Here is a 71,058-nt window from a genome sequence, read left to right as displayed (position 1 = left end):
CTTGGAGGCTCAGAGTCCAGTATAAGAAGTCCAACTACTTGCCCAGAAAGGATCCCAGCCTGCCCTTCGCCACTCCAGACACTAGACACACAAGCCATGCCATCCTGATGTTCCAGCTCCAGCCGATCTCCCAGCTAAATGCAGCCTGAATGACCCCAGCCAGCATCACCCGGGACAGAAGATCTGCCTCTGCCCAGCCAGCCCAGCACCCACGTAGTCATTAGAAATAATAAACTGATGTTGCTTTAAGCCACTAATTGATGGGGTGGCTATACCGATAACCGAGGGGGGACAGATAATAATAAACAGTAAGCATAATGAGTAAACATTATTTATTATTAATGATTTTATTTATTTTCAGTTTTCAGTGCTTTGGCTTTATGTCCATGAATACCCTCCATCCTTTTCTTAGGGTTTACACAGCCTCATACGCAGAACCTTCCTCACCCGGGACTCTCTCTTTCGGGCACAATTCGATGGTTGAAGAGTCCCCAGCCATGTGGCTCCAAGACGTGTCCCAAAGCTCTCTGCGTATCTGGTGCATAGTAGGTGCTTTCTCGATGCATTAGGCTGGCTTTGTCAGAAACCCTCCCCCGTCAGCTAGGGTCCACACTGTAGCTATCCTTCCCTGGCTCTGCTCCCTCAGAGGAAGGAGACATGATGCGAACCCCAGTCTCCAGGCTGTGGATCACACCGTTTACTCATATTCCTCCCTCCTGTGCCAGCCTCACTGCCATTGCCCATAGCCCAAGAGCACTGTCCAGGGTAAGGTCTCCAGTGAGATCTTAGGGACCTTGGCAGTGAAGGTCCCCAGGCACAGTGCCACCCTAGTCTAGGCTGCCACTCCTTTCCACCCACCTCCCCTCACTCGTCTTGTGGTAAGAGCCCTGCAACTTTTCTTGGGGGACCCACTCTCCTTCTCAGGGTCCACTTGACTTCATTCCTTCTCTGGGGCAGGCACATTACTCCACTGAGCCAAGTAGTATATTCTAACAGTGGCCACAGTGATTGGCTCAGCCATGGGCACATAACCTAAGCTCATCCAATCAGTAATCCTGGAACTTCTGTGTTTCTGGGAGGAAAGATTCCCTTTTCCACAGGGCTTTCTCTTCGTAAGGGGAACGTAAGCTTGGAGCTCCTGGGCTATTAAAGGAAGAAGGCTTGCTGGAGAATAAAATCAGCATTGTAGAATACAGAGGGAAAAGACAGAGGCAGGGAAGGAAAAGGAAAGAGGAGGAGATAATTGACTGAGAAGGGGAAGAGAGAGAGCACTAGAGCTCCTGGATCCAGCAGTTCCTGAAGCACGCTGATCTTTTTGGCAGATGTAACAGTTGCCAGAGGAACTCATCCTTTTAGGAGGTAGATGTTTCCCTTCATTCTGAAGAGCAGAGGCCATATTTAAGGAAACCCACATACTTTGCTGGAAGGTTTATGACCTACTAACAAATATCATTTACAATTAAACAATTAAAAGTCATTTTTATCTGGATATGAGTGACTTGATGGTATTGGTTGGGGATGTTGGCCAAGCCTCTTTTGGTTGTGGATGACAGAAAATGGATTTTAATTGCCTTAAATAAGAGCACTTACTGACTCATCTATCCTACCAGAGCGAGAATGGGTATGGTTCTATCTTCAGGAAGAACTGCATCCAGAGACTAGAACACTGTGGGACGGTCTTACACTTTCTCTTTTCTCCTTGCATGTCAGATTCATTCTTTCAATGGTTTGACTTTCTCTGGGTGTCACGGGACATGGCTTCCAGCAGGCCCCAGCTTACTCTCTCAGAGCCTAGAGCCAGAAAGAATGAGTCTTTCCCTTCTAACTGCAGGTGGATGAATCCTGGTGAAGGATTCAGAATGGCCCAGCCTGGATAACTCATCTGGCCATGGGGCCAAGCTCAGAATCTGTAATCGCCCACAGGATTGGGGAGCCCGGGAGCAAGTCCACACTGTGTCTTCGAGGAGAGGAGGTAGGATGGGACTCTCGGTGGTGCTCGGGAGCACAGCCAGCCCGATGCCTACTCAAACAAGTGTCCAGGGCATGGGCTCCCAAATAGGTTTATTTCCCACTAAGCAGGGAAGGGGTCTGACAGCAGTTTTAGGAGGGGGGTAGCCCGGAGAGAAGGCCAGCTTGCCTTTGAATCATGCGGAGTAGAGTGTCATGGTGGCTTTGATGGTGTTTAATTAAATATCTGTCACATTTAGTTAATTAAACATTTAAATGTTAAATACGAAGTTCAGTGGACACTACATCTCCATAGCCCTTAGCCATTCAACAAACCTCTGAATGGAGCCTCTGCAGCCTGGGCCTCCCCTCTTGTGTGGGGAAGCTTCCAGGAAACCCCCGGGGAGCATCATTAGTGAGACTGCACTGGGCTTTGCTGTTTCAGAATGTTGTGTGTCGCCCAGGTGGGGGTCTCTCCTGTTGAGTGCCAGGGAGGTGGAAGTGGCAGGAGCCCATACCTGGGTGGCAAGATGCACCCCCAGTCTGCACACTTACCTGCACACGCTGCCACCTCCTCTCTCTGAAAATTGTCCCGATGCCCCAAATCCACCATTAGAGACTGGCGCCTTAGTTTCAGGCCCCTTCCCTTGACCTGCCATTACCCCTGGGCACTGGGAACCCCTGGACAGCTTCAAAAGGGGGAAAAGAGCTCCTTGCAAATGGCCCAGCATGAAGATTCCCTTGGTTTAGTGGCCCCCTGGCACTCCCCAACCCTGCCAGCTAGCGGGGTGGGGGGGCGGGGTGGGAGAGCTTCCTGTAGACAGCTTCTTCTGGCCCAGCCCACGGGGACTGTAAGGCTGGTCATTCCCCCATTGTCCTTGGGGTTGGAGGTATGCAGCTCTTCCCTGTCCAGGTGGAGGGGCAGGCACAGGGGTGGGTGTGCCCAGGGTCGGGGGTGGGGGTGGCTCTAAGGACATGTCAGGCTACAGCCACAGTGATCCTTCCACAGGACAAATCTGATGGTTTGGGTGAGCTGGGTGGTTCCCCGCAGTTCTTAAGATCAAGTCCAGACTCTTCCCTCAGGCTGCCTGCACGAGCATTATCTTAACCCTCCAGCCCTGATCCCAATATCCCAACATCCCAGCCCCACCAGCCTCCACTTGGGTTCTGAAGGCGTCAGCCTCTGTGTTCTCTCTTGAGAACTTGGCATATTCCATTCTCTCTGCCTGAAATGCTGTATTGTTCTCCAGATTTCATCTCAGGTGTCAGCTCCTCCAGGAAGGCCACTTGCCTTGAATGTGGACTCAGGATGGGCAAGGTGAGTAGGCAGATCCAGGCCAGGGTTACTGGACAGCCCCTCAGCTGCCCGTGTAGCTTCCCAGGCAGGGCCTGGATGCACGGACCTCCCTCCAGGCACTAAGAAGCCTGCGCTCAAAGGCCTGGAACCCGGCTGGAAGGAGGTGGCCAGGAGGAAGGCTCCCAAGTGCCACCTACTGGCCACTGGAGAGAGAAGGCCTGGGGTGCTGCTAGGAAACCCTGAACTTGCAGGGTCTCTGAAAGCTCCCTCACTCCAGCTGGGGCTCCCCAGAAAGGCTTGGGAAGGGGGAATGCGGCCCACTCACTGGCTGCTGGGACATTCTTTGGAGAAGAATGAGAAAGAAAAGCCACAAAGAACTTACAAGATCCATAGCCCATTCCAATGTCTACAATGAACAAAATAACAATTTTTAACACCAAGACACACACAATGCAATGCAATTATGCTTTTCACAAGATAACTGAGGAATGTATCTAAAAAATATTTGCTCGTGGAATACTCCAGGTGTTGAGTGGGTGTCCGGCTTCTCCCCCTCCTCTCTCAGTGCGACCTCATTTGGAGATGGCAGTCGTTCTGGGACCCTGAGGCCTGGGCAAGCAGCCCACAGGTGCCTTGTATGGATGGCAAACGGAGGCCCAGAGTGGGGACGAGGCTGGCCCCAATCTGCCTGGCAAACCAGCCCCCCTCCCCCCGCCTCAGCACACCCCCCCCACCCCACCCCAGCAGTTCTTTTTCTCCCGGCCCCACAAATCTCTGCACCATCTTCCAAGCTGCCGGCCCTGGCATAAGCCAGGGCTCTGGGGCTTCGGGGTCCAGCCAGCCCTCCCAGCTCCCGGGGACGCAGTGCCATCTAGACTCTTCTGCCTTATTTCCCTGCCCTTTATAAATATGCATGGGGCCCGAGAGATGGGGGGCCTCTTTTTGAGGGGAAATTAACCACAACGACAAACTTAGTTATTCATGCAAACCATCAGCCTGTTATCCCTGATTATGCAGGATGCAAACTGTGAGTATCTGAGTGACGGAGCAGCTCTCATCAAAGGCGCCATCGGGCAGCGGCCCAGCCCACCTTGCGGCCGCCTTTGTACTCTCTTCTCAGCCCCAGCGCAGGCCAATGGGCCGCCTCCCTCTGACAGCGCCTGTTCCTGACGCAGGGACCCCTCCGCACTGTATTTTAAAGGATTAATTAACCTTGTGAGATTGGCGGGGAAAGCTCCACCTGGCTATCTACTGCATGAAAGCATCCGCTCACCAGAGTATTTTAAGCTCACAGTGCAGACCATATGGTATTTCAAAGAACAGAAGTTGAAAGTACAGTACATATTTATTCCTTCCACAGAGAGCATTAAAGGGGTTTAAGTATTTTATTAAAGCCTATATGTGCGGGCATGTGTGTGCGCGACTGTGTGTGTGTGCGTGCGCGTGCGTCTCTGTGTGTGTATGTGTGTGTGAAGCGAGCGGAAATATACTCGCTGTACAGAAAAAATAAATTACACAGATTTATTTTCATCTCTCTGCCAACCCACCCCATAGCAACAGTGAAAACTTGGTCTATGTAAACTTGAGAAAACAAGAAATATTTTATCAGATCGTCTCAACTCATGGCTATTGCCAATTTCTCCTCTCTGTTTGGAAGCAAGAACTGTCTCCTTGGTGTCCAGGCTGCAGGGAGAGGGGCAGGAGTGGGGTGGCAGGTCTGAGACAATCAGGGGGCCAGGTCAGCTGGTCAGCCCCAGGTTCTGCCTTCAGGAGACAGGAAGTTCAAGCCTGGGGCCACCTCACTGGTGGGGAGGTACTTAGTCTCTCTGAACCTCACATTCCCCATCTGGGGCAACCCTGACCTCCCAAGGCGGGTGTGATAATCAAATAAGAAATATCTACACAGCGCAAGCACACCAACAACGCTCCCTTGAAGAGCCCTCAATCTGGAATTTTGAGAAAAACTTATTGTAGAAGCCTTTTTAAATTTTATTTTATTTATTTATTTGACAGAGAGATCACAAGCAGGCAGAGAGGCAGGCAGAGAGAGAGGAGGAAGCAGGCTTCCCGCTGAGCAGAGAGCCTGACTCGGGGCTCAATCCCGGGACCCTGAGATCATGACCTGAGCTGAAGGCAGAAGCTTAACCCACTGAGCCACCCAGGTGCCCCTGTAGAAGCTGTTTGACTATTTCCCACCTAGCATCCCATCTCCCTTCTCTTGGGAACAGCCCCCCAGCTTTTTCCTTGAGGAAGCCCTCTTTCTATCTCTCAGTCTAGGTGTTTGGGTTGGAGCTAATTTCACCCATGACTATAGGGGTGATCAGTGATCAAGGCTGGGCAACCAGACCCCTTCATCTCCCTAGCTTCAGTGTGGGTTCATGGATGGTCACATGGCCCCAGACAGACCAATGGGGCTCAGCCCTGAGATATCTGGGGAATTACTAGGTAAGTGGCTCTCTTTTCCAGACAGACTTGCTAGGCTGAGAGCCTGAAGCTCACTGTTGACCTACTCTTGGTAAAAACTTACTGACAGGAGAGTCTGAGGCAGATGTGGACGCTATCTTAAGGATAACTCATCTTTCCTGGGAATAGGTAGAAACTGAAATCCTAAAAATAAATAAAAAGTTTAAAGGGAAAAATAGGTAGAGTAGTCAAGCTGGTCAGGTTCAGCTGCCCAAACATCTGAGCGTTGTCTCTTGACAAAGTCACAGGTTTGATCCAATCTAGAGAGGAAATTGCTCTCCCCTCTGCTGCTCCATGCTTGAACACCTCCGCCTCTACTTGTAATGTTAAATCTTCCCTGATGGGGGCAGCAGAGAGTCAACGGAACCTGTGACCTGAGAAAGGGGAGGACCTCAACTGCAGTGAGGAGGGGCTTACAGCTTGGGACTCTCTACTCTCGGATACATCCTTTTTGTCACAAGAAGAGACTGTCAAGAAAACAGGTCGTGGACTCAGAAATTCATAAAAACCACACTGGGCCTCCCCTCCCCCACCATTCTACTGATGAAAACTCTGCAGACTGGGAAGATAATAACCACTTTACACCCAGCTTCTCCCTCACACCATATTGACCATCTTCAGATCTTTCCCTTCATAGCTCCCCGGAAGATATTTTCCAGCTATAAGATGCAAGTGGGAAAATGCAATTTTTCTCTAATATTCTATAACTTTAAATTGAACCTCCATTTTACCGGATGGCAGAAAAGTCAGTCAAGTCAGCGCCGGGGTTTCTCAAACACTTGGCGTTCCGTTCAGCCATTTCAAATTTACACTCAATCAATTTAGATTTTCTTCTCCATCCTCCTCCTCACCTAGTCTCAGTGACTAAAAACGATGGCACTGGGGACACTGGCAGGAAGAGAGTTTTTCTTGGTTAGCTGGTATCATTCCTCAGAGGTTCTGCTCTGCTCAGGGCAAAAAACCTCCCATCTGACCAAGTCTTCCTTGGGTGACAACCACAAATTCTACACTAACTGAAGGCACTGGAGAGGGACAAAATGGCAGATACTGAAAGACAGTCAATACCAAAGGAAGTGAAGAGCAATGGACAAGTTTTCCATTAGGGGTTTAGCCTGATGGAAGGTTCCGGTCTGCCCCATGCAGGGCACCTGAAACTTGCACAGAAAATTTTGGATAGAAAAGCACTATTGGTTTGAAGAACCAGGGGTCAGGGCAACTACAACAACTAAAAAGTTATTTAAAAAGTAACAAAAAAAGAAAAAGCCATAGAAGGGGTGGGTCTCAAAATTTGTGTATAAAATGCCTGAATCTGTGGCCAATGTCAGATGCACAGATGAGCAAGGCAGTCACAAGCAGCCCAGCAAACGCTGAAAGAACTTAACTGACATTTCAGCTTCTATCACCTGCGGGGAATGAGTTTATGGTTTCTGTTCCACAAAGTTAATTGCCTGCTTAAATAAAAATGAACATTCTTCAGAGGACTGTAATGAAGCCACAGTCTCTATTAACATATCATCGCAACATCCAGGATAAAATCCAAAATTATATGACATATGAAGATACAGGAAAACATGACCCACAGTCTGGAGAAAGGATAATCAATGGCTACAGATCATAAAGTGACCTTAGATATTGAAATCGGCAATAATTTTAAGGCAGTTATTATAAGCATGCATATGAACTTAAGGAAAATATGGTAAGAAGGATAAATATTCTCAGGAAAGAAATAGAAACTATAAGAAATCAAAAAACTGATGCCACACCTTCCTATGTGTGGAGGAAAACCTACTGGTTATAGTCAAGACATCTACACTTGCTGGCATCAGCAGAGAAGGCCATTCATTCACTGATCCACAGTTATCCAACCATACTAGCCCCTCTTCATCCTCCTCTTCAAAAATAAGAGGCCCTATGAAATCTACAGGCCCTCTTTTTGAGAAACATCTCCTGTACCCACCTCATTTGGGTACAGGAATATGTGACTGAAGCTTACAAAATCTGGGGCCAAAGAACACACACACACACACAAATATCCCTCATGAACAAAGACCCCAAACCCATAATACTTCAGCAAATCAAATCAAGAAATACACAAAAGTAGGCTTTCTTTCAAGAAAGAAAGTAGAATTCTTTCAAGAATTCTAGGTTTGTTTAAAAATCAAAAATTGGGATGCCTACATGGCTCAGTCAGTTAAGTGTCTGCCTTTGTCTCAGGTCATGATCCTGGGGTTCTGGGGTGGAGCCCTGGGTCGGGCTCTCTGCTCCACAGGGAGTTTGTTTCTCCCTCTCCCTCTGCCTGCTGCTCTGCCTGCTTGAGTTCTCTCTTTCTCTCTGACAAATAAGTAAATAATTTTTTAAAAAGTCCAAAATAAATAGATTCTCTATACAATAACAAAGAAGTAGCAGAAAGAGAAATGAAAAAAATAATCCTATTTACAACTGTACCAAAAATAATGAAAGACCTCTTCTCTGAAAAAAATGAAATACTGATGAAAGAAATTGAAGATAACATAAACAAATGAAAAGACATCCCATGCTCATGGATTGAAAGAAAAAATAGAGTCAGCATGTCCATACTACCTAAAACAATCTACAGATTTAACCAATAGCATTTTTCGTAGAACTAGAACAAACAATCCTAAAATGTGAACCATAAAAGATGCCAAATAGCTAAAGCAATCTTGAAAAAGAAAAACAACTGGAGGCATCACATTTCCAGACTTTGAGTTATGTACATTATTACAAAGCTGTAGTCATCAAAACAGTATGGTATGGGGTGCCTGGGTTGCTCAGTGGGTTAAGCCTCTGCCTTCAGCTCAGGTCATGATCCCAGGGTCCTGGGATTGAGCCCCATGTTGGGCTCCATATTCACCAGGGAGCCTGCTTCCTCCTCTCTCTCCGCCACCTGCCTCCCTTGCCTACTTGTGATCTCTGTCTGTCAAATAAATAAATAAAATCTTTAAAAAAAAACAGTGTGGTACAAGCACAAAAAAAGATACACAGACGAATGAAACAGAATAGAGAACCCAGAAATAAACCCATGATCATATGGTCAACTAACCTTTGACAAAGGAGGCAAGACTATGCAATGGGAAGAAGACCATCCTCAACAAATGGTGTTGGGAAACTGGACAGCTACATACAAAAGAATGAAACTGGACCAATTTCTTACATCATACACAAAAATAGATTCAAAATGGGTTGAAGACCTAAGCATGAGACCTGAAACCATAAAAATCTTAGAAAAGAGCACCAGTAGTAACTTCTGTGACATCAGCTGTAGCAATATTTTTCCAGATATTATGTCTTCTGAGGTAAGGGAAACAAAGGCAAAAATAAGCTGTTGGGACTACATCAAAATAAAAATCTCTGCACAGCAAAGGAAACAACCAACAAAACGAAAAAGACAACCTATGGAATAGGAGAAGATATTTCCAAGTGACATATCCAATAAAGGATTAGTATCCAAAATATATAAAGAACTTATACAACTCAACACCAAAAAAAAAAAAAAATCCAATTAAAAAATAGGCAGAAGAGGGCGTCTGGGTGGCTCAGTGGGTTAAGCCACTGCCTTCGGCTCAGGTCATGATCTCAGGGTCCTGGGATCGAGTCCCGCATCGGGCTCTCTGCTCAGCAGGGAGTCTGCTTCCTCCTCTCTCTCTCTGCTTGCCTCTCTGCCTACTTGTGATCTGTCTCTGTCAAATAAATAAATAAAATCTTTAAAAAAAAATAGGCAGAAGACATGAACAGACATTTCTCCAAAAAAGACATCCAGATAGCCAACAGACACACAAAAAATGTTCAACACTATTCATCATCAGGGAAATGCATGCCAAAACTACAATGAGCTATCACCTTACATCTGTCAAAATGGCTAAAATAAAAAATTCAAGGAACAAGTTTGGTGAAGAAGTAGAGAAAAATGAACCTCTATGTCCTGTTGGTGGGAATGAAAACTCATGCAGTTACTGTGGAAGACAGTATGGAAGTTCCTTAAAAAGTTAAAAATAGAACTACCATATCATCCAGTAATCACACTACTGGGAATTTACCCAAAGAATACAAAAATACTAATTTGAAGGGAGATATGCACTCCTGTTTACTGTAGCATTATTTGCAACAGCCAAGATATGGAAGCAGCCCAAGTATCTATCAATAGATGAATAAAAAAAGATGTGTGTGTATACACATAATGGCATATTATTAAAAATTAATTAGTAATAATATAATATCAATTAATTGGTAATGGCTTAATATCATTAATAATTAATAATAGAATGGTCAAGATGTGGTATATACACACACAATGGAATATTACTCTGTCATAAAAAAGAACGAAATCTTGCTATTTACAACAACATGCATGGATTTAGAGACTGTAAAGCTAAGCAAAATAAGCCAGTCAGAGAAAAACAAATACCATATGGTTTCATTCATATTTAAGAAACAAAATACACAAAGAGGTAAAAAAGACAAACCTAAAAGCAGACTCTCTCTCTTTTATTTTAAGATTTTATTTATTTATTTGTCAGAGAGAGAGAGCACAAGCAGGGGGAGCAGCAGGCAGAGGGAGAAGCAGGCTGCCTGCTGAGCAGGGAGCCCAACTCAGGACTCAATCCCAGGATGCTGGGATCTTGACCAGAGCAGAAGGCAGACGCTTAACCTACTGAGCCACCCAGGTGTCCCTAAAAAGCAGACTCTTAACTACAGAGAAAAGATGGTTACTGGAGGCAAAGTGGGTCAGGGAAGGGTAAAATAGGTGACAGGGATTAAGAGTACACTTACCTGGACGAGCACTGAGCAACGCATGGAATTGCTGAACTACTATATTGTACACCTGAAACTCCTATACCACTGTATGTTAACTGCATTGGAATTAAAATTTTAAAAACTGATGGATACATCATCATAACCAAATAAAGGAGGAATACCATATCCTCATGTCAGTGGATACAGAAAACATATTTCCAAAATTCAACACCTATTCATAATTTTAAAAGATAACTGACAATCTCAACAAGTAAGAAATAAAAGGGAATTTCCTCAATCTGATAAAAGCATATTTGAAAAGACTTTAACACCGTCCTTAATGGGAAAAGAGTGAATGCTTTCCTCTTGAGATCAGGAAAAATGAGATGTTCTGATATTCATCATTATACTAGAAGTCCTGGTCAATGAAATAAAACAAGGAAAGAAATAAAGAAATAAAAGGTATGAGGCACCTGGGTAGCTCAGTCGTTAAGCATCTACTTTTGGCTTAGGTCATGATCCCAGGATCCTGGGATGGAGCCCCACATGACATCAGGCTCTCTGCTCCCTGCTCAGCAGGAAGCCTGCTTCTCCCTCTTTTACTCCCCCTGCTTTTGTTCTCTCTGTCGCTGTGTCTCTCTCTGTCAAATAAATAAATAAATAAATAAACTCTTAAAAAAAAAAAAAAAGAAATAAAAGGTATGCAAATTGAAAAGGAAGACCTAAATTAACTTTATTAAATTTAGGAAGATCTAAATTATCTTTATTCATGGCAGATGACTATGTAAAAAGTCACTAAAAAAAATACCAAAAAAATTTAGATTAGAAACTGTATTTTATAACCAATGCCACTTAAAATGGCATTAAAAAAGTTAAACATTTAGGGATGAATCTATAAAAATATGTTTAAGGTTGGTATGCTTAAATATTAAAATCGTATTGAAAGAAATTAAAAGACCTAAGTAAATTAAGATACACAATGTTCATGGATTGGAAGATTCAGTCCTGCTAAGATATCAGTTCTTCCCAGATTGATCTCCGTGCAATCCCAATTAATACCCCAGCAGGCTTTTCTGTAGCAAATGACAAGCTGATTTCAAATTTTATATCGAAATGTAAGAGATTTAAAATAGCTAAAGCACTTTAAAAAAGACAAGCAAGTTTGAAGGAGTTTCACTGCCTGATTCTAAGACTTATGAAAAAGACTTATTCTACAGTAATCAAGAAGTGTGGTATTGGTATATGGATAAAGAAATAAAATTAACGGCATAGAATAGAGTCCAGAAATAAACCCACAAATACATGGTGAACTGATTTTTGATAAATATACCTAGGGAAAGGACACTCTCCACAACAAAAGATGTTGGGAAACATAGGAGATCCATATGGAAAAAAGCCTAAGCTTTGATTCCTACTTCATACCACATAAAACTTAACTCAAAGTAGTTTGTAGACTGGAACATAAAAATAGAACTATAGAACCACTACAAGAATACATAGGAGAAAATATCTGTGACCTTGGGGTAGGCTAAGATTTTAAAATAGAATACCAAAAAAAAAAAAAGCATGAACATTAAAGAAAAAAATGATAAACTTAGGCTTCACCAAAATTAAAACCTACTTTTCAAAATTTCTTGCTAAGGAAATGAAAGGGCAAGCCACAGACAGGGAGAAAATATTATCAGTACTATTTGTACTGATGATATGAAGGACTTTATCACAAATACAAAAAACTTTCACAACTCAATACTAAGAAGGCAAATCACCCAGTTAAAAACTAGAGAAAGACCTGAAGAGCCAGTTCACAAAAGAAGATATAGAAATGGCTGCAAAGCACTCGGAAAGATGCTTTGCTCATCCAGGAAACAGGAATGAAATCCATAAGGAGATACTACTGCAAACTCACAAGAATGGCTAGAATAAAAAGACCACCAAAAAAAGTTGGTGAAAAAAAAAGTTGCCGAAAGTTGATGAGGATATGGGGTAAAAGATTAACTAGAGACTCACCATACAACCCAGCAATCTTATTCAAGGAATTTCTAAGAAAAATGAAAACATGGGTCCACACAAAGCCTTCTACATGAATGTACATAGCTGCTTAGTCACAATAGCCCCAAACTGGAAACAACCCAAATGTCCATCAACAGGGGACCAGATAAGCAAATTGTAGCAGAACCATACAATGGCATAAGACAAGAAAAGGCAGAGAACGACTGCTACGTGCAACAGTGTGGACAGATCTCAGACTTCACCCTGAGTGAAAGAAACCAGACACAAAGTGGTAGTGTAGGTGGTTCAGGAAAGACAAAGCTAATTTATGACAAGACAAAAAGAATCAGTGATTGCTTGGGGCTGACAGTGGAGGGTGTGGACCCTGACTGCAAAGCAGCCTGAGAAAAACTGTTGGGGCAACATAGAGGTTCTGTACCCTGATCACAGTAGTGGTTACACTGATACGACCCTTTAGAAAACTTACTTGAAATGGGTATAACTCATCGTAAATTATGCCTTTATTTTATTTTATTTTTTTAATTTTTTGAAAAGATTTTATGTATTTATTTGACAGACAGAGATCACAAGTAGGCAGAGAGGCAGGCAGATAGAGATGAGAAAGCAGGCTCTCTGCTGAGTAGAAAGCCCGATGCAGGGCTTGATCCCAGGACCCTGGGATCATGACCTGAGCCAAAGGCAGAGGCTTTAACCCACTGAGCCACCCAGGCGCCCCTGCCTTGATTTTATTTTTAAATATACCTGTGTTACTTTAATCTTTAAAATAAATAGACTTGGGGCACCTGGGTGGATCAGTGGGTTAAAGCCTCCGCCTTTGTGTGTGATGTAAGGAAATGGTCCAATTTCATTTTTCTGCATGTGGCTGTCCAATTTTCCCATTTGTTGAAGAGGCTGTCTTTTTTACATTGGACATTCCTTCCTGCTCTGTCGAAGATTAGTTGACCATAGAGTTGAGGGTCTATTTCTGGGCTCTCTATTCTGTTTCATTGATCTATGTGTCAAAATGGATGAAGGACCACAATATGAGAAAGGAATCCATCAAAATCCTTGAGGAGAACACAGGCAGCAATCTCTTTGACCTCAGCAGCAGCAACTTCTTCCTAGGAATATCGCCAAAGGCAACAGAAGCAAGGGCAAAAATGAACTATTGGGATTTCATCAAGATCAAAAGCTTTTGCACAGCAAAGGAAACAGTTGAAAAAAAAAAGACAACTGACAGAATGGGACAAGATATTTGCAAACGAATATCAGATAAAGCACTAGTATCTAAAATCTATAAAGAGCATAGCAAACTCAACACCCAAAGAACAAATAATCCAATCAAGAAATGGGCAGAGGACATGAACAGACATTTCTGCAAAGAAGACATCCAGATGGCACATGAAAAAATGCTCCACATCTCTCGGCATCAGGGAAATACAAATCAAAACCACAATGAGATAGCACCTCACAGCAGTCAGAATGGCTAAAATTAACAAATCAGGGAATGACAGATGCTGGTGAGGATACGGAGAATGGGGAACCCTCCTACACTGCTGGTAGGAATGCAAGATGGTGCAACCACTATGGAAAACAGTGTGGAGGTTCCTCAAAAAACTGAAAATAGAGCTACCCTATGACCCAGCGATTGCACTACTGGGTATATATCCTAAAGACACAAAAGTGGTGCTCTGAAGGGGCACGTGTACCTGAATGTTTATAGCAGCAATGTCCACAATAGCCAAACGATGGAAAGAACCTAGATATCCATCAACAGATCAATGGATAAAGATGAATGGAGTACTATGCAGCCATCAAAAGAAATGAAATCTTGTCATTTGTGACAACGTGGATGGAACTAGAGGGTGTTATGCTTAGCAAAATAAGTCAGTCGGAGAAAGACAACTATCATATGATCTTCCTGATATGAGGAAGTGGAGATGCAACATGGGGGGTTTGGGGGGTAGGAAAAGAAAAAATGAAGGAAGATGGGATCGTGAGGGAGACAAACCATAAAAGACTTGATCTCAAAAAACAGACTTAGGGTTGCTGGGGGGAGTGGGAACAGGAGAGGGTGGTGGGGATATGGACATTGGGGAGGGTATGTGCTATGATAAGTGCTGTGAAATGTGTAAACATGGCGAGTCACAGACCTGTACCCCTGGGGATAAAAACACATTATATGTTTATTAAAAATTAAGATTAATTTTCCTGACAGTCCAGGAGTGGGGAGAGCCTTCGGCTCGGGTCATGATCCCAGGGTCCTGGGATTGAGCCCCGAGTCGGGCTTTTTGCTCAGCGGGGAGCCTGCTTCCTCCTCTCTCTCTGCCTGCCTCTCTGCCTACTTGTGATCTCTGTCTGTCAAATAAATAAATAAAATCTTTTAAAAAAATAAATAGGGACGCCTGGGTGGCTCAGTTGGTTGGATGACTGCCTTTGGCTCAGGTCATGATCTGGGAGTCCTGGGATCGAGTCCCGCATCAGGCTCCCAGCTCCACGGGGAGTCTGCTTCTCCCTCTGACCTTCTCCTCGCTCATGCTCTCTCTCACTGTCTCTCTCTCAAATAAATAAATAAAATCTTAAAAATAAATAAATAAATAAATAAATAAAATAGACCTGAAAATTGCGAGAGAAAAATTAAACAACAATGCAACAGTCCATTATTGTGTAAATTAGATGCATTCTCCATACATGTGTATCAGAGATCTCTTTGCAGAAGTGCTAAAGGCTAACTAGAAGTGTGGCTGGCCAGTAAGGAAGGGGGATCCTTGTATGAAGCATTTTTTTTCTGGGCAGCTACGAAGGGAGCGGAACCGGGCCACTTAAGCTTGAGGGGGATGGGGGGGGTTGATTTGCAACATTTAAAGGCTTCAGGGCTCAGATACTGTGCAGAGAGATACTGGCAATTTGCAATCCCGTCAGAAATCGGATTGTAATTTATCTGGTGTCAAGAAGGTTCACAAGTGCTTGCCCAAGGCTGCCTTAAATGAGCATCCAAATACTGAAGACAGGCTTCCAGGCCCCAACTCCGCACTAACGTGCTGACTTCCCTTCTCTGGGTTTCCATTCCCCATTTGTGACATAAGGGGGGTTGGCCTAGATGGAAGTCTCCTACGGTGGCGACACATAGGAGATGTCTGCCCCTTCCCTTGTAGCTCCAGGGCTGTACTCACTCATACATTGCCACCCCCCCCCAGCTGGAACACTGCCCCCCCAGGAGTTTGTGTTCAAGCTAGGAAAGTGGTGGGCTTGTCCCTGTCCTGCACACAGCTCCCCCCACTCCTGGACTGTAGGAAAGCCCCATGCCCTGAGAAAACCTCATTTCACACCAAAAAAGTTCTCCCAAACCATACACTTTGGGTGGTTTATCACAGAAGTATTTTTAAAAGCACCAACTTGTAAATAACTTAATGACCATTACTTGGGGATGGAATATATAGCCTTTGAAGACTATAATAACAGCACAAAATCTCATGGCATAATGTTACTTTATAAAAGCAGGATAACCACAGCCAGATTATGGAAAGAGCCGTGTCCATTGACCGATGACTAGCTAAAGAAGATGTGAGATATATATATATGGTGGAATAGTACTCAGCCACAAAAAAGAATGGCATCTCGCCATTTGCAATGACATGGACGGAACTAGAGGGTATTATGCTGAGTGAAATAAGTCAGTGAGAGGAAGACAAGTACCATATGATTTCACTCATTTGTGGAATTTAAGAAATATAACAGATGAACATGGCAGCGGGAGGGGTAAGAGAGACGAACAAAGAAACAGACTCTTAACTGTAGAGAACAAACTGATGATTAGCAGAGGGGAGGTAGTGGGGGCTGGGTGAAAGGGGTCGCGGAGATTAGGGAGGACACTTGTGATGAGCACTGACTGTTGTATGTAAGTGTCGGGTCACTAATGTCTACACCTGAAACTAACACTGCACTGTATGTTAACTAACTGGAATTTAAATAAAAATTTGGGGGGAGAAAAGAGGAACATTTCTTTAACAGGAAAAAAAAAAAAAGCAGGATTTAACATTGTGGGCCTTTTGACTACAACTTAGGGAATATGCATAGAAAGACAGAAGGAAATGCTCCAGGCGTCCTGATACTTGGCTGTACCCAGTACATTTGAAGCTTAGGAAGGAATGAAATGGCTTGCTGCCTCTGAAAGCAGTAGCTCAAGGGTCTCATCTTACCAGAGGCCCACCTCCTTCTAGACTAGGTTTTCCTATCAAGGGCTCTCCTCCCCAGAGAGACAAAGAGGGCAGTTGGCAGCTCCAGGTTTCTATTTTGACTGACCTAGCAATCTTAGCAAAAATGGAGAGTCTCTATCTGGCAAAAGTTTTGATTCTCACTGGTGAAGCCTTGGTCACGCATCCTGAATTAGGATTAATGCTCTGCTGTCCCTCTACTTTGCAATTCCTAGTAATTTTTGAACGAGGGTCCTTGCATTTCCATTTTGCACGGTGCCCTGCAAATTACTGGTCCTGGTAAATTAGCTGGTCCTGGGTTCAACCCGGTACAAACCCACAGTCCAAGAATAGGAGGGTTGATCCCCAGTGGAAAACAGAAAACTTTTATTAGGCAGAAGGGACGGAGAGGCAGCAGATGTGCACCATAGAAGCGAATGGCGGTGGGGCGAGGGTCATTGAATTTACTGTGAGGTCTACTATTATTACCAACACTATGATTGTTACAGGATTTTTTTTTTTTCTCTGTCAGTGCCCACCAGTCTTGGTCACGCTGCTTTGAAGAATGAAGAGGTAGACCCAACCCGACAGAGCAGTGGGCAGCAAAGCTACGTTCACTGAATGACAGCAAAGCAACAGCATAAAGCTTCCAAGGAGGGAGGGGACCCAAAGGGGTTGCCACCTGAGTTTCTAAGTCTAGGGGTTTTCTAAGTCTAGGGCTTGTTGACAGACTGTTTTAATCTGATTAACCCTTCCAGTGCCTGTCCTCTGATCAGATTTTGAAATCTATCTTTCATATGGGAAAGGGTGGAGGGCTCCTTCCAGTGTGGTGTAAAATCCTTCCAACGGTGGTTTCCTCTTAGGGTGGGGCCCCCCTGCCCCTGCCTGCCTGCCTTTCAACTACCCATCATTATTATTTTGCAGTGTGGTACTATTTCTCATTTAAATACAAAATAACCCTAAATAAAGGAAATGTAGTCCTCTCTCTTGGAACCGGAGTGAGAGCTGTCAGAACTGTGGTCTGGGGTCTGGGGTCTCCATCCCAGCTCACCTCCACAGAGTGCAGCTCCACTGTTTCCAGAGCTGGTTCAAAGCACCCCCTAGTGTCTGCAGCTAGGAGGGGTCCAGACTTGAATTATCCGGATCTGATGGACGAATTCCTTTGCTACTCATGAGGTGCATTCCCCAGAGGTTGGGGGAGGAGAGGTCTCAGATATCATCTCTCTTTTGATTCCTAATGCCAAGTCTCTGAGTTAGGCCTTATTTTTGTTTCCATCTCACTGGGAGGAAAATCAGGGTTCATTGTGGCTGGGTTTCCCATCCAAGTTCACAACTCCAGAAGGTAGGAAGGGGATTAGAACCTACATGTATAAACTCGGAAGTCCAGGATCCTCCCTGTGAATCCTTTCTGCCTTGACACCGGGACAAAACCTTGAAGCCTCCAATCACGGCTTCCTTAATATGAAAGTGAAAATACACCCAGTCCTTCACGAGGGATCTTAGGGCACCTTCCAATTTTCCCCCCTGCCTAACCCAAGTGCCCGGCCCGGTGGGGGAGGCAGAGGGTTCATCACAAAGGCTCAGAAACCTACCAAGCCCTCCCTGACACAGATGTCACACCTGGTCTCCACTCACACCCAGGAAGGGGACAGAAGTCCTTCTGGCTTGCTCGGAGCTCTCTTCACCAGGTTTCTACCCTTCTTTCCAGAGGCCCAATGCTGGACAATTCTCGTCCACCATTATCTTCATTTTCCAAATACTAATCCAGTTTCTCGTGGGAGATACCTCCAACTTTGCTGCCCTGAGCAATACCAGAATGCGTGTCCTGTAGGCCTCTGAGGCAGTTTCCCTAGGTGCACACCCAGAGTGCTACTGTTGGCTCCACAGGTACAGGGCAGGGACTAAGGGGAGGCAAGGGCCTCCCGACATTTGTTCCCTAGGTCTTCGCTTGCTTGGCCTCATCAGAGCCTTGCAAAGGTATGGATGCATTGCATTTCTCTGCACCTGTCATGTGCTCTGCCATCCCTTAATACCACCTGACCCGCTCATGATCCCAGGGTCCTGGGATCAAGCCCCATGTGAGGCTCCCTGCTCCGATGGAAGCCTGCTTCTCCCTCTCCTCCTCCCCCTGCTGTGTTCCCTCTCTCTCTCTCTCTCTAATAAATAAATAAATAAATAAATAAATAATATCACCTGACCTGCTCAACTGTGTCAGTTCAAGGGTACTGTGGCTCTCGCTCCTTTACTCCACCTTCCTCTGATCCCCAGTGGGGATGAGGCTTGTTTGTCCGTCTCAGCCATTCTGAGTCTCCCTCTGGGAAAGGCCTATACATACCCTTTGCCTTTGTTTTGCCTTTTTTAGATTTCTTTTCTATTTTGGACTGGTTTTCAGAAGTTCGTTGATTATTCTAGCTAGAGTCCTCTGTTGGGTTAAGGCATGGAGAACATATCCTCCTAGCTTATCACCCATATGTTGATTTTGTTTGTAGGTTAAGCAACATTTTCTATTTTGCTGCAGTCAAATCCGTCATATTTCTCCTCATGGATTGAGCTTTAGAGGTAACGATAAGTCCTTTCCTATTACAGAGATATTTCCTACATTCTAACTTATTAGCTTTATATATATATATTTTTTTAAGATTTTATTTATTTGACAGAGAGAGGTCACAAGTAGGCAGAGAGGCAGGCAGAGAGAGAGGAGGAAACAGACTCCCTGCTGAGCAGAGAGCCCGATGCGGGACTCGATCCCAGGACCCTGAGATCATGACCTGAGCCGAAGGCAGCGGCTCAACCCACTGAGACACCCAGGCGCCCCTTAGCTTTATATTTTTACCTGTAATAACTAGATAGTTAATCTCTTTGGAGTTTATGTATATGGTATGAGGTAGGAATCCAATTTGTTTCTCCATTATGGAAAGTCAATATTTCCAGTGCCGTTTACAAAATAATCTAGCCTTTCTCTAATAATTTGTGATTGTCTCTATTACATGCCAAGTTATCATGTTTAAACGAATTTATTCTGGACCTTCCAAACTATTCCACTTACTATCTGTTTCTGTACCAGTATCACATTATTTCAATACTATGGTTTTATAATCTATTTTCATGTCTATAAAGTAAGACCTTCCTTTCATTTCTCTTTTTCAAAATTATCTTAGCAGATCATGGGCCTTTATTTTTCCATATATATCATGGAGTCAGTTTCCCCAGTTTCAACACCATCAGCCTAGAATTTTTACTGGAACTCATTGAATACCCTGATCATTTATGTTCTTTTAAAGTTAAGGTATTATACCACTATGTATCTGCACATTTAGGTCTTCAAAAAACATCCATATATTTGAGTTTTAGATTAAACTCCTTAAAGGTCTTGTGGATTTTTTTGTTAGGTTCCTAACAAATTTCTAAATACTTCAGTATTGTGCAAGGTATCTTATTTTTATTACATTTTCAAGAAATGTATTCTTATTGCAGAGAAATCAATTATTGACTTTACATTCTGATCTTATATAAGCTACTCTTATTCAATGTTCTTATTAGGTTCATTGATTCGTCTGTTGATTCTCTTGTGTTCTATGTTGATGATCATTTGACCAAAAAACAAAAACAAAAACAATGTTCTGTAACATTGGTGGACCTTGAGAGCATTATGCTAAGTGAGATAAGTCAGACAGAGAAAGACAAATACTATATGATATCCCTTATACGTGGAATCTAAAAAATCAAAACAAACAACAAAACCTTGGAAAACAGTGTGGAATGGGGGTTACCAAAAGCTGCAGGCGTGGGAATGAGAGTTTAAGAGTACGTACAAGATGGGACCAGGGAGGGAGACAAATTATAAGAGACTCATAATATCAGGAAACAAACAGGGTTGCTGGGGGGTGAGGGGAATGGGTGTGGTGGCTGGATATTGGACACTGGGAAGGGTATGTGTTCTGGTGAGTGCTGTGAATTGTGTAACACTGATGATTCACAGACCTGCACCCCTGAAGCAAATAACACATTACATGTTAATAAAATAAAATAAAATAAAAATAAATAAATAAGTAAACACACAATACCTTAAAAAAAAAAAGTACATACTTGTCAATAGTAGATAAATAAGTCCTGGGGATCTGATACACACTGTAGGAATTAGGCAACAAAACTGTATTATAAACACTGAACTTGCTAAAAGACCAAAATAAGAAGCAGGAGAAGCAGCAGAAACCACTGCTTTTTTGCTTCCCATCTTTTATCTGAGTGTTCTCACTTTACTGCACTGCCCAGTACCATCAAGGACCATGTTCTGGCCCTGCCAGAAAAACATCCTTGTCTTCTTTCTGACTTTTTTTTTTTTTTTGATTGATTGATTGATTGACTTTAAGTAATCTCTACACCCAAGGAGGGACTTGAACTCACCACCTGGAGATCTAGATTGCATATCCCACTTACTAGGCACTTCTCCTTCTGATTTTTAAAAGGCTAAGAAGATTTGGGTTTTCGTCTAGTATTTGGTCTAGTTTTCTTCTAGTATTTGAAGGCAGCCATTAGAAATTTGCTCTTGAGAAGGAAGGCTGAATCGAGGAGAGTGAGACAGGAGGCAGAAGGATGGATTCTCTAGAAATCCTTAAAGCTGAAGCCGTGCAGACGAGTGTGGCAGAGAGAGGTGGATAGAACTGATGGGATTCTGGGACATATTACATTCCTGAGTGAGGATCCAAGACTGAAGCTCTATTTGGGGGTTGGCTGCCCCCAAACAGGGCTGGAAGAGATGGTGATGCTCTTCACTGAGGGGAGCTTAGGGGAGAAGCAGATTTGGGGAAGGAAGTTGGGTTCCACTTCTGAAGCGTTCGCCCAGTTGGGGCTGTGGAACACCCAGTGAGGGGTCTACCAGAGGTGTGAACAGAAGTATATAGAACCGAGGGCAATGGTCTGGGAGAGGACAAAGATTTAGGGTTCTAGGCTTAACAACTCCAAGTGGTATTAGTGAATTTCACAAAGCGCCGGGCACATAGGGATCAGCCGCTAGTAGAACTGCCAGGATTACGCTCACAGCGGTGGGAGTTCAAACCAGGGATGGACAGACATCTAGGGCCAGCCCAGAAGCCAAGGAGGCTGAGGCCGGAGCCCTGGGCCACACCAGACCCGGATGGTCTGAGGACTCCGAGGAGAGACAGCAGGAAGGGCGCACTGGGGAAGCCTAGGGGAGAAGGACCGAGAAGGGAGTGACTGCAGAGTTTATCTGGGAGTGAACGCGCCCTCTCGCGAATGGCCAAGCTCCGGCTTGCCTCTGGAGAGCCGGGGCTAGCACACTGTGACGCACGCACCTCCCCTCCCACCGCCCTGGGGTCCAGTAGTCCCCAACCCCGCGGCGCTCGACAGCGGCCACGCCCCCGCCCCGCCCCGCCCCCGGCCCGCGGAGCGCCGGCGCGGAAACGGTCCCGCCCCCATCCCCGCCCACAACTGCTCCGGCCCCGCCCCTGCCGCCGGGCGCACCCCGCGGAGCCCCGGAGCCCGAACTGACCCAAGGTTCGCCCCCTCGGTTCGCGCGCGCCCGACTGGCCTGGACAGGGAGCGGCCCGCTCAGTCTTCACGGCCGGCGTCGGGACGGCGCGAGGCCGCGCTCGGGGACCTCAGCGCCTGGCGGCCGCCGCCATCACCAAGGTTCCAACCGCGCTCCCGCGGCCGCGGCGGGGCGGGGCGAGGCAGGGGCGGGGCCCGGGGGACGGCGGGCGGGGCGGTGTCACGTGGGTAAACACGCTGCACGTGGAGCAGAGCCTGAGCGCTGGGGGCGGTGCGGGCTGCCGGCTGGCTACGCGGGGCCAGCAGTCTGCAGCGCGCGGCCGGTGCCGGTCCTGGAGGCCGCGGCCTGTAAGGACCGCGCACGCTAGACTGAGGTGCAGGTCCTCCCATGTCTGCTCCTGGGCGACACTGGCACTGAGGTCGGGCTTAGCCGCGCCAGGCCCTGCCCCCTAAAGGATGTAGCAAACCTGTGATAGCCAGATGCCGTGGGCACGGTCCCATCTCACAGATGAAGAAGCGGCACCGGAGCGCCTAAGAAACTTTTCCAAAGCCACGAGGCCAGAAAGTGGTGCGCCCTAGGCCCTGCGCCTCCTGGCTCCTTCGTGCGTCTTGTGAGGTCTTGTTCCTCACGTCCTGTTCCCACCCGAGGAGTTGGAGTTGGCAGGGACACTCGGGGAAGGCCTAAGGTTCCCCGTTTGTGCGGCAGGGTAGCAGCGGTGCCCGCCTCCACCGGAGGCTCAGAAGCCGTGTTCGCCAAATGGGGGCGGTAGCTTCCGCCCAAGCGTGGGGTGGGGGGGTGGACCTTAGGGGGGTTTCTGGCCCAGCGTCGCCGCAAGACCCTTCTTCTGGGACCCACCTGTTTCTTCAGGGAGCTGGGGTCGTCAGCGACCCTTGCATCGGGCAGCGTCCAAGGCACTCGTGGGCTCCTTCCCGGAGCCGCCTCCTACCCTGGCCGCCCTTTCTTTTCTCTCCTCCTCTTCCTCCTCCTCTTCCTCCTCCCCTTCCTCTCCATCCTTCCCCTCCTGCGCCGCCCCGCGCGACCCCGAGGCGCCGCATCAGCACTGGGCCGCCGCCTGGAGTCAGGACTGGCGGAGGCCTGGGAGGGGTGGACAGAGTGTTCAGGATTCAGAGGAGAGCGTGTCCTGGCCCAGAGGCGGATCTTCCTCGCTCTTTGGGCAGTACCCAGCGCTCTGGCAAGTGCACGCGCGACTCGGGCTCCCTAGGTCCGGAGGTCCCTGAGGGAGTACTGGGGCCTCCCTCAGGGTTGGGACCCTGGGTTGGCTTTGGGGGTTCATCTAAGCTGGTTAATAGGATTAACCAACCCCGGGCTTCTAATGCAGTATAGACACCTGAAACGGCCCCCTACCCCCTTCCATTTGACCTTGGGCGAGAGGCTGAACCTGAACCGTCCTGTCTCAATTTCTTATTCTCTAAAACGGGGTGGTGGGAGACTTAAGTGACTAAATGAAACCTTGGCGACAGTTCTATGCACGCCGTGGTGCGCACCCATACTCTGGTTGGGAACTGTGTTTTCCTGCTGCTGGAATCCAAGCCCAACCCCTGTTCTTTCCTCAAGATCTGTTTCGTGGAAGGCTCCTGGCAAGCACCTTTTAACAGTGACTTGCCCTGATGCATTCGCTGACAGGTCAAGACAGTGACACAGGCCTGTGTGGTGCCCCAGCAGCTGAACCCTCCTTGTTGCCTCCTTCCTACTCACCTACCTACTGACCAGCCTCAGCTTGTCTCCCTCTGATAATGCCGCTTCCTCTGCCCCACCCCCATGGGAAGACCAGAGGTCTGGCATGTTTGGCCACACCCGTTCTGAGCCTCCCTGAACTGCAGTGTGAAGCTGGATGGGGCACCTTTATTCTACTGAAGAGGGAAAGTCTAACCACAGTGGTTTTCTGGGTAGCAAACAGGCTTTGTGCATGAGAGGCCCAGGCCTGGGGCTTTGGCTAGTGAGGACCCTCCGGATCTCTGTCTTTTTCCTCCTGGCTAAACTAGGGGATCACAGGTGCTGGTTTAAGGAAGGAAATGGAAACACAGGGAGACCTAGGAAAAGCCAGAGGGAAAATTGGGGGAGGGAGGAGAAGGTAGACTTCAGTGGGGTGTTGCTGCCACCCCTGAGGCAGGGTGTTGGGGCAGGCATCCTTACATGAGAGTGTCTGGAACCTTCCCTGCATGCTGGGCCGGCACAGGCAGTGGCCACACACCTGCAGCAAAAAGGATCCTGAAGTGGGATTTTTGCAACAGCTTCAGATCTTTGCTGTTTCAGAGGGTTTCTGGTGTTTGTTTCTGTATTTGCTGCTTTCTCAGAACAGTATCCCTTTGCTTCCTCCATGGAGTCAGGTAGTTGGGATGGGACTGACTCCAACCCTGCCCCAGGGCCTGGCGGCAGCCCACATTTGGCCAGTCAGAGCACTGTCTCCCTCTGGCCACAGTGATGAGAGAAAATATGGTCATGTGACCCATGCTGGACCAATGAATGTCATCCTCAGGACTCTGGTTAGAGGTTCTGGGAAGGAGGTGCTTGCTGGTAGGAATATTACCTTGGAGATAATGGCAGGTGCCATCTGGAGGAGGAGGTCAACACAGAACAAAGCAGAGCTAAGCAAGGGAGAGAGACAGATTCCTGATGATAGCATATGAACACCCAGATCCAGCCATTCCTGAAGCTATGTGTGCCCCTGGGCTATCTAGTTAAAAGTAGCCGTGAATTCCTTGTTTCTCCTGTTTGAATTGTGTTTCACTTGCAGCTAAACATCTTTATGTCATCTGGCCATCTCATTTCTTGATGAGAAGGCTGAGACTTGGGGGCTCCAGGCCACATGGCTTATCAGAGGTTGATCTGAGCTACAGTTATCTGGAGAGTGTCTCTGGCAGGAGGCTCCTGCCTCCTACAATCTCTCTCAGTCTCCTGCTCTGGCCTTCCTGACCAGTGAATCTGTAACCTCCCAGCCCACAGATAGTCTTGACTGAATATTCTCTGACCAGTGCTCCCTGAGTGTGTCTTGTCCATAACCGTACCTCAGGGCCAGCCATAGAGGCTTTGGGCAAACACTGGGGGAGAGAATTAATGAGACATCAAAACCCCTGTGCCTATTTGGGGTTTGGAGGAGTTCAGAAAATCAGGAACTCCCAGAGTTTCCTCTCTTCACTCTGCCCCTGCCCTTGGCATGCATGACATCCCCTTGTCCCTCTTTCACTGATGACTTTACCCGAGTCCTTGCTCCAGTCCCTCAGTTCTTCCTTGGACCATCTTGTGGACAGCTGTATGGCCCGTCTTGGGCAGTGGAGTGAGGGATGGGCTTTCACTCTAATTCCCTTGCCCCATACCCCTTTGCACCACTCCAAAGGCTCAGGCACCCCAGAAATGCATCCAGGAACACCCCCAGAGGGGCCATGGCTGCTCCCCCTACTCCTCATCACGCCAGAAGGGGCGAGCGAGAATACACAGGAGGAGAGGGCTTGTTGCCGGGCCACAGGCTGTGCGCCTCCCGAAATGTGCGGCGGCACATCTGCCCAGAGAAAAAGGGAGGCCTGGAATCACAAGCTTTGTTATTTTTACTTTTCGGTGTGAGGGGCCATCTGTGCAGGTTTGAGCTTGTCTGGAGGAATGAGGATTTGCAGATGAAATTCAAATGTAGGATTACTTTGCAGGCTGTCACGCTGAGACTTTCTGCCCAAGCTGGGGTGGCCGCGACAAGACTTCCAGCAGCAGAGTGTGCCAGGGTCCAGCACCTGTTCAAGGTGAGTGAGTATGTGGGGCCCTCCACCAGGGCATCGTCAACCCCCACAGTGACAATGAGTCTTCTCAGCGCTGGTGCCACCAAGGCTGCCCGGAGGGGCCTGGAGCACTGGCTGAACACACTGGTCCCCGTCGCCTTCCAGGAGGCCATCCGGAGGTTAGGAAACCAGGTGGAGGAGGAGATGGGCAATGCCAGCGTGAAGAGTTGCCTGTTCCTCCCAAACAACCTCCATGAACTTGCAGCAGCACACCCGCCCTTGACTATGCCCACGGCCCCCGTCGTCAGCTGCAGGACACCATAATTCCCCTGCATGGAAACCAGAACTTTGCCATCCAAGCGGCAGGTGGAGCTGGCCACTTGGGCCCCCGCTCTAGGACCTTCGCACAAACCAGGGCTATGGTGGGGAAGGGTGTCAAGGTGAAAAGGGGGGCAGGAGGGTCATCCCAACCCCATTCTAGAAGCTCTTTCTGAGCCATTGCAGCGAGAGTCCTTGCACGGGGCTCTCATTTTAGCTCCTGGCTGCTCACAGGTTGTGCACTAGCCCACATCTCCTGCGAGGGAAGTTAATCTCCACACAGCAGCCTAAGTGCCAGGTAAGCACATTCGTCTGGTTAATTTGTGATAGGAAACATTGTTTCTGCACTAGATGCTTTCCTTGGACCTGTCCGGGGGCAGATGTTGGCAGCCCGGGATGGGGAGGCAGCCGGAAGGAGAGGACCGCGAGGTTCAGCACTTCTCTGCTTGGAAACTTTGATGCCATTCGAGACCACTCCTCCCAGGCTTGGGGGGCCGGGGGAGGTGGTGACAGACAGGCGCAAATGCTCTGGGGCTCTTTCAGTCATTGCTGTGCTCCAGCACACACACCCTTGCCCAATTTATGCCAAATAGTGAAATGCAATACCAGTAGACGGGGATTGTGGGAAGAAAGCAATCCATAACCTCTATTTTTTCTTCTTCAAAAAGAACCCTTGGGTAAGGAATGTGATTCGAGGTGCACCAAGAGGGGTTCTTGGCCCTGAAATGCTGCTCCAAACACACACACTCCTACCCACCCAGCCACCCACGTCAGCAAGGGTACCTGTCCACTGGATTATGGCAAAGCAGGAGGCTGGCAGGGCCTGGGGACAGGACAAATGGCCACTGCCAGTGCCGTTGCCATTGCCCGGGTACCAAAAGGACAGGAGGAGGGGCCCAGAGGAGAGCTTCCTGGGTCCTGCTGGGCTCCAGGCTCACTCTGGGCCTGACTTGCTGGGGCAAACAGACCTTTTTTTTTTTTTTTTTAGACACAGAAACAAAAGGATGAAATCATTAGCATCAATTGGGCACATTCAGTGAAGATTACTGACACGCCATTGTTAGGAAGATAAAAGAAATATAATTAATAAAACCCGCCCAGCCCGCCTTTTGTGCTCCCATGAATTCTTTATTGGCACCTGCATCTATCTCGTCCACAGACGAGCCCTCTCCTTCCACTGCCCTGGACGTCGCTAAAATGAACAGTGCAGAAAATCACTCCCGGGATCTGAAAACTCATCTTTTTCTGCTGCAATGTGTCTTGTGCCTCCGTGCTCTCCCTCCCAGGGCAGAAGTAAAAAGAGCATTTTGTAGCCCGACAGCACAGGTTCTATTCAAGGAAGAACAAAGCTGGACCCCACCTGCCCCCACCCCCACCCTCAGGGACCCTGTCCAGGGCCACCCTGCACAGCCAGGCCCCTTTCAGGCACCAGCCTTTGGGCAGGGGTGGGAGCATTTTCTGGAAGCAGCCCCGGAATCACACTTACCCCCTGTCTGGCCTTGACATGCCTGAGATGGGCCGAGTGTCAGAGGTCACCCTGAGGGTCATCGGGCCTCCTGGAGGACCTGGGGGAGGTGGGGCAGCCCTCTGCCCCTGGCCGGCTTCCGGCCCACCTGCTTGCCAGCCTGTCCTCTGCCCTGCGCACTGTCGCCCTCGTCCCCCACCCACCCTTGATGTCAAGAGAAATGAAACCTCCTTTGCATGACAGGAAGCAGGGAAGTTCCCTGAAGTGTACTGCAAACCTAAAAACACCCCAGCCCGGGCTTTCATCACCACCTGGAAGACCAGCCTTTGAAGAGAAACAGAAACCCACTCTTAACCCCTGAGAACCTGGGCTTCCACTGAGAGAACATGCTATGGCCTCCCACTCACTGGGCCCTCGAGGGGTCTGAAGCCCGAAATAGGTGAGTGATGAGCCGAAAGCCCCACAGCATCGCGCGGGGAGCCAAGACTCTCCCGGAAGTCCAGGAATCTGAAACTCCAATGCCTGTGGGAGGCAGACAGGTAAAGATGTCTTTGGACACCACAATGCTTTGTCCTGATCGTGAACATGCTCAAATAGTCTGGTCTCTCTGTCACTTTTCTTGAACCTTTCTGCTCTCTTCCTTTGTACACTTTGCTTGCTTTTCACAGTTCGGGGCACAAGCATTTGTCTTCTCTGGGAGGTCGGCAGCATGTGGATGAGGATCAGAGGCAGGGACCCCCGAGCCAGGGGCAGGGGGCCATGGGCACTCTGACGGTCTGCATGTTATGGGCCTTGCCGGCCAGGCTGTCGGGGCCTGGGGGGTGGGCACAAGCCTATGTGAGCTCTCTCACCTTTCACCCATCGGCTCAAATGTTTCAAAACCTCTTTGCAGCCCAAACACAGAGCCCCCCCCCCAGATGGGCAGCCTCTTCTTCTCCCCCTGAGAGCCCCAGGGACCCTGCACAGAGTCGGGGAGGGATGGAGGACACCGAAGTTCAGGGGGAGGGCTTCAGACCGAGCCATCATCTCACACGATGACGGATTGCTCGTTGCTCCTCTACAACAAGGTAATCACTTGGTTAGCTTGGCAAGAGGGACACGACGAACCATCAGGGAATGGCTTTGCCTCTCTGCTCTCTGTGTGATGATGCACTGGAGTCCGGGCTTTTGTGTGTCACTCCACTCTGGTGACCCTTCCAGGAACTGGAATTCAATGGTGTGGGGCTCCTTTGCCCAGAAGAAACACTAGAACAGCAGCAGCATCTCTGTTCGGGTCTTGCTTCTTGATTCTCAGTCTGAATGTGGTCTTTTCCAAGTGGAAGATAGCGTGTATTCTTCTGGGCATGGAAGAGTAAGAAATTTAATGAAAACGACTACATATCTAAAAACCAATCCATCTGCCTGCTCATCCAGGGAGTGAATATTTAATAAGCGCCTATCATGTGCCAAGCCCTGAAATGATGTGCTAAGCAATGAAATCAATTGCCAAGCAATCACTGAGAAAGACAAATGGGAGGGGGTGGGTGTGTATGGGTATGTGCGTTTTTAAGCAACTTAAGAGATATAATTAGATGAAACAGCTCTGTATAAAACCCAGCAAATGTTTTGTCCATGAATATGTTCGTGTCTGCATAGAAAAGGTTCTGGAGCCACGAACCCTATTTTAACATACAAAGTGTTAAGGATGGCACCTCGGGGATTTTTACTTTCTCTGTTGTACATGTCCATAGAAGTCTAATTTATCATAGCACACATATTCTGCTTCCACAATCAGAGAAAAGCCAAGGAACTTAAATAATAGCAATTTTCACGGGATGAAAAGATGGCCTTTGCAAGTGCTGGAGCCACCGTGGGAAGGCAGGCTCTCTCCTGCTCCCTGGCTGGGAGGATTGATCGGCATAATTTGGGGAATTAGCTGACCACACCTAGTAAAGGTGCAGGAGTACACGCCCTTTGACGTGGTGGTTTCCAGGTCTGGGGACGTTCCCAGGAGAAACCCACACACATGGCCCACGTGTGTGCAAAATGTTCATGGCAGCATCGTCGGTGACGGTGGCAGCATTGCTGACCTACTCATGGGCTGGCCTGGGAGGAACTTCATACCTCATGGGACAGTCACAGAAGAGAAAACTCAACCACAGTTATAAATAAATCCAACCCTCTATATGTCCACACAGGTAAATATTGAAAATAATGTTGAAAGAGAATAGGAAGTGGTATTATTATAGGTAAGGATGGATGCCACTCTTGCTGATTTTTAAAACACCCAGAGAGGTGTTTTTCTAAGTCTATTGCTTATGGAGCCAAATGTAAAAGATAAAAGTCTAAAAATATGTGTGGGAATCATTCACACTGACCCCGGGGTGATTATTTCCTCTGAGGAGGAAAGAAAGACAATGGGACAGGGGAGGGAGACAAGGGGGCCCTTCGGTGGGGGCCCTTAATGTTGTAGTCCTTTAAAAAAAAATGTGACGAGAAATTGGGGATGGGTCTTCATGTAAGTTACTGTATTGCTTTCTGCACTTAAACATGTTTGCCTGCCTGATGCGTGGGAGCTGATCTCACTGATGACTTGGGAATTGAGTGGTTTTCCTATGTGTATTGTGTATCGCTGGTTTCCATTGTATTAACAACGGGAAGTGGTGTAAGCAGTTTCCCTAGAGGATGCAAAGTTTCCCTAGAAGATGCAAAGTGCATTGCTAGGAGGAGATGCGCAGGTGGAGGAACCCTTCAGAGGGGAGGTTCTGGGGACAGCGGTGTGGGACAGGCGGGGCTGGTCTCCTATGGGAGCTGAGGGTCTAAGCTGCCTGTGGATGAGCAGACAGGCCGAGATGCAGGTGCAGAAGTCACTGAGGCCTGGAAGGACAGGTGGGGTAGTCACAGAGGCAGGGCCATTTAGAAATCACTGATGCATGGAGCACACGGTCCTTTTCCCAGGACGCTGAGAGGCAGAACTCTGGGCTTGTTTCTTCAACTTCTGCCTCCAGACGTAGGTCTGAGCCCATCACTGTCCCCTTCACAAACACCAGCTCCCTGCTGCCAGGGACACTGGGCCCATGTGCAGCCTGACGTGTAAAAGCCCATTATGACGTGGCCTCTGTCACCTGCACTGCCTCATCTCCTATTTCCTCTACTGAGTCATGACCGTGACTCTCTTTACTGCTGCAGACACAGCAGCACCCTCTCAAACAGACACACCGTCTCTGCTCCAGGCCCTTCCCATGCCCCCATGCTCCTTCCCGGCTCCAGACAGGCTCACCTGAGCTCTAGGATTGCATCCCGTGTGCTTTCATCTCTAGGACTGGTGGTGCCCAGTGCACAGCATGGGCTCAGGACTGAGGCCACCTCACATACCACAATGAGGAAGCCAGCATCAGACCAGAACTGACTGCAGTGAGATGCTACGTGAGTTTGGGAATTGGCATTGATCAGGAAAAATGACTTAAGAGACAGGCGGGGGGTTAGGGTGTAAAGGGAGTCGTTATTCAATACAGGACAGCATTGGCCTCCCGTCTGAGGCTCCTGGGAAATGGTACCTGGTAAGCCTGTGAAACTGAGCACATCAGCGTCTTCGGGAGTTAAATTTGGAATTGGGATGAGGTAGGGAAAAGTCTATGCTCATTGAATACAAAATGCAATTGTCTGTCAGTGCGGGAACTGAAGTATCTGCAGCAAATTATATTTAAGACTCTATTGTCACAGGCAGATTAGCTAATGCTTGATTTTAAGTATAGGCTTCTAATGCTATTACTCCTGGTTCGCTCTGCCTGGCAGGTAACCTTGTGGAACAAATGACTGCATTGCTTGAATAACATATTTGATCAAACAGGACAATTCTTTCAAAAATTGAGTTCTCTGTGGCAATTTGAGACCTGTAATCAGCAAATTAGATGATTACAGCAGGGATAAAAATAGTCTTCTAACAATGTCCAAGGTATAAATGTGATTTGAATTTCAAAATGTTGAACATGTGGTAGGGAAATGCACGGTTGGGTAAATATGACTAGACATTATCAGATTTGATTTCTCTTTCCAACCCTGCTCTGAGCTAGAGCCTAATTTTGCCCGAATAAACGCCAATCTTGTTTGCGTCTGAGTTAGAGGCTAGAAGTCTATCTTGCTCTGTGCTCCAAATCTTAAAGGTCTCACCAGCTTTACTTATCTGCCTTTAGGAACTTCAAGTCCCTGTGAACCTCAGCATCATTTATCCACTAGGTGTGAAATCCTCGCAGTAAGAAGGTGATTTCTATGAGGGGAAGATGGCATTGGAAGGCCTTGCATACCCACTACCTGAAGACCATGGTTTTCTTTATTCCACACGGGGGGACAGACACCAGAGCAACTCTGGGGAGATCTAGCGAGTGAACTGTGAGCTAGGGCGTGACATGAGGATGTGGTTTGCTCTACCACAATCCAATCAGCCCTTATGGTTGGTCAATAAGTTACTCTCTTAGCTTCTCCTCTAGCACAAGGAAGTCAGACTAAGGGACCACGTCACCTCCTCCTCTGGGTCCTCCTGCTCACCACCTCTGCCTCAGAGCATTTACTCATCCAAGGTGGACCAGAGCTGGCATTTTCCCTCCGATGTCTTGTTTGGCATCCCCTGGCCTCCACTGGGTTTAGCTGAATGGCAAAACAAAAATGATTTGGCAAATGGGTATGCAGAGCCAACCAGTGAGGGAGCAAAGTTGGTGCCGACTACTAGAAAGGGAGAAGCTCCTTAGAGCTGGGAAACTTGATATTACTTACTAGTGGCTCTTAGTGTTTCTGGCAAAGTCACAGAAAATATGGGTTCCTATGAATTTCACTTTCCCACCTAGGATCCACCCGGGACACATCCTTCATTAGAGCTGCCTGTGGGTAACACTGCTATTTGATAAAACAAAAAGCACCGAGGTCCAGAAATGCAGCACTCTTGAATTTGCATATAAGGCATTCACATTTCAGCACGTTTGCGGGACCGTCTATGAAGTAGCGTTTGCCTCAAACGTGTGTTCAGACCAGTGTTACCTCACTGGTCAAGCCCTAAGACTTATCCATAGCTTTGAAAATAGTAATGTTTCTGGTGCCCTATTTTTGCATAGAAAATGCCAAATGTGAATTAACCACTTTTAGGATTTTTCCAACAAGTCACTTATGAATGATCGCTGTTAAAAATCCACTGCTTTTTAAGCTGGGAGCATCTCTGCCTGAGATGAAGAAACAATTAGCTCGGAGTACCATTTGACTACCAGCACATGTAAATTTATAATGCATTCATTCAGAATGCTGTATTAAAACTATAGTGCTGTATTAAAACTATAGTGCCAGAACTATAGCGTCACAACAGGAAGGAGTAGGGTCTCTCTCCAACTTCATATAAATATGATACAGATTTTTAAATGGCTGTTTTTCCACTTCTGACAGGGTTTTGCAAAGTGAGATAAAATACCAAGTTAAAAATAAGTGGGTTTGTTTGCTCATTTGCCCTCCCTTTTTCTGAACCCATACACCAAAGCATTGCAAGGAAGTGAGACACACAAGACCACCACGATGAGGGACACCTGGGTGGCTCAGTTGTTAAGCATCTATGGTCAGCTCAGCTCATGATCCCAGGGTCCTGGGATCGAGGCCTGCATTGGGCTGGCTCCCTGCTTAGTGGGAAGCCTGCTTCTCCCTGTCCCACTCCCTCTGCTTGTGTTCCCTCTCCTGCTGTGCCTCTGTCATATAAATAAATAAAATCTTAAAGAAAAAAAAAAAAGACCACCATGATGAGAATGCTCCACAAAATGCGGGATGACCTCTACATGTTAGGCCTTAAAATGGGCAGGGACTTCCTCCATTAGCATGGCACTTGGGGACTCCATCAACGGTCAGGGAACAGACTGTGCACTTGAGCTCTATATCATTTTGTTATACATTTTCTTTCTCAAAGTATAGTTTTAGGCTATGACATTTTGTTACCAAGCTCTCCCAATGAAAGCTCTTCAGGTTAAGATGTGGGTAAGGATGAAAAGGGTGTAGAGGAACTCTTACTAGAGATGCTTTATGACCTCTGGCGTGTCGTAGTGCAGACACCATCCCTAAGAATCCTCTTGCAGACTCGAGTTCCCCAGTCCTGCCACAGCCAGCCCGTGAGTCCCACCTGAGCAGCCGCTGTGCAGGGCTGGGACAATGTGGGAGAAATGCCAAATCGAGGCCTTGTTCCCCCCTCAGGAGGCCCTCGGGAGGCATTTGTGGCTATCCCTAATGCTCACTTCAGAAGTCTTGTTTTAAATATATTTGCTTGAAAGGTGGGAGCTTTAAGAGGTATGAAGCGAAAAAGGAGAACTTGATACAGCCACACTCAAAGAAGACTTCTAACTCAAATGATCACACAGAGCTCATAAAACCAGCTGTCTCAAAGACAGTGTTATCTTTATTAAAAAAACGGATAGACGTAGCAGCACTTACAAAATAACAGTTCATAAAAGGCATTGTACATTGTCAACTGATAGTGTGAAAAGGGCAGGCCCCCAGCACAGTTGGTTGTGGGCTCCACATCACAACGCTCACAACCACCTGTTCCCCTCAACGCGACACAGCCCAGCACACCCGAGGGGAGCCCACGGCAACGTGGCACTCCGCGACTTCAAGCCTTTGTTCCGTGCGTGAACAGTCAATCAAGTCAAGTATCACCCTCCTTAGCAGCATCTGGAGCACTCATTGGTGTTCTGGAGGTGGCTGGTGTACTTGACCCACTTATTTCAAAAACTCTAAGCATTCAATAAAAAACACTTGTCCCTGTCCAATGCCATCCACAGAAACACTTCGGTTGCAGAAGAGACATGCTCTTCCATTTAAATATCTGTAAAAGCTAACGCACGCCTCTGCCCCGGTGCGCAGCCAAGAACCTGGGGCGGGCGCTTCCGCACGACTGTCTTGGGTGGAGGAGGCTGGTGTGCTCACGCGGTCCCCTGCTCACTGCTCTGCTTCTTACTGCTCTGTGGGGGGGTGAGGACCCCAGTGGGGAGGGGAGAAATCCTATTTTGTTCAGACAATATGGCTTTCTTTGCTTGGGCTTTGTCCTGGTAAAAATAAAAGCGAGAAATGGTAAAAATGGAAGAATGCATCCTTTAGGCTTCGTGTCCTGTGTGCTCCTCTCTGCGGAGGGGAGGGCAACAGAACAGCAAAGAACAATCTGAAGTCGCTGGTCTGCGGTGCTATCTAGACATCACATTATTAAACACAGTTTTTCTTTCTCAAAGGAATTAGAGGAACTGGAGGCTTTCGAGGATAGCTGGAGGCTGCCCAAAGAGGAGTGGAGAAGCTGCTCAGGTGGCTTCAGGAGTTTATCTGGGGAACAAGGAACACGACTCACCAGCAAATCCAAGCTGTTTATATGGGTCTGGATGTTGTGCGCATCTTCAGCAGGAACGCCCCTGAAGTGCTTAAGCTTGGAACTTCCTGTCTCCCTTATAACCATGGCAAATGGAACCATCCACTTGACACACTTCTCTATATCGCACCACTGATACCCTGCAACCAAAGTAAATGTTAGGCTCCGTCGATTTGTAAGTTCAATACTTCTTGTGAGTGAACTGGAAAGCCAACATACCTGAAACCTTTTGCATCAATTCCGAGGAGGAGAAATGATACAAGGCAGAAGCAGCAAGTACACCATAGGGAAATTCTAAGCAGCCAACATCCAGGACACAAAGATCTAAAAGCTGCGGAGCAGAAAAGAACACTGAAGCAGGCAGCCAGCCTGCTCTATCCTGAGTTCCTCCATCTCCCGCTGGGGTAGGAACCCCCAGAGGTAACAGAGCCACTCACCTCTGCAATCTGTATGAAGATGTGCTGGGGATACTGAGGCAGGAGCACTTCATATAAGTCATTTAGATACGCAACCTGCATATACACATTCAGCCAGGACACAATGGTCAGGGGACTTAAGTGCCACTTAAGCGCCTAGGGGAAAACAGAGAGAAAGGTCAGATCAATGGTTGAGGGGGGCAGAAAAAAAGACATTTCTGCTCCCTTTGGGCCTCTAAAGGAGTTCAAAATCCAGCCACACTCCATGCCACAATGTGTCCAGCTGGAGAACACCTAGTCAGAGGCACTTCCACTGAATGTAGAAAAGATATTATGTATGCATTTAAAGAAAAGGACTGAAAAATCAACTTGTAACCTACCTTCATAATGATTAATTCCATGCTAAGAATTTCCTCTCCTGAACAAGCCCCATCTGTAACGTAAGCAAACTGGTGCAGCTTTGGAGGGTAGATTTCCTAGAAGGAAATAAAAGGGAGAAATGACTAGCAAATTTCTCTAATAGTTTCAGCTTACAATGTACATCCACATTCACTGTTTTTAGTATACAAGCATAGAAAGAGAGAGGGAACATCATGGATTAAATACAGGAGCTACTCCACTGGTCAAAAAGTTCAATTTTTTGGCTTCAAGTAACTACATTCCCCTAAGCATTTTATGTACTCACTACTTCCCTCACTTCTTGGTTAATTTCTAGCCCTTTCTGCATGTATCTTCACTTTAGATGACCTCAAATTAGAAAAATGTAGACAAACAGTTGGCCTCTTCCAGTAATCTCGGGGGATCTCAAGAAACAGTATGTGTTACATAACAAATATTTGAAAATAATTTACCTCAAGTTTGGCAGCAATAAATAAAGATGAAATCCCAATAAGCTGTAAAAGTGTTTTCACAATATTTTGTTGTGTTGCCATATACCGATCAAAGAAATCCTGGGCCAAGTAAAATGTCTCCCTGTGAAGTTTATAGACTTCGCACACCTGAAAAAAATATTTATTACATTTTAGAATAGTTACTTGAGGAAAAAAGAAAGACAAAAAAACTCATCATGAGTTTTGGTGAAGGACAATACAACCAAATCGAGAGAGAGAACTTTGTTTTTCTGAAAGGACTGTTACCTGGCTTGTCCCTAAGTACAAGGACAGTACAAAGCTGGGACTCAGAAAGATTTAAGTGTTCTTAAGTGTAATAGTAAGAGCAAATGTGCATAGGCTGGTAAAGCAGCATTTTCATGGAAAAACCGTGAATGATAATCTCTAACTATAAAATTAGGACATGCCTGCCCTCCCCACCTCACAGGATTGCTGAGAGATTGGGTAAAATGGTGCACATGGGCGAGCTGAAGAGGAAAGGACCACGGAAATAGTAGACCTCCACTCATCACCACAATCTATAATGTCTGATTATGCATATAGACCTGCCATTCCTACACAGGCCTTCTCATGTGTGAGTGCAATTTATGGGGTTAAAAAGTAGAAAAAGCACGGAAGAAACAACAGAACATTGAGAGAAAATTCCATCAATCACTGAATAGTATTTCTAAAGTCCAGGTTGAGGCATATTTGAAGTCTGTTTTTATAAAGTAATATTATGATCTGATCAGAAGTGAAACTAGAGCTTCTGTCCTCTCAGGAACAAACTCTCCAACCTGTCACCCAGCTCACAATTGGGCACATGGCCTGAGCACTGCCTTTCCCATATGCATGCAGACTTTCTGGCTGGGCTCAGGGCTGAGAGACAGCATCACTGCAGACAAGCCTACAGTCTCGTTCCACTGAAGACAAAAAGGTTACCATTCTTTTCTATCCTTTCAATGGTATTATATGACTTTTTTGATTTACTTTCAGAGAGAAACCTTCCCTAAAGTATTTAGCATCACCTACATTATACAAAATAGAAGTTCTCCATCACAACATCTTATGAGGTGAAGCCTGACAGTAAAGTATACTACATCTAATGTTTCGAGGTATGTCTTCTAGAAGATTTAAGAATCTTCATTCTAGAAGATTCTAGAATGTCTCCAAGGGCCCAGAAGGGCTATGTGACATTAGTGGGACTGCAGTGGGCAACGGCAAGGCCAAGAACTCAGTACAGAAAATGTTAACGTTTTCAGAGACCAATGAAGAAAAGCGAATCAAGGATGGTAAAAACAACTATCTTTTCTTGCCTACGATTTCTAATCCCTATAAACTCTGAAAGGAAAGTACTGGTAGAAAATGTGACAGATGAGAAAACCAAGATTCTAAGTTCAGTGACTTGCCTGACCAAGAAGGATATGTGGTGAGGCGGCAGCAAGGGATCAGATTCTAGGCTGAGCGTAAGAGGGGGCCGTGTACCCCTCGAATATAGGCTTTCCAAAGAGTACACAGCAGTTTGTTTTTAGGGAATAGACACTTAGCTTCCCCATGTCCTTCTTCATAAATATGATATCTTCAACATTACAAAGAAAGCCCATTTCTCATCACCCAAGGCTTCCAGGTGTCCAGGAAGCACCCCTTCATCGAGGCACCACTGAGTTACCCACACTGCCTCTCAGAGGGAGGTGCAGGCCACACAGTATCACTTTTTATGTTTAACAATTACCCATCACAATTTGTAATACTCGTTCTTTTGATCAATTGTTGCAGAGAAGTCTGACAGTGCGACCAATAAAAGATTTGAACAATATATTCTGTTAGGATGATATTCCGTGGGGAAGGAGAAATGGATTCCAAGGTGTTAAAAAGGAACAATGCAAGCTTTCTAGCTGTTAAAGATAAGCCTGCTCATATATTTTTAAAATTTATGATAGTGGCTATCAAATAGCTGTTATCTGCATTCCACTGGATAGTTTAAAAAGCAATTTAATTAACAAAGACCAAATATCAATATTTATAGTTAAGTGGAAAATAGAACTTTCGTAATTATTTGAACTTTGGAGAAAAAAACTAGAGGCCAACTTAAAAATATCTTCCTGGTAAAGAGACTTAAGAAATTCTTCTAAGGAAGCATGCAAGCAAAATGGCAAAATACATACCACAGCTTCAGAGACACAGAATGTGTCAATGGGATCAAACACAGGAAGGATCATAATAGCACAGAAGATTCTAGAAGTGGTCAATGCTGCCAGTCAGCAGGAAGACGCAAGCTCACCTCCATTAACCAATCCAGAAGAATTGCTCGCATCTTAGGCTGCAAGAGAGGGTGCCGCTGCATAAAGTGCTTATCCCTTAAGTATGTCTTCTCCTTGTTTAGCATAATTTTCCACACCTCGTCTCTATTTGCCCAGCTACAAAATACAAAAGAAGTGAAAGACGAAAGGTAGGTGTCAGTATGCATCCACACTAACTTGGTGAGACTGTGCACAAGGAGCAAAAGATCTGGAAGGCACATGGTCTGTGGCTCACTTCAATATAGGCAGTGGTGAGGCTCTGGAGGGCATGAAACTCTGCAGTCCACACGTGGAACTTGGGGATGCTGGCTCACCCTCTTCCTTGTCAGGTGTGGGAATGAAGGAGCAGGGGTTTTCACACACAGAATTATCGTTCCACGGCTGTAAAAGAAAAAAGACATTTCTAAATATTTGATATGAACCAGCTATTTTTACACCCACTGATTTGTAGAACAGCCAGTAAAACAGAAAATGTCTTCATACTGAGAGCAATCCCCAGGCCTAAATACATGTTCTGTATTAAATTCAGATGACAATGGAACATGAAGTAAAAGCCACAGTAATGCCTCCAAGCTTTCATTTCACTTGTCATTGACTTAGGAGTCTATGCAGTAAACATCTAAGACAACTAGAAGGTCAGTAGCATTTTGTCCTCCACGTTGTCACCCTCAAACACGTACCGGAGCAATAAGATGGACCCAGGAGGGGTCAAGACAAAATGCAAACAGCTCTTATATTACAAAAAATGACACTACCACCACCAGTACAAATCCATCCGCAGCTCAGTGAAATACTAGGCATAACTTCTAAGGTATGCTGTGGTCACAATTGAAGATTTGTTTTTTTAACAAGTACAACTAATCTACTAAAATTTCTTAAAAGTGAAAGGATTTCCAGTAAAAGTATTTACATAAGCACTCCACATTCACAGACCTAAAAGATCAAAATGTAAACTGATTACCATCTATATTTAAAGTCTCCCCATTTTAAAAACCCATCAAATGTGACATCTTTTGGTTCTAAGACTAGCCTAATATATTACATAATTGGGACTTTTTGTTTTCCTTAACTCAAAACAAAACAAAAAGAATTATCTGCCTAGTTAAAACCAAATCACAGGCTATACCAAGAAGTCTGTGGAGATAGAAGCCAGATACCCCTGAAGACCTTTGAATCCTTTCCCCAAAGTCTTGCACAGAATGACTCAAATAACTGATAAGTGAATAAACCATCGTTAAAAACCCAAATATGCTTTTCCTTGAAAAATTCCAGATAATTTTATTCAATTTTCAATATTTGGTGAATACTAAGGTCATTTTGCCTTTTAGAAAAGCGTCTTTTTAAAGCTACTCTGTTTATCATCCTACTCAGAAAAGAAGCCTATGATGGATTTTTTTGAATTAGATGAGTGATTCTGGTGACAATGTGGCAGATAAATCCTGCCAGCATGGAAACCCTGTGGAAGTCTGAGACTCTTGGCACTTTTTTTTTTAAAGCAGACAGCTCATTAAAGTTGACTAGAGAAGAAAAGGAACAATGGGGCAACTAGAAATGAGCATGGGGACATGGGCTCCAGGTGCTGTCTAGAGAATAGGGTAGAGCAGGGCTCTCATGACACACCGGTCACTTTCAGAGGCAGCCAGAGCACTTTCAGTTTGCTGAGAAGAGCAAAGCAGGATAAAGTTCTTCTCCACCCAGGGTGCGAAGAATTGGGCATGCAAATTAACCATGACAACTCCTGCCAACAGCTGTTCCAGAAGGGCAACCTCCCCTTCCAGCTCTAGTATCATGTGCTGGTAGCATTTCCTTGACGCAGAAAGGGTCACATAACTGCTTCAAGTTGTTCTTCATTCAAGAATGAATTCTAGCTGTGAAGGCAGGAGCTGGGTGCCACCCTCCGCAGCCAGATGGCTGAAAGAGCTGAAAGCAGTTTTGAGGAGAAAATGGCAGCAGTTTCCAACTTGGAGTTCACAGACAAACTAGATGACCCAAAAGCAGACATGTGGTTCAGAAAGTTTTAGGACCTAGGGGGTGAAGCACAATTTGAAGTCTCTGTCCTTTCTCTTGAGCAGATACTGGGTTTTAAAGAAGCCCAAATCCATCTGACTTTAAGAAGGAAAAGGATAAGAGTAAGATACCAATTTCGACTATTTCTAACCACCCCAACTCTTTATGTCATTTTTAATTAACAATAGGATGACCTATGCAAAATCAGGGGCTAAGAAGTAACAACAAAAAAAGGCCAGGATTCACTTTAGTAAAAAAGGTGGGTCTCATGCAAAAAGTTAAACAACAGAACAAATTATATTGAATGGATTTTAGATAAAAGGGTAATCTTGTTGGTAAGAAAGGCCTAAAGAAAGAATTCAAGGTTCTCTGTGGTCCTGATGAAGCAGTTATAAGGATTTAGGATAAAGCCCACAGGTAGCTCGAGGGTGTTGTACTGGGTTGAATTATAACTCCTGAGAAATTTCTGTGTAATTAATAGGCAAGAAGGTTGTGTTACCCCAAAAATCTAGGTTTATGAATCTACACAGAGAAATAACAAGACAACAACTACCCCCATAAGTAGATAGGACAATTTTCAAGCTATCTGCTCTACGAAATGTGCAGAAACCTGTTGTTGTTAAGCTCGGAACAACCATGAAAATTCCTTCTAATTAGTGGGAAATGATATGGCTATTCATATACCAGAGCGATCAACTAACTGTCCACAGTTTAGGGATAGGACCACAGCCCCATTTTAGGCACCTGAGCACTGCGCTGATCCTCCTGGAGAACAGAAACTACTCTGCAACTCTAAGAAGTCAATATGGATGCCTTTGTTTCATTTTCACTTGGAAATTTCAATTCAGAAACAGTTGGCAAAATAATCTTGAGTTTCACAAAGCAGAGATCCATTTTTATCATGTCCCACACAAATCACCCTGCTTAAAGTTTGTTCTTTATTTTTTTAAAGAAGAGGAAAAGGAAAGAAAGCGTTGTCTTATATCCTTCCCTTAAGTGAAATATTTCTTCATCTAATGAGAAGGAAATCATCAACCCCTTGTTCAATATTCAGTGGACCTCCCCAGAAATGCTACTTACTAAGGTCTATGTACAATGACAACTGTTACTGCAAACCCACTGCCTTAAAGCCCCTCACTCTTCCAGAACCAACTGCTATGGCTGTTGTTCACTGCCCAACAAAGTGATGTGCCGCCCATCGCTAACCTAGCTGGGACTATTGCCCTCAGCTCAAATTCTCCTCCTGCTCAGCTTTTCTCTGTGATAGGGTCAGAAGGCCTGACCCACTAGTTTGGAGATAGGCTGCTTCCCCTATTAGAGCCGTAACTACAGTCTCCAGCCATTTCTGGAAGTACAGAGATAACACAAGCTTTCTCTGTTAGAACTTCTGATATTGTAATGATATCATGAGCATGCGGGAAATTTGGCAGTAACTCCATTCCACAGCGACAAGAGAAATGGACTAGTCGGTTAAAAAACTGGGTTGAGACACATGTATTGTCACACAGAATATTCCACTAATACTCTGGCTGAGGCTAGGTCAAGCCCCAGCCAGCAGAAGTCACTGTAGGTTAACTGCTGGATGGGCTCAGAACCCCCAGAGCAGGATTCTAAAGGGGGTGACCTAAAGGGAGTGGGAGGTCCTTAAGCACCATGAAATGATGGACAAATAGAAGAGTAGAGAGGGAGAATTCGTGGTTGCTTACGAACACACACAAACCCTCATCATCACAGTTACCCAGAGATCTCTGTGTCAGAAGCCCTCCCCCCCAGTTCAACAGCCCAGAAACAGGGTTCTAGGATGGACTCCGCCCCTGGATTGCACAGGACTCTGGGTTACTTTCTTCCTCTGAGTCTGGGTTTCCTCAAGGGCAAAAGGAGAGGATGGAGTTATTTGATGTCCATTCTGGTGTTTTCAGACATCAAAGATGTCTCAAAGGTGCTGGTGAGGAACCCAAGACCTTTCTGGAATCCCATGGCTGGCGGAGGTCAGTGCCACTAATGGGTACAGAGCTCAGCCATATGTACTGTGGTCATAGGTACAGAACAAGCCTTCAGCAGGAGGCAAGGGGGATTAAGATTCAATCTAACCCACAAAGAGCAGGAGGCCCTCCACCTAGGCCCAATCAGCAAGTGTACCTACCTGACTGCCGCACTGACTTCTCACGGTCCTGTCCATTTTTGCAATTTCTTCATCTGGATCCTGCAAAAACTAAAATAAAGCAAACCCACCCCCAGGGAAACACACCAAACAGTTCAACAAAAACAGAGAGAGAGAAGAAAGAAAAAGTTGGTTAGGTTGTGGGCACCACTTCTCCCAAATGCACTCCCATTAACCCCCTACAATAAACAAGTGGCAGAGCCCAGTCTGATTCTCAGGTAAGATTTTGGGGGGGGGATCCTCCTCCCCCACCTGTCTCCTTTGTACTCACAACAGCCACATTTGCCTTCCTTTTCCTGGAACGAACAGAGACATCAGTGCCACTTTCCTCCTTCATGGTGTCCCGTTCCTTTGCATCCCTGCAAAGTCAGGGTGGCACAGAGGTCAGGATGAGTTCTCCCCAAATCTGGGTTCACCCCTCCCCCACGACTGAACACCCTTCCTGTCCCCACAGCGACAGGGCCACTCACCTCTCCCTCCTCTCCCTCGGCATGGCTTGGGGCGTGGGATCAGGTCTCAGGCCTTGAGGGTACAAAACGGGCAGTGGGGTGAAGACGACCGGCGGTGGGGGGCCAGGGCCGGCCAGCCCACCCCGGGCACCCCTCCCCCTCCCGCGCGGGCGGCGGCGGCGGGAGCCTCCCGGGCCGGTCAGGAAAATGGCCGATGGGCCCGGGTGGCCTGTCACCCGCGGCGCCGCCAACAGTCTGCGATGCCGGGTCCGAACCCGGGGTTGGGGGGGCCCAGACGGCCCCCAAAATCCCCGCCGGCCCACCGCCTCCCTTGTGACCCGGGCTGCCTCAGTCTCCCCCTCAACACCTCCTCCTAGTCCGTCTCTGAGCCACCCTACCGGGGCACCCCGCGCTGACGCCTCAGGGACCCGGTGACCTGGCCTCGCCCCACCCCCACCCCGGCCCGGCCTGGCCCTACCCGGGAGCTGTGGGAGTCCTCGCTGCCGCGCCGTCCCGCAGCTCGCGACAGGGCCCTTACCCGAAGCCGTCTCCGCGGCAGGCAGGCGGCACGAGCCGAGGCCGGAGGCAGGAGGCCGAGGCGAGCGGGAAGCCGGGAGGCGGGAGGCAGCGGCGGGCAGAGCGCGCGGCGGTGGCGGGATCCGCGCCTGCCCCCTACACCGCGCTGGCGGCCGAGCCGGCTGCTCCTGCGCCCGGCTAAGAGCGGGACATTTAAAAATCCCTGCGCGCGGAACCGGCCCCCGGCCCGCCCTCGCACCCTCCCGCCACCCTCCGCCCCGCCCCGACCGGCTCCGAGCCCCTCAGCGGCAGCCCTTGGGCCGGGGCCCGCCCAACTACAGCTTTCAGGACCGCCCCCGTCGCCGCGCAAGCCAGCCCAGGCGCTCGGGACCGCCTGGGGGCGGAGCCTTCTCGGGGCGGAGCCTTCTCGGGGCGGGGCTAAGTGACAGGGCCTGCGCGCTGGAGGGGCGGGGCTGGGGCCGTGGCGGGGCCTGCGCGGCGCGAGCTGCGGCGCCGCGCGGAGCCGGACGCGGGAGGCCGGCTGGCGCGCGCGGTGGAGGGCGGGGCCGCGCCGGGCTGGCAGAACGCGGGGGAGGTCTGGCGCGAGCGCCGCGGAGGGGCGGGCCGAGGGGCTCTGTGGGCGGAGTCGAGCGGCGCCCAGGAGCCAGAAGGCCGCGTGGCCGGCGCGGGTGGAATGTAAACACCGCAGACAGCGAGAGTTCGGGCTTGGGCGGGGGTCTGGCAGGGTCGCGCAGGAGCAAGCGGTAGGACCCGCCGTCTGTCGGTCTGTCGCGCGCGCGCCCTGTCCCTCCTTGCACGTCCACCCCGCCCCTGAGACGCAGGGTTCCGGGCTGGGTGAGTTGGGGCGGAGATGTGCCCAAGGTCACAGCGCCTCCTCGCTGGCCTACAACCGGTGCCACTGGCAGCCCCAGCCGGTCTGAGACGCCGGTGGCATGGTGGTTGCTCCTGGACGTGCGTCTGCCCATCCTTCCAAGGGTGTATTCATTCATTCAATGAACAGCCCAGCACCTTCCCTCTCTGCCCCTCCCCCACAGACTCTTCCGGGAGCCTTAGAAGAAGCTGATTTGGACCTTGGGATTCCAGGCAGCTCCCTCTAACCAAAAGCCTTCAGAGTAATTCTTGTGGGGCTCAGGGTCAAATTCGCACTCTCTGTCCTGGTGTCTGGGGTTCCACTGGAACTGGCCTTCGTATCATCACAGACCTCCCTTCAACCCCCTTCACGCTCAGCTTCTCACCACCATCTGCCCTTTCTCACCTCAGGTCCTTGGAGCTTGTGCCCTGCGAGGACCCCCATTGGGCTGTTCTTCCTTCCCTAGAACTTCAAGGTCTTCAGTGACCACTTAATCTGGAGCACTCCACTAACTAGGACTTTCTCTCCACTTCATTTGTCCTGCTGTGTTTTCTTCACAGAACTTGCCACCAGAAGACTCTTGCTTTTCATTTCCTTTTTCAGTGTCCCTTCCCTACCTCGTCTGTCTTGGTCACTGCTGTATCCCCCCAGCTTTTGGCATAGTGCCTGGGTGAAGGGAGACACTTGTTCCTATTTGTGGGTGAATTCCAGAAAAACATACGCCAACCAAGCCCTTGTGGTCCTGACAGGCTTATGAGACAGATATGGAGCAATTGTCACTTGAAAGTGCCTTCTCTACTAAACTTGTACAAGAAGCATGTAGTAGAGGGCTTCCAAAACTCCCAAGACCTTTCCTGATGCACAGTCTCAGTCTTGTTCCCTCTCATTTCTTGAAGTGAGAGCCTGGGGCTTACTGATCAGTATGCCTTCTATCCTCCCCAGAGGTCCTTGCTAGCAGAGGTGACCTTCCAGGGTCTCTGAGGTCAAGGCTGCTGAGATGACTCACTCAGGTTGTCAGGGAGGCATGGATCCCAGGCTCCTGAACTCCCAGCCCTGTGTCCTTTGGTAATAACAATAAGAGGTACCATAAACAGCATTTACAAAATGGCAGCTTTGGGCTAAGTCCTTCAGAGTGTTAGTTCAACTTCACGATAATCCTATCATGTTGATACTATGATGGTCTTATTTCAAAGATGGCAACTATCTACTTTTTAGCTTGATTGGGAGGATTAAGTGAGGTAATGCAGACTTAGTACAGTGCTTGGCACATACTAAGCACTCAATCAATGAGATGTATATGACAAGGATAGATGATATATATATGTCAATATATAGATATCAAATATATCATTGTTATCGATGGTAGACAAGACAAAGTTTTCCTTAGTGGTGGTAGCAACTTAAACTGCAACCAGCAAAGAGTGATAGTTCCAGGTGTTCTGTATCCTAGGTGACACGTTCATCAACAGTCAGGGGATACAGAAATTGGGTATGTTCATTCAGTAGAATACTGCACAGCAGTACAAAGGCCAGACTATTGAAACCTGCAGCAAGAGGAATCATGGGGAGCACAAGAAGTCAGACAGAAAAGTATTACTGTGTGATTCCATTTATTTGAAGTTTCAGAAAATGCAGAACTATAGTGACTGGTCAGAAGACTTCTTGAGTGGGGTTAAAAACTAGGAGGGCACCAAGGGAACTTCTAGGCACTACCTATGTTTTATATCTTGATCTGAGTACACAGTTGTGTACATAAAATTTCCCAGTTATGATGTATGCACTTTACTGAACATATATTTTAAAAAATAAGAATTATTTTTCAAAAAAAAATCATTTAAAACAAAGTCAGACTTTAATAATCCCTGCCCACTTAGAAATTTCCAGTTTGGAAGGGAAGCAGCTAAATGGGCAGTTGTGATACAGAGTGGTAGGGCTGGGATGGGAAACTTCTAGGGTCTAGAATCACATGGAGTGGTGGCAGGAGAGGGCATCCAACCTATACTTGGATGCCGGGAAGGCTGCATGGAGGAAGCATCAGCTAGGCCAGAAGGATGAATGGGTTTGGCAGAGATGATAGAAAGGATACGTCAGTAGAAACAGCCTGCCACAAAGCTTGGAGTCTCTGGAAGGTACTGATGGCCACTTGTCTGGGGTAGCTCCCCTTTGGCTGTTTGGTTTCATTTCATTTTATGCCAGCCTGCATCAGGGTCAGAGTGTCAAACATTGGCTCAGCCTTGAGGAAGACCGTAGATGGAACTAGGAAACCAGCTGCTGGGTAGGGAGGGTAGCACCTTGCTTTCGCAATGAGACTTTGGGAAAGTTCCTTGACTTGTTTGTACCTCAATTTCCTCATCTGTAAAATGGGGGTGATTCTACTTATCCTAACCTCCAGGGTTGGTGTGAGGCACAAATGTAGTAATACCCATAATGCATTTGCAGGAGTATCCAGTACATAGTAAGTGTTCAGCATGTGTTCACAGTCATTATGATTCATAAAGTAATTTGGGGGCATTTGTGTAGCTTCGTACATGGTAAGAACAGCAGCCAGGATGGAAGGATTAAGAAGAAGTAAGTCCTTCTGCGAAGTCCTTCTGAGATAAGATTCCTTAACCTGAGGCCCCCAGATAGCCTTCAGTGGCCCCGGGAAACTGCCTGCTGACAGTGTTGGCTCATCGTTTGCACTTGGGCCCCTGGTGCAGAACGTTCAGCAGTTCCTTAAAGGCTCCTGTAGGAAGTTAAGGAGTGCTGGAACGTGTTGATCAGGGAAAGTGTGGGCTGTGACCAGAAGTGGAGCTGGCCCAGGCCTTGCTATCAGGCAGAGCTGGGCACATGTGGCTACTTGGCTGAGCTAGAGGAGGTGTGGAGGGGCATCTCGGAACACACATCTCAGCTACACATAGGAACCCCAGAAAAACGGGGGTCAAACTGGCTGCACCAGTGTGAGCTGCGAGGTAGGGGCCAGGCAGGATGAGCAGGACCCAGTGCCAGGGAACCTGAGTGTGGGAAGGCCCCGGGGGCTTGGCTCCTGCCCTCTCTCAGGCGTAGAAATCTGTCTGCACAGGCTTGCCAGGTCAGCCCAAGTCCAGGGCCCCAGCACATGCTCCCCAAGCATAGGGTTCGTGGTTCAGAGCAAGCTCACGCTGTTAGGGACTCCAGCGGGGAGAGTGGCAAACCAGTGAGTGGTCCCATAACCCTCTTTTACTCTGGGGATCAAGTGCAGTCACACTTCTTCAGATAGAGGTTGTAATCAGTTTAGAAGTCCCAATGAAAAGGAAAATTGACCTTTAAACTTAGTACATGATAAAGCCATGGTGGCAGCTGACATTTATGTATTCTGTGCTAAGCTCAGGGTTCCCAAGGACAGAAACTAATTAGAAGATACTTTGGGGACCGGGAGTGTCTGATCAGGTTGGGGGTGTGGGGGTCAGTTAAGCAACAACAAGCCCCTGCCCCCCTTCAACATGGGCTAAGACACAAGCGTTCTTTGTTCTCGGTCAGACCACCATATTCCCAGATTTCACTCAAACCTCCCCATCTCCGCTTCTCCCTTGTGGGATTTTTTCTTCCAAGCACTGTGCTCCACTCTTTGATGGGGAGGGAGGTTTGGCCAATCAGAGAACCACAGTCCTGACCGTGTGATTGGTTCAGGGGTGGGCACATGACCTAAGCTGGACCACTAAAAATCTCCTGGAGTTGCTAAACTGCCCGGAAGTGGGTCTGGAACCAGGAAGCCCTCTTGCCACTCAGGGTGACCTTTCTTAGAAGGGGGTGTCTTGGGAGTAGAGGGAATCAGAGCCAGAGGTAAGGGGAGGCAGCCTTCTGGTTCATCGAGCTCCTGGGTCCAGTCCAGCCCAAGACCAGGCCACTAGGAACTTTACAGATGCTGGAGCCAACAATTTTCATGTACTCACTTAGCCTGTTGAGGTTGGGTCCCCCATCCTTGGCAACCAGGAGAGTCTTGGGTGTTAAAGTGTGCATGAAAGGGTGATGGACTGTCCCTCTATGTCCATTTGTGGCCACCAGAGAGCCTCTCAGTGCTCGCCTGGACCCACCAGGACTGCTCTGTAATATCGTAAGTCCATACTGGCATGGCTGGCGGGCTCATGGCCCTGGGAGTGCCAGGCCTGGCTCTCTGTCTCAATTCCCCAGGAATCCTGACTTCCCAGGCAACATCCCTCAACCACTAGCTTACGTCAACCACATAAGAATCCACTTCTTAATCAGCCTGGCAGCCTCAGGATCCCCTGGGGCCTGCCCCCCACCAAGTGTCAGTGGGCCTGGGGTGCACTGCCTTGACCCTGGCCTCCAAGAGCTCCCAAGAACACTTTACACCCTCTGGGGGCCAGGAGTCATTAAGTGAGCAGGACTCAGTCCAAATGTGAGTGAACAGAGGTCACAAACCCATGGACTGTAGGATATTAGCAAAGAAGTTGAATTCCTCTACATAGGAGGGCTCCTGACTCGCTGAGCAGTAGGATGGCTTGGCAAACTGGGCTTACATCTGCTCAGGGCAACAGCAGGCAGCTGACCTGGGGGATGGAGGTGAAGGCGAAGGGAAAGGGGACAGCTTCGCCCTATGCCTTTATTCCTTTATGTATCAACCTGGCCGCATTAGTTCTCTGACCTTGGGACCCCCACCACCCAGGAATTCAGAGTTGAGTAGTGGGGTCTTGGATGAGGGAGGGTATCAGGTGAGGGAGGGTCAGCATTACATAAACAAGAAGAAAAGAAAAAGGTCCTAAGGAGGGGGTGGACTGGAAGTAAGGCAGGCCCAGAGGCCTGAAGATTCCCCAGAGCCAGCACAGCGTCTGGACTGAAAATTTTGCTGAATAAATAAGTGGGTGAATGGATAGGGGCAAAGGTGAGAGGCACAGAAAGTGTTTCCCAGATGGTGACGGGAAGCTGAGGAGGATGGGCGCATGGAACGGGGCGCATTCTTGTGCTGAGGCCCTTGTGGCTGGTGTGGGAGGTCACAAAGGGCTCCAAACACACAGCCTCCAGGCCCAAGGCTGGGGCTGCGCCGTCCCCCACCCCCACCCACCCCACCGTCTCTCTCCTGCTCTGTTTGAGAGCCTCTCCACCCTCAACCTTCCACTACACATTATATTTCCTTATCTGTTTGAAAAGGAAAACCTCCTCTAAGTGGAAAGCAAGCAATCAACGGTGTGAAACTATAGAACAGAGGCAGGCCATGGCCCCGAGGCCCGAGCTCCTTCTCTTTAAAAGAAGAGATGATGGTATAATTCCACTTCTGTGAAGAACCAGGGCAGCTGGATTTGTAGAGACCGAAAGCAGAAGGGTGGTTGCCGGGGCAGGAGAGAGGGGAACGGGGAGTTTTGAATGGGTACAGAGTTTCAGTTTTGCAAGATGGAAAATTTCTGAAGATGGATAGTAGTAAAGGGTACAACAGCGTGAAAGTACATAATGCCACAGAATGGAACTCTTAAACATAGTTAAGATGGTACCTTTTATGTCATGTGTGTTTTGCCACAATTTTTAGGAAAGGAGACGAAGAAACAGCAGCCAGATGTCAGCCACCTCAGCTTCAAAATGAGCCTTTCTCCTCGATGAAGCAGAACACGTGAGAGAGTAAGTTGAAAAGGGAATGACTCACTCACGGTATGATGTGTGTGGGCTATTATTTAAAACAAACGCGGCCCACTGTGGTCAGAGTAAGAAAGGGGCCGACTACGGTGCAGAGGTGTAAGCAGGCCTGAAGAGGGACAGCCCCCCTGCCATGAGGGCCCGTGGCCCACATCCTACAGAGCTGGAGCAGTTGTGGCTGGTGCCCGGGCCACGCTGGGAGGCATGGGTCTCAGCTGCTGGGTTCCAGCTCAGTGTGGTCTTAGAGAAGACATCTCCCCTCCCTGTGGGTCAGCTTTCTCCCCTGGCCCAGAGGGGGATGAAGAGGGTGTGTGTGGTGGGCCTGGCTGGCTCAGTCAGTTAAGCCTCTGCTTCGGGCTCAGATCTCAGGGTCCTGGAATCGAGGTCTACGTTGGGTTCTTATCTAGCACAGAGTCTGCTTCTCCTTCTGCCTCTCCCCCTACTCATGCTCACACACTGTCTCTCAAATAAATAAATAAATAAAATCTTAAAAGAAAACAAAAACAACAACAACGAAAAAAAACGGTGCATGTGAGGCTGAACTGAGTTTGGCCGTGGCAGAGTACTTGGGTCAGCTCAGTGCCCATGGACTAGCCGTTCTGGATGGCTGTCTTCCCAGGGTTTCCTGGATCTCATAAAGAATCCCCTAGCTTGATTCAGATTGGGGAGGAGGGGCGGGGGTCAGTGAACTCAGTGTCCCGTGGGACATTTGACCCAGTTCCCTGTTTTCACATCCTTCAAGACGTCAGATAAGAGAATTGGTGATTGTACCGTTCTGCTGAGCCCACGAGGTATGGGCGTACAGCTGGTGCTCATTAAGTGTCTGTTAAATGGTTACAGGGATGAATTCTGTTCTAGGGGTATGAAGGTTGAACCAAGCATCTTGTCTTCAAGATGCTCAGATCCGGTGGAAGAGAAGAGAAGCCCGTCCTTCATTACCAAGCAGCGACAGCAATGCAGGCGGAGGAAGCACCTGGCGGCAGAGGTCCTCGTCCAGCCCAGGGAGAGGAGAGGGCGGGGAAGAGAAGGGTCATTGAAACTGCCTTTGCCAAAGACACCAGTGCCCCCCATCTCACCAGCTCCCCTGGGCTCTCTTCAGGGTTCTTTTCCTGGCCCTGTCAGGAGTGCTGGCCATGGTGGCCCCGTCCCTGTTCCCGAGGACACCACTGCAGTCTCCTGGTTGGTCCTCTTCCTCCTTCACCTCCACTTAAGTGATGGACTGGTTTGTCCACATGCCCTCCTCCCTTAAGTGGTCTTTTCTTTCTACTTTCTGCCCACTTGATATATCTATTTGCCCGACTTTTGGACCTCTCGGCATAAGATGCCCAACAGTGGATTCTGGGTTCCCCAGCCTGTCCCACTGTCCTCTCCATCTGGGCTGCCATTCACTCAGTTGCTCAAGGCACAAACCTGGTTCTTGTTGCTTTCTCCCTCTCCTCATCCTCTGTACTGCGTACATCAGCAAGGCCCAGACTCTCTGCCCTCCAGATATTTCCAATCTGTCTCTTGTCCCTTTTCTGTCCTGCCCTGGAGGGAGCCACAGTCTGCTGCCTGCACAGGTGTATCCCGTCCTGAACTGCTTTCCCACTGTCGCAGGCTCTTCCCCACCAGAATGCCTTTGTCACCAAACAGCCAGAATAATCTCTTTTCCCTAAAAGATAATTGACTTGCGTGAGTCCAATCAAACCTGCCCCTTCTGGAAACCATTTGGCAGTTTCGCATTGATCGCAAATAGTCACATTGCACGAGTGCCAGGCCCTGCCCGACTTGACTTCTGCCGCAGCTCTCTGGTCGTGGGGTCCTGGGCACGTACCCTCCACTCTCTGGGCTCCAGCCTTTCTCTGACACGCTGTGGGCTCAGCTTCTGGGGTGTGTTTGCACCTGTTCACCGGCTCCCTGCTCCCCACTCCTTCTCAGGGGCCAACTCAGGCTGCAGCCGCTCCTCCCAGAGGAGGCCTTGCCGGCCACCTGCCTACATCAGGGTCTCTCTGGCGGGGCTCGCTGCTTTCTCTCAGCAGCCTGATTTGTTTTTGTTTTTGTTTTTTTTTTTAACTATAAACATGTCAAACATACACTGGAGAAATGATAGTATACCTCATATACTTATCCTACAGATTTAATACTAAAGATTTTGTCCAATTTGTTTCATGGACCTTGTGGCTCTTTTTTAAGGCAGATTCCAAACATTGTCATTTCATTTTTACATGTCTGAGTATGCATCTCTAAAAGTGTGGCCATATTCTTCCATAACCACAATGCTAGTAGGACACCTAACAGAATGAACAATTCTTGGTAGCATTTAATACTCAATCTATAGTCACATTTTCCAGTTGTCTCCAATGTGTCTTTTAACCACTGGTGTGAATGACGCTCTGAACAGGCTCCCCACACCGCATCTGCCTACTGTGTCCTTTGCTCTTCACTCTGGAGTAGCCTCTTCGGTTCCACATTTGCTGCAGAAGGCAGCTCAGTCTCCTGCAGAATCACGTCGCTTCCTGCATTTGTCCCTTTTGCTTCTCCACGGAGTCGTTTGACTCGTTCCTCTCTCCCCTGTAGCCCTGTATGCGGAAGCCAGCTCTCCTAGCTGATTAGGCTCATGTCCATCAGTGATGTTGTGTGCAAGGCTGTGTGCTCCAGACCCCGTGTTCCTGGCCGTCCACTCTTGTTGAGGCTGGGACTGATCAGTGGGGTCAGGTGGTGACAGCCTTCTCTGTCCATAATACCATCCCCTGTCAGCTCTCATCTCATAGTTTCATTCATTCATATTGTTTCCTGAATCAGTTATTTGAATAGGGTCTGCAAAATGGCGATTTTGTATTTCTTTCATTTCTTCCAAATTAGAGGCATGCATAACCAGGGGGATGGTGTGTGAGAGCCCTCGACCCTGATGCAGGCGATAGGGGAATGCATTGTCTGTAAAGAACTTAAAAATAGAGAAATGGACTAAGAGTCATCTGTTTGCATCATTCCCACAGCCTTGCCATTCCAAACAATGTCCGGGATGGAATACTGCTCCTCTCCAGGCCCCAGGACCCCTACTTCACCCCCACCTCAATGCACCTCTGTTCAGTCTACTCACTGGAATCTTCTTTAAAGTAATATTCTATATCAATTAGGGCTATTTGGTTGCCCTGCAATGTGGCTACTATGGTGGCATGAACGCTTAATTCTTTCTTTTTAATTAAGCCCCATATTTCTATTCTTCATCGCATGTCCTGGAAGTGACAGTCGTCAGGTGTGTCTGGGGCTGAGTGGAGGTGGGAAAGGAAAGCACAGAGGCCGAGGAAGACTTGGGCAGGAGTGCAGGGAGCACACTCTGTGTCATGCTTCATGAGGAGCTGGACCCTACCCTGGGGGCCGTGGGGTCATAAGATCTCTGTGCTCGGCCCTGCTTGGCCATGACCTCCTGGAAAGATCCTGCCCTCCACGGGAGGCACACATAATTCTGGAGACTTGGCCACGGTCTCAGGCAGCACCCGCCTCCTCCCTCCCTCTCTAATTGCTCTGTTTTCCTTCCACTTCACAAGTGGGTTGGCTAGTAACACCGACGTCTGTTTTATACACATATAGATAGTCAGCAAACACAAAATGTGTGGTAAGCTATGTTCCATCTTTATGTTATTAACACACAAAAGCAAGAAAGCTCCAAGTTAGAGCATCTGCAATTCAGCCCAATGTGCAGCAAGCCATATGGCGAAAACATGGGATGGAAGGCAACAGAAGTGCATTATCTCTGCCTTTGTCTGAAGAGCTGTCTCTGCAAGCCAGGGCCACGGGCTCCTCCGGCCTGCGTGGCCCAGCTGAGGCCAGCTCGCTTCCATCCATCTATCTATCCATCCATTCCATTCATTCATTCATTCATCAAATATTTTTTGAATTCCTGTCATGGGCCAGGAAGTGTTCCCTCACCACGACAGAGGAACCAAGACAGGCAGAGGTCTGTCCTCAGGGAGGGAGAAGGAGTCAGGACATAGGTAAGCAAAACACATGAGAAAGACACGATGATCACCTCCAGTTATGAGAACTCCTGAAAAGTAACAGGGCGTTGGGATAGGAAGTGGAGCAGAGGCCTGTGACTAAGTATAAGGTGGCTTCAGGAAGACCTTTCTCAGGAGGAGGCAAGAGAGCCGAGCTCTGAAGCATGATGAAAATCCAGCAAGAATCGCTGTGAAGAAAGTAGCCCAGGCAGAGGGAACAGTATGTGCAAAGGCCCTGAGGTGGGAATGAACTAGTGCTTTAGTGGAACTGCTAGAAGGCTGGAGTAGAGTGAGTGAGGGAGAGTAGGACAAGATAACAAGATAGCTGGGAGATGTGCAGTAGGGAATTACAGGCTTGTAGGGAGTTTTGAGTTTTACTCTGGTGCTATTAGAAGACCTTGAAGGGTTTGAAGCAGGAGAGTAACTCCTCTGATTTACCTGTTTATGGATCACTCTGCTGCTGAGGGGCATGTGGATGGGGAAGCAGTCATATCCTAGGTTCTAAGAGGCTGGTCACCCAAGCCAGGGAAGATGGCATCTTGGCCAAAGTGGGGACAAGGTGGAGGTAGACACAGAGGTCAGATGTGTTTGCAAATAGAGTGAGGGAGGGCTGCCCATGGCCTGTTAAGAATGCAGACCTGTGACCTTTGGTCCATGGTGGCTGACAGCACAGCTTCCCTGCTCTCTGCAGGTGAGGAGCCCCATGTGTGTCACTCCCCATGGAAGGCCTGGCTTTTCTTTCCTGTCCCTTCACCTCCATGGTCATAAGCATAGTGACACGTCACTGGCATTCTCCTGCCAGGTGGAAGTGTAGAGAGAGGAAGTCACTGCCTAGGATCACACAGGACAAGGGGCACCTCAGGAGGACCCTTCTCCATAGACTGCATGAAGCTTTGAGGTGTTAGTCAGCATCCACCTGAGTATCCTTCATCCCGGGTGGCAGAGGAGGGTAGTTCCACCCGTACCAGCAACAACACACATTCCCACGTAGCCCACAGCGAGTGGCAGGGCTTTCCAACTTCGTTGTGAGAGCACCCTGTTGGCTTCTCCTAGAATAGTGGGAAATTGCACATGGCAGTGTGCAGAGGCAAGGAGGGACTGCCGAGAAGCCATGACTAAGGACAGGGGAGTGTAGCAATAGGAGTGGGCAGAGGGCCCCGGAGTGGATGTGGCCCGAGGGCTGTCCTGCTTTGGCCAGAGTGACCAGGCCTTTCTATCTCTGCCTCCATCAGCCACTGTGTGGCAGCATGTGGCCCTGGCAAGGCTGAGGCAGTCCAGGAAGGCTGGCAGCTAGAGGCTGAGTGCTGGTGGCACCCCCGCAGCCGGGGCACTAGCACCTCCTACAGGGGGCCTTGGGGGCTGCGTCTCCATGTCCACCACAGTCCATCCCACTAACTCAGCCATGACCCATGTATAAACCAGCAGTTGGGGTTGTGCTAATGTGACATAGGGTTCTCCTAAAGCAGGAATAGCCAAAGGCCCAAGGCCATGAGCTGACAGCTCTGAGACTCGGAAGGGGCTCCCTTTATAGGCCACCAGCCACTGGAGAAAGACACATGTCCTATCCTCTCCATCTATTCAGGTTAGTATCACACAGCCCTGTGTTCATCCAATCTGTTCTTTAATGTCCTTTAGAAACATGCACTGTGTGTCTCTCCAGTGCTCAGGCTGGGAGGAGCAGAGACTCCCAACTGTCCTTCCCTGTGGAGTCCACAGGTTTGGGGGACACCATTCGAATGCCCACACAGAGGAGCTCATCATGAGTACTGGCAACATCAGACGCTTCCGTTTTCACGCGTTAAAGCATGTCTCGGCAAGGATGAGGACTAAGGCCATGCCGTCCCCAAACGCCCGATTCTGGGTTAGGGTTAGCTTCACTTCTAGTCATGACACAGCCATGGAGAGGTCACGGGCAGCCCTCAAGGTCACCAGCAAGGACACAGTAGAGTGCACAGGTGTGCTCTGAGATCAGGACCTGTTCTTTGGAACCTGATCTGGACTGGGGAGGGGACGTGGGGAGGAAGTCAAGAATGGTGCCCCTTGAGGAGTAGATGCTAGTGCCGATGGGGAAGGGATGAGAAGGAGTGACAGAGACCGGACGCGTTGGAGTGGAAGGAAGGGCTTGGAAGAGGCCCTGGGATTGCCGAGACCGAGACTCATCTGGGGAACTGGGAAGCGGCTGGGGTGCTGGGACTTGCAGGCTGGGGAGCACAGCCCACAATGAGCCCCTCCTTCTTCAGCCTGAGAGCCACGGAGGCCATCGGAGGCGCACCTTGGAACGACTCCTCAAGCTGCCTCATGGAGCACGGGCTCCTGGGCGGCCAGGTGCTGGAGACTGCCCCAGGCAGGGGGAGAGCCATAGGGCAGGCGCAGCGGGAAGCGGCTGGATTCAGAGTTATTTGGAGTAAGATCAATGTGGCTAGAGTGAATTTGCAGTGGGGAGCAAGGGTCCGGGCAGGGTCCAGAGACCCAGAGCTTTTGGCCTGCAGAACTGGACTGGCATGAGACCTTTCACTAGAGTGAAAAGGGACATTCGGGTCCTGAGTGGTAACACAAAGACAAAAGCAACATTTAGAAATTTTTTGTACCTCAAACATCAAAACACTGAAGGGATAGTAGCATCAGGAATATCTGTTGACTTCATCTAAACAAGCAGTTGTTAATACTTTGCTGTGTTTGCTTTTCCGGATCCGGGAGGCCAAGTCTGCTGGGGAGAGGCTGCGGGAGCAGAATGCCAGCCGAACTTAGAGCAAAACCTCCCCTGAGGAGCACTGAGAAGGTCTGCATCAGAAAGTCAGAGAGTAGCAAGCACTGGTCAGGTTGCAGAGAAGTCAGCCTCATATGCCGCCAATAGGAATAGAAAATGTTTCAGCGGCTTTGAGAAGCCGTCTGGCAGTTCCTCCAACAGCTAAACATGAAGTCGCCCAGAGGGCACCCGGGTGGCTAAGCTGCCTTCCCGGGGTGGCTGCAGGGTGTGTCTGCTCCCCATGACCAGGTGAGGCTAGGGCAGGCAGCTGTTCACCCAGGCAGGGAAGGCCTCCCCTAAGGTTCAAGTCTCCCAGCCCACCTGCCCCAACCCTGTGCTTCTGGGACTCTAACCTCTTCTTCTGTTCGCCTGTTTTCTTTCTGGCCCATCTTCAATTGTCGACATCAGATTCAAGGCCTGGCCAGATATCACCTCCTCTTTGGAGCAGTCCTGCTTTGCCCTTGTCTGAAGGTCTGTGTAGTAGAACATCTGTGCCTCCTTCAGACACTGACCCAGCGTCCTATGGTTCTGTGTTCTTGGTATCAGGGCTGTGACCTCTGGTCTTAAGAGATATTCTGGGTTCTCCTTGAGGGCAGGGCCCAAGTCTGGCTCTCCTTTTCTTTCCTTATTGATTTGGTCAGAATTATTTTGGCCACCAGTAACAGACTCTTAGCTCAGACTGACCTAAGGAAAAGGATCCACTGGTGCATGTTACTGAAAATCCAGGGGCTTCAGGTACAGCTGGGTCCAGGGCCCATTTGATTTGGCTGTGCCCATCTCCTGGTCCTGCTGTTGGCAGGCTCTACTTGGGTGCTGGCAAAGGTGTCTAACTCAGCTATTCTGGCGGGATCCCAGACTGGAGGTCCATTGGTCTGGCTTGGGTCACATGCTCACTCCTGCGTCAGTGGCTGCCCAAGGAGAAGCCAACTCTGATTGGCCAGGTTTGTGTCATAGTCCCATTTTAGGATTAGGGGTGTTGTCATCGACCAGTTGTTGGGCGCGGGGGAGAGGGGTGCTTTCCAAGGCAAATCCTGGCCACTAGGTGGGCAAAACAACTCCCTGGAGATGATTTTCTTTGACTCCTTCCTCCCTCTCATCTGTAGGTCTTATTTACCTTCCTCCTGGATATTTCTCACACCTGTTCCTTGTTCTCATCAGTAACTTGCCCCCGTTCCTCTCCTTCTCCTGGCCCATCATTGTTCACTCTCCCTGCAACAGCAAAGAAGGGTCTTCCTAAAACAAACGCTGATCATATCCTAATTAAAAACCTTGATGTTGCCCCATTGCCCCTTGGTGAAGTCCATTCTTCTGAGAAAAGCATGTCCATCGTTGATGATCTGGCCCTCCAGCCCTCTCTCTCTCTGCTTCTTCCCTCTGGGGCTTATGTTCCATGTTCTTCAAATCATCTCGAATTTCCCCATGCTTCTGCCTAGGATGCCCTTTCCCAGCTGGTCTGACTGGCAGACTCTTCCTTTTTAATACCCAGCTCAGGTATCCCCTTATCCAGGAAGGCCTCCGGGACTTCCCTGAACACATAAGAGCACCTTCTGCTTGGTGCCCATATCTGTTCACCTCTCTGAACTAGGCTGATTCTGAGGATCATGTTCTCTGGCCCTTGCTTTCCCTTTAGGTACTTCTTCCCATCTATCTTCCTAGGGCTGATCCTGGTGCGAGGCCCAGTGATGTATTCTGAGCAGTGACTAAAGACAGGTCAGAGAACCCAAGGGAATGAGGATCCTGGGTGGGCCCTGCCTACCCATGGCAAAACAGAGTTGCAAGGTTCCTGCCTGGACATGTTCAGCCCTGGTCTTATATGCCCCTCCTCCACCTGCCCCGCCCCCATGATGGGCTCCCTCCCACTACCTTACTGTATTGTAGGACTGCTTTCACTTTCTTCCTAACATTTAGCTTGGCTATTGTTCTTCTGTGTGTTTACTTACCATCTCTCTTCCAACCGCCATGTCTATGACCTGTCAGCTCCACCAGAGCAAATTTTAGTACTGGCCATATCCTGGTACTGGGCACAGTACCCCACACTAAAAGGACCCAATAAATATTCACTAAATGAATGAACTCCCTGGCTGGGGCATTTGACCTATCTTTGGGGAGAATATTTATGGTTCCCAGGTTCAAGGGTCTGATGCCAAACTGGGAGAAGTTCCAGTGTGGTTGGTGATTCTCCCCGCCAGAGACCCCTGTCTACTCCAAGCCTTTGGCTGGAAGAGGCTATTCCATTGAAAGAAGAAATGATTCATTCCAGGTTCTTAATTATTAAGTCTTAATCTTAAGACTTAATTCTCAGCAAAACCATCAATAATGACAAGATGAATCTGCAGGTGGGAGTGGGAAGGGTGAGCTTTCTCAGATCTGTCCTCCTTTTTGCTGAACTGCTAGGCTTGCTCAGTCATCCCCAACCTCACCATCCTGTCCTTGCAGACTTGGGGCTTGCCGTCTCTTTCCTGTCCTCTCTCCTTGTTCTTCTCTCTTTCCTTATCTTTTCCCCTTACTCCTTTCATCTTCCTCATCCACTGCACAGCAGGTGGCATACAGCATGTGCAACAATTATCTGCTGACTGATTCCACTTACAACATTTTCCTTTTCTTGGGAATGAAAAGGAAATGCAAACCCAAACCCTTACTTATTATTTTCTTCTAGCCCTGAGGTTCCTGATGCAGAGTATGTAGGTGTCCATGTACTCCTTCTGTTTCATTTGGTTCATCTATGCAACCACTAATCAGTCCATCCACCCATTCATCTATGCACCCACCTATTCATGCATCTGCTTATGCACCCACTCATCCATCCATCCATCCATCCATCCCTCTGTCTGTCCATCCATTCATCCATTCATCTATCTGTCCACCCATCCGTGTAGTCATCCATCATTTGTCCATCCAACTGTCCATCCATCCGTTCATCCATCCATCCTCCCCATTCTTCTATCCATCCACCCAACCACCCACTCATCCAACCATCTGTCTACCCACTCCTTTGTCCATCAATTCATCCATGCTTCATGCATCCATTCAGCTATCCATCTATCTATCCATCCATCAACTCATCCACCCATCCATCCATTCACTCATCCATCCATCCATTCATTCATTCATCTGTCTCCATCCGTCTGTCTACCCATCCATCCATTCATCCATACATTCATCTTTTCCATCCATCCACCCATCCATCCATCCATTCATTCATTCATTCATCTGTCTCCATCCATCTGTCTACCCATCCATCCATTCATCCATCCATCTATCCATACATTCATCTTTCCCATCCATCCATCCATCCATTCAATTATCTCTATCCATTTGTCTGCCCATCCATCTCTCTATCCACCCATTTCTCCATTTCTCCATCTATCTGTGTATACATCCATCATTCATCCATTCATCTGCTTCCATTCATCTGCCCATCCATCCATCCATCTATGTGTTCATCCTTTCCATCTGTCCATATATTCATCTAACCATCTCTCTATCATCCATCTCCCCATCTGCCTCTCTGTTCATTTATTCATTCATTCATCTATTTCCATCCATCAGCCCATCCATCCATCCGTGCCTCCTTTTATCTGTCCGTGCATCCACTTATCCATCCATCCATCTCTTCATCCATCCACTCATCCATCTATCCATCTATGTACCTGTCCACCAGTTTATGTGTCCATCCATCTACCCATCCATCCATCCATCCCTCCATCCACCCAGCTTTCCATCCTGTAGTCCATCCATCTATCCATCCATCCACTAGGCATGGGACTGGCCCTGGATCAATGTCACACAACAGGTGGGTGGTGGATGGAGGAATAAGAAAAATGCACTCACAGATATAGTGTTAATTGGAGACTACAAGGTCAGGTGCTGGCAGAAAGAGACACCAGGCACGGTGCCTATAGTGTATGGATCCTCTCAACCCACCAGGCTGATATCACAAAATATTCCCTTCTGCCTGCTGGCTGCCAGTTTGTGAATTTGACCTGGAGCTACTGCAGGGATCTTAGTGGAGGGAGAAATCCCATGTGGCTGAGGGCAAGAATGAGGGTGCTAGGCAGGGCTTCTGAGAAGAGGGACATTTGAACTCAGCCTGAAGGCTGAGTACAGTCCATAAACCCAGGACTTACGGAAGGGGCTTTGTAAGGAGAGGGAATGGCCACATGTCATCCCATTTCCTGCATCTCTGGGACAGCCTACTTACTATTCTCCTTCTTTCCCCATCCTTCAACTCAAGGGTGAGGGACAACAACTGCCATTGTCCCTCAGACTATGATCAGGAAAGTGAAGGCAGAAACCAGCTTATTTTACATTTCATTCCTTTTTAAATGATTATTAACTTTAATTACAGAAGCATGCATGAATACATCCTTGTCATAATGAGAGTAATGCAAATATTGCAGATAAGGCCAACATACTTCTTTCTCACCAGTTCCCCTCTCACCCCAAAAGTGGGCATGGTTGATGGTGTAGAATGTTCCCTTCCACAGCTTTCTCTGTGTGTTTCACATATTTATATGTGCACGTGTGTGCGAGTCCGTGGAAGCACTGATTGCAGTATATGGCGTAGTACTAAGAAAAGCCATTGAGGTCCCTGGATGGCTCCGTGAGTTAAGCATCTGACTCTCGATTTTAGCTCAGGTTATGATCTCAGGGTTGTGAGGTCGAGCCCCACTTTGGACTCCATGCGGGGTGTCTGCTTCTCTCCCTCTGCCCTCCCCCCAGACTCTCTCTCTGTGTCATGAATAAATAAATAAATAAATCTTAAAAAGATTAACAAAGAAGTGGAATTACATTCCAAGTATTGTTTGCATCTTACTTTATTTTAAACTTATTTTCTTTTCCTGGAGCTTCCTCTATAGGAGAACACATCTCATTCTTCTCCTTGCTGCTGTTGTGGCCTGAGGTTCTGTGGTTATTTTAGCCTCTCCCGTTTTGCTGTCAATTTGGGATGTTCTGAAATATTTGTTCACAAAGAGAGTGCTTCAGTGAGTGTTCTTGGAACCAGCTACTCACATCCTCTTGACATTGCCCGGTCATAGATTGGCATGACTATCCCTTTCCTGATGATCGCAGTGGAAAGAAGGCCCCCTCCCTGCCTACAGCTTGCAGCACTGGAGACCCAGGAGACCACACAGCCTGAATGTCAGCAGGAAGGGCCCACTCCCCAGAGAAGGAGTCCTCTGACCTGGCCTTAATTCAGACTTGAGGTACTTCCCCGCACCCACGATGTGTCAGACCCAGGGTAAGGAACAGAGCATGTTGGTGGCTCCATTCCTACCTCATGAGCTCTCAGTCCACCATGTGTTTGTATCAGTCTTGTGCTGGAGGTCTGAGAGAAGGATGAGGTGGGGTGGCTGCCAACAGGGTCCTGGAATGAGTGGTTTCTACAGGAGTACAGAGACCTAGGGCATGAGGGTACTGGTATCACCTGGCCCCCTCCTGTGTAGCATCACTACAGCCCATGGCCAGCTCTGATGAGCTCACCTCTGCATGGCTTGGAGGCAGCCCGGCTTGGCCCTCCATGCCTCTGCTCTCCTCCGCCCCTCCTCTCCTCCAGGGCCGGAAAGCATCTCTAATTCCGGTGGGCACCACAGTCTGCAGCTCCTCCGCGGGCAAACTCGGCACAGGTGCCAACTGTTAGTGCACTCTCCCAGCTTCCATTTCCGCAGCTCAGCACCTGCAAGGCCCCGCATCAGAGTCGTGCCAACAAGAGGGGGCTGCGGCTGTGTGTGTGCGTGCCCGTGTGCGAGCCCACGTGCCCGGCTGCTGGAGCCTGTGGGAAGCCACGAGGGAAATTTCCAGCACAAAGACCGTATGCCTGAGAGCGAGGGGAATTGCTCAGCAAACTTCAGAAGCGATCAAAATGTCCTTTCCGTAAAGTCCCGGCTTAAAAAATGTTAGCAGGTGCGTATACAATAGCGAGTCAGTTGGGATGGATTACTATAGAATACCATTTCCGCTCATTCCGAATTATGAATTCAGGGCATAATTTTCTGTAAATTGTCATTCTTGTCTGGTAAGGAAGGCTAATTTTTTCCTCATATGGAAAAAAACCCACCACTATCCTGGGCCACTGCTCTTTAGATCAGGCTCTGCCAGCTTACCTCCCATGGGGACGGCAGGATGGGTGAAGCCATGTCCCAGAGTGACTGCGGCCAGAGACATGGCAGGAGGCCTTTTCCTCCCCGGGTGACCAGGTTGCTGCCATGGGTTACTGAGACAGCTTGGGGGGAAGAAGAAAGACTCCTGATCATGGATGCTGGGCCTGATTTGGAAGGAGGATGGGTAATGAGGTTGGGCTGCTCTGGATGTGTGGAGTGAAGATGAGATGTAGGAAACCAGGAGAGAGGTTGCTGGCAAGGCACTGGAGGCATGCATTCATTCATTCATTAACTCATTAATTAATTAATTCATTCATTCAACAAGGGTTTACTGAGTGCCTAAGGGGTGGGGGAGGGGCCCTCTTCCAAGCCATGTGGTCACAGCAATGCTAAGATTTTCTGTTCCGGTGGAGAGAAGCAGTCAATCAACAAGGACTAAGACAAGCATCCATCTTAGCTGCAAAGGAGTGAAGGCAGAGGGACTGGTGGGGGCTCATCAGAGAGGGCCCTGGGATGAGGGTGACTGTGGGATTGAGCAACACAAAGAGGAGGAACCAGACATGACAGGTGAGTGGCCTTTCCACTGTGCTAAGCCACTGCGAGTATGAGGCCTGGAGGTGGAGAAAGCTGAGCATGAGAGAATAGGGCAGGAAGCCTGGAGCCCAGGGAGGAAGGGCGAGTGGAGAGTCTGGCCTGGGTTGGGGACAATTGAAGTGCATGAGAACTGGATAGTTTTGGGTGAGGGAGAGACGTGCCTGGTTGTTGCTAGAAGCTTCCTCAGGCTGCCATGTAGTGAACTGTCAGCAGAGATGCCATGGTAGGAGAGGGAGCCTCTGGGAGTCACTGCACTTCTGGTCCTTCATCCCGGCTCCCAAGGCCTTGGGGAGCGTGGGTGGCTCTGTGCCAGCTGCCACTTCTTCTCCTGATGGAACACAAGGAAGGATAGTCCTTCCAGAATAGCTAAGGCTGTTCGCTCCGTGTGATGACTGGAGATTCCTGAGGGCAGGGGAAAGCAGGGGACTTATTCTAGTGTGGACCTGTATTTGTCCAGATTCATTCACATGAAAATGGTGGAAACCCGAGTCAACAGGCTCAAGTGAAACTTGAAAGAGTATCAACAAATTACTGGCCCTTGCTGTAAAAAAGTCTAGGGGTTTCAGTCATAGCTGGATCTATCAGGGGCTTAAACAATATCGACGGGAATCTTTTTTGCTTTGTCTCTACTTTCGCCTGTGCTGAGTTCATTCTTAGCAGAAGGTCCCCATGTGGTGGAAGAGATGCCGTTGGCACTTTCAGACTTAACCTCCTGTCAGCTGAGGAACAGTCTTTGCCCAAATGAGACTCCTTGTGGGAGTCCCAGAGGTAAGCCAGACCAAGAAGGAGGTGCCGTGGCTAAATCTGGGGAAGTCCCTTCTGCTCACTGTCCTCTTCCCTTGAGACTTGGCAGTAGCTTCTGACAGAGCTCTGGAGACCACAGCTGTGCTCCCTGCCTCAGTGATCACCCCCCCCCACCGTCTGTACTGGCTCCCTCTGGTGATGACCCTACAGACCCTTCCCCAGCATCCGCAGCCACACTGAGGGCCTGGCCAGAGTAGCTTCTGGCATCACACATACACCCTGCCTGGGGAGCCGGACTAAGCTACATGACATCCTCCTTCTTTGTGGGGGACCAAGATTGTGCCAAGGCCCTCATAGTCCCATGGTAGAGGAGGTGTAATACGGGGAAGTCACTTTATCCGCCTCCCCTTGCCTCTGTCCTACTTCTGCCCGCGAGACGCGAAGAAGCCACTGTGCTCTTTGGAGTCAGACCAACGTGCTCATCTAGAATGCAGGCTCTGGGGACAGATGGCCTGAGGTGCTCGCTGTGTGACCTTGGATGGGCTCCTTAACCTTCTGTGCTTCAGAATCCTCATCAGTGAGGTGGGGCTACGGCTAGCGCTGCTGGAAAGCCCAACTGAAGTAACTCAGCAGGTGCCTGGGACGTAGCAGGTGCTCCCCACACACTAGCTCTGGACTTCATCAGGTGTGACGGAGCGTGGGGCATGCCGGGCCGAGGTTTGGTACCAGCTGATAGTAACCAACTCCAGCCATCTCAAACAACAAGGGCACCCGTGGAGATATCTGACTTCCCAAAGGACACTCCCTTCCTCACCGTAGCTCCTGCTTCAGACTCCCAGGCGCTGGGAACAGGTTTGTGATCAGCTATGCCTAGCACAGGCCCTGCCGTCTGGGTCCACCCAGGGTGGGTGCGATTAGGCCAGAGCCCACTCTCATCTCTGTGGTGTGAAAGGGCAGGAAGGGGCCCTCTTGACAAGATCCCTTGTCGAGACTATACCCATGAGGAAATTCCCCTAAAGGGGAAGATTTCTGAAATAAGGGGGACACTGGAAACCCAGTCCCACACCTGTGCACTCTGGCTGTTAGGTTCACAAGTCATTTTTCATCCACTGCTCAGCTCCTGCTGGCACTGGCACACACACACGGTGGCCTGCAGGGAGGAGCGTCATGCATGGGGCAGACTGGGGCTTGGTTCCTCCGGGCACCGACCCTGAGAGTCTCATCTGTGCAACCTGGGGCTTGGGCCCAGGCTTTGGAGCCGTGAGACTGTCTGAGGTCCTGGGGTCCAATTAGCATCACACCTGGGGTCCCGGATCCACCTCCTCACCCTTCGCTGAGCTCCAGGCTCCAGGCTGAGCAGCTCATCCTTGCCCTTGATGAAGGCACTCAGCTTAAGGAGTATGCCGCATGAGGAAGGGGAGAACACCTACCTTTCTCCTGGAGCATTTAGCCTCTGGGGGACACGGCACTTAGGGTGACTCCCCCCTTTCCACCCACACACTGAGAATGTGACAGCAGCTGGATGCTGTGGGGAGCCCACACCATGTGCTCCAAGCATTGTTGGAAAAGGCCCCAGAGACACTGAAGGTGTTATTACTATTATTACTGACCATAAAATACTCGACAAATGATTGCGGATCTGAGGGCGAGAAGGAGTCTTCCTTCCTGGGGAGAGATTTGAGGGCTGGTTTAAGAGCCTTTTGGAGCCACTAGGCCCAGCAGAGGGAGCAGGCTCTGCAGAAGCCTTCAGGAGCAGAGCTATTGGGGCTGGGAAGTCTTTGATTACCTACATCTGTTTTTATGGAAACTTCTGGGAGCTGTGGAGGGGAGAGGGAAGTGTAAACAGCCGGAGTCGGTGGCCTTCCTCGCCAGATTGTTGGTGGGGCATGGGCCACACAGACCTGGCCTGGGCTCTGCAGCAGGGGCTGCTAAGTGTTCCGAGAGCAGAGAGCAGAGAGCAGGATGGAACCCAGGAGAGGAATCAAGGCTTTATGCCCTTGCCTGTGCACAGCAAGAGAAAATAACCCCGGGAAGTGTGAATTCATTGGCTTGGTCATTGGCGCGTGGTACTGCCCTGGCCTCCTGGTGGGCTGGGGGATCCAAGGCCTGTCCACGGCAACAGAGGCCATACGGCCCACGAGCAGGGTGGGAGTCTACGCAGGCCCACTCCGCTGACAGAAGCCCTTCCTGCTGTTCTGTACCCAGGCTGCCCTGAACAGCACTCACTTCTGGCAGGTCTTGTCTGCAGCTGGCTGGGGAGCTGCCTGCCTGGCTCTGGGCTTCTCGCCCTCTGCGGTGGGGGCAGGGTGGTGGGTGGTGGGATATTCTTATTTCTATTACATCTTGTTGCTGCAGGAGGATGCGTCCTAGCCAGGGCTGTAGAACATACACACACACACACCCCACACACTGTTCAGCTCCAGAAAGGAGGTCTCAGGTGGACTGCTGAGGTCCAGCCAGTGTAGTCCTGACATTCTCGTCAGGGTTGTTACACACAGTTGTGCATGTTGTGCACTGCACAACCAGGCCCAAATCCATGCTGCTTTCCATTTGCCATGCCATGAACCCTGGGATTGTACTAGCTCAGAAGGGCACCTTTTGCAAAGGGCACCATGCCAGCTCTCAGAGACGTGGTTCTGGTGTTGTGGCTCCAACCATACCCCAACACTGCAGCCACACCCAGTTACAGCCCCTGCCCCCACATACCAGCTCCTTCAGCTGGTATTCCTCACCTCTCTGTGCTGTGGACTGCTGCCCACCCTTTGAAGCCCAAGCAAAAGACACTTTCCACCAAGTCCTTTGTGTTTTCTTTCTGGAAACAGTACCTCCTCCCCTCACTCCACCTCTGCTCATACACTTGTTCTTTTTGGGAAATGGCTTGTCCTCAGTCCATTCCCGTGGTCTGGCAGAGGTCACAGTCACCTTCCCTACCCCCCCACCCCATGATCCCTGAAGCAGTTGATTGGCCCCAGTTGGGCCCAGGACCCCAGCCAGGCCCCAGGAAGCTGTTCCCTGGGCTGTCCTGAACCCGCAGCTGGAAGGACAGATTGGTCCTTGTGTGAGCAATAATGATAGAAGAGCCTCCAGGAGACTTGCTTCCTTCCCTGGTAGGAAGGTCAGCCTTAGAAAATATTAGAAATGCAAAGGCAGGCATTCCTGACCCCTCAGGCTGTACCCTGGCCCAGAAATGTCTACTCTGCTGAGGGCCTGTCCCTGGACATTGCCCTCTCAGCCTCCGGAAATCATGCCTATCTGCAGACTGGGGACAACCCAGGAGCCTGCAAGGGGTGTGGAGGGAAGGTGGGTCAAAGAAAAGAGCCCCGTTTCTCCCACCCTGACAGCCTACTGTACCCCAACTCCCCTCCTTCCCTTTCAGATGGGCACAGACAAAAACAAACCATTGACAAGACCACAAGGAATCTTCTTGCGAATTCCCAGGGCTATTGTCAGCCTTTCTCAGCCTATATCCAAGGACTGGGCTGGAGTGTCAGGAGTAGTGCTCCGGGTCCTGTGGACACGGGTGATGCCTGTGCTGTAGGTGTCCAGGAGTGGGCGAAAAGCCCGAGATGCCGGGGCTCAGGCCTCTAGAGCTGGGCCCAGGTGGGGTCAGGTGACGGTTCTGCCACCTGTGCCTGTGTGAGCTCATGCAAATCGCTTACCTCTCCCAGGCTCCGGGTCCCCTGACAAATGGGCAGAGGCAGGGCTGGGTCGGGAGGAGGCAAACTAGTGTGGGAGAACACCAGCCCCTCGGGCACACTGTCCTCTCCTTCTGGAGACAGGTGCTGTTCTTTTGGCCCTCGGCTCATTCCTGATCATATACACCCTCCTCTTGCCTGCCACGATGCCTCGACCCTCCTGGGAGTAGTCCTCCTGTGCACCCGCCTCTTACCTAGGAGCCATAGGAGGACAAGGGAACGTCTCCCCTCTCTCAGCCCCCGGCGACACCCCACCCCTGCCCTGTGCTGGCGAAATTAGATGCAGCCTGCGGAAATTATAGGCTAAGCAATATGTTGAAAAGTGTCCAATTGTGTCTACAATGTAGCAGATGTCTGCACCGCCTCACACAGAAGAAGTGTCAGAACTTTGCTCAGTGGCAGCGGGAGTCTGTGAGGAGTCCCATGTGTTTCCAAAGGCTGCAAACCGGGGGGCTTCCCACCAGACACCCACTCTCCCACTGCAGAATCTTGGCACCTCAGAGCCTAAAGGGCCTTCTCCTCCACTGACCACCCCCCCCACTAGATTCTCACAGCTCTTGGCATACAATCCAGCTCCTTCCCAGGGCTCCCGCTGTCCCTCCTTCCTGCTCCCCTGCACGGCCAGGCTCTGGCCACTCCAAACCTCTGCCTTTCAGAACTTGCTACACTCATTTCTACCAAAGGGTCTTTGCATTGGCTGTTTCCAGTCAGGGGAGCTTGGCCCCCAGGCGTTGCTATGACTGCCTCTTTCTCCTGGTCAGAACCTTTTCTGATTGAAACGAAATGCCCTCATCCCAAGTCAGTCTGTTGCGCCCCCGCTCCCCGCTATGCTTTGGCTTCTGCAGCACCCTTCTTTCCGGGCTTCATCTGTGTATTGGCCATCTGTACCCTTGCAGCCAGATGTGGCCTCAGTGACAGCAGGGGCTGGTGCGCCCTTGGCACCCCCAGCTCAGTAGCTGTCCACTGAGTGGAAGGGACGAAGACGCAAGCACCGCCACCCTCAGACAGGGACACAGCTCTGGCACTGTGGGGGTGCAGCCTGGGCCCTCCGCAGTTTCCTTCCTGTGCCTCTTGATCGCTGCCTCTTGGCAGAGGCCCAGGTGTCATTTAACAGCTCTGACCTGAGCAGGAACTGGGCTCTCTCTGTCCCTCCTGGCAGCTGGCCCACGGATCCCTGTTTTCTACCCTAAAAAAGACCCTCAGCCTCACAGAGACATCCTCCCCACTTTCAATCTAAGTGGCTCATGGGGGGCTTTTCCCACGGTCCTCCCCCATTTCAAGGTGAGCCTATGGCCTTGCTAGTCAGAGTTTTCCTATCCCCTGGATATAAGGTCAGCCCTGGACTGGTCCTGTGATGCAGCTTAGACCAACAAGGGCTTTCATTACCACTATCAGCATGTAGTTGGGGTTGTGATAAATGTTGCTATGAAGAAGGTTTGGATTTCATGAGAGCCTAAGGGGAGATTTGAGTGGTTGGGCATGGGGGAGGTAAGAGGGCAGTCAGGGAAGGCTTCCAGAGGAAGTGAGCTATAACTTAGAACCTGCAGGATGTATAGAAATGGCCTAGGAGAAGAGGAAGGGGAGTGAAGAGGATCTAGTTACAGAGAGAACCGTGTGCAAAGGCCCTGTAGCAGGTGTGAGCATATTCTAGAAACTAAAGGTGGGTGTGGCTGGGGTGTGGAGCCTAGGGAGGTAGAATAAGGAAAGGCTGAGGGTTGGGTGAGTCTAGACTCTGCAGAACCTTGTAAGCTGGTCTCTTGGAAGGTCCTGAGGTTTCAAGTGTGTGTGTTCGGTGGCATAGAAGATGTGATGTGTGTCTCACTGGCTACTGTCATCTGTGGCTACTATGTGAAGACTTGTTTAAACCTCAGCCTTCAAAGAGATGGGCCAAGACTGTTGTGGCCATCTTCTAGAAGCCCTGACTACCCTCCAAGACCACCGACCAAAAGATTCCTCCTGTCCTCTTTGGCTCCACCCCGTCCTGTCATCTCCTGGCCACCTCTCCGGATGATAGATGCCAGCCAGCTGGGCTGTCCATGGAGGACCCGGGACAGGGCTCTGGGCAGAGCTGGGACAGCACTCCTTTTTCCACTACGGACACCAGCACACCCCCAGCCCTAGCACACCTCCAAGACGTGGCTTCTACATCCATCAGCTGGGGAAGGAATCCCACCAGGCCATCCTTACTCAGGCCTGGGAGACCCAGGAGAATCATAGGGTCAAAATATATGTGTAGGTGCTTTCAACTTCTAGAATAGGAGGAGGGATGAAGAGAGGGAGTTGTGGGGAATGATGGGGATGAGGTTTTCCTGACCCAAGCCTGGGCTGCCCAGAGGAGGAGGACCCACAGGGGCAGGACAGGAAGGGAAAACCATGGAAGGTGGCACAGAGGGCTCTCCCTGGCATCCTTTGGAGCAGGGAGGCCATCCTTGTGAGGCATGCTGAGCAGGTCACTTTACCAGGCTCGTGTGACCCTCTTTCTGGATTCTAGGGGCTTTCAGCACCTTGCTGGAGTCCTAAGGCAGAGAACTGTATTGACACTTTGGGCGCAAGGGGATTTCATCTGAAGTCTCCAGCCTGTTTCTGCAATAGTGGAGGGATGTATGGTCGCTTCCTGACACGTTCTTGGTATGAAGTGCCTAGAGTTGCTGGAATGAATGACCACAAACTTGGTGGCCTTAGAACAACAGATTTACTCTGTCACACTTACAGAGATTATCAGCCTGCAGTTGAGCTGTCGGTGGGGCCACACTCCCTCTGGGGGCTCCTGGGGAGCTCTTCCTTGCCTCTTCCAGTTTCTATTATCTCCCCAAATCCTTGGCATCCCTTGGCTAGTCACTGCATCATTTCCATTTTGGCCTCTGCCTTCTTCCCTATGTGTGTTCCCATGTTTCTGTCCAATCTCCCTCGCCTTATAGGGACACCAGTTATTGGATTGAGGACCCATCCCGCTCCAGGATGGCCTGGGCTAAACTTCAGTACCTCTGCAATGA

The 71,058-nt window shown here is 48.9% G+C and overlaps 1 protein-coding gene and 1 long non-coding RNA gene across 3 annotated transcripts; one reads left to right on the top strand and one right to left on the bottom strand.

Annotated features, from left to right (window-relative positions):
* Positions 1–33,865: 33,865 nt before the first annotated feature.
* Positions 33,866–43,878, bottom strand: CCNE1 (cyclin E1). 2 transcript variants are annotated; one of them, XM_044256237.1, is made up of 12 exons: positions 43,756–43,878; positions 43,239–43,290; positions 43,040–43,127; positions 42,751–42,819; positions 38,836–38,981; positions 38,582–38,717; positions 36,283–36,429; positions 35,812–35,907; positions 35,453–35,587; positions 35,235–35,346; positions 34,998–35,155; positions 33,866–34,704 (listed from the first exon to the last, which is right to left on the bottom strand). In XM_044256237.1, the coding sequence occupies exons 2-12, from the start codon at positions 43,259–43,261 to the stop codon at positions 34,582–34,584; spliced, it is 1,233 nt and encodes a 410-aa protein (XP_044112172.1). In that variant the 5' UTR covers positions 43,262–43,290; positions 43,756–43,878; the 3' UTR covers positions 33,866–34,581. The 2 variants fall into 2 exon arrangements, with proteins under 2 accessions (XP_044112172.1, XP_044112171.1); XM_044256236.1 differs by lacking the exon at positions 33,866–34,704 and having other exon boundaries at positions 34,718–35,155.
* A 511-nt stretch (positions 43,879–44,389) lies between these two features.
* LOC122913808 lies at positions 44,390–53,146 on the top strand. The gene is made up of 3 exons (XR_006385748.1): positions 44,390–44,497; positions 50,105–50,193; positions 51,067–53,146. It is a non-coding gene; the product is annotated as an uncharacterized LOC122913808 (long non-coding RNA).
* Positions 53,147–71,058: the final 17,912 nt, after the last annotated feature.

The sequence above is a fragment of the Neovison vison genome, chromosome 7 (genome assembly GCF_020171115.1).
Source record: "Neovison vison isolate M4711 chromosome 7, ASM_NN_V1, whole genome shotgun sequence".
In the NCBI taxonomy this organism is placed as follows: Eukaryota; Metazoa; Chordata; class Mammalia; order Carnivora; family Mustelidae; genus Neogale; species Neogale vison.
Note: the sequence above shows the minus strand (reverse complement) of the source record. Positions and strands in the feature narration are given on the sequence as shown.

Coding starts and splice junctions, on each gene's coding strand:
- CCNE1 (XM_044256236.1), bottom strand. CDS start 43,261: ATGCCGAGGGAGAGGAGGGAGAG. Junction 35,588..35,811: donor TGGAATTAATCATTATGAAG/GTAGGTTACAAG, acceptor GTTTTCCCCTAG/GCGCTTAAGTGGCACTTAAG. Junction 35,156..35,234: donor ATTGATGCAAAAGGTTTCAG/GTATGTTGGCTT, acceptor CTTTGGTTGCAG/GGTATCAGTGGTGCGATATA.